The following is a 72,089-nucleotide window of genomic DNA, read 5'->3' on the forward strand; positions in this document are numbered from 1 at the left end:
CTGCTTTGTGTGAGGCTTCCAAATACATAAGGGCCACTCAGCCTCAAGTGACCAAAAGCCAACTCAATAAAGCAAAAAGTGGACTCGTCTTGTGTATCTCCAAAGTCCATGGTGGATTGATTCAGGAGCTGCTGGATCCAGGAGCTTCCACAATGCAATGGAAATCTAGTCCAGCCCCACATCTTGGCTCTCTTTTCCTCTGTGTTGACTTTATTCTTGGGATCCATGTAGTGGTCCTTAGTAGGTACAGGCTTGCATCATCCTTGCTGCTACTATGCTCACAGAAAATAGAATTCCTTTTTACTGGCCACACCAGTGAAAGCCCCAGTGTTCACTCCCATGGACCACCTGGAGTACCTATCCCTGAACTAATCATGGTGCCCAGAGCAATGGAATGCACTGTGAGCCCTTGTCCAGGTCACCTGCACAATCTTGGATTAGTAGAATGAAATAAGTCCCACCCAAGTGACATGGATGGACAGAGGGGCTATCACATGTCCTTAGGTATATTGGGGTTTCATAAAGTGATAAACCACTGGCTTAGGAAATAAATTCTAAAGTTCAGGTACTAACCTGCTTCTTCCCACACATTCATCTACAAATTAAGATTTTAGTTCAGATTTCTGACTTGAAAGTTAGACTTCTGTCGGAGTCATTTGAACCTCTGTTTCCTAGTCTGTAAAATGGTTATGATACTGCCTCTCCCACAGATTGTTAATGAGATTACATATGTGAAAGTATTTAGCAGAGTGCAAATAAAGAGCATTATATATACTAAACCTTAACTACACATTATTATTATGAGATATTACGGGAAGTGAATCAACAGATGACACCAGTCAGTATCCAAATGAGTCATAACAGATTACCTTAGTCATACCTGCCTCTGTGTCTGACAATTCTCAAGGAAAGAAACATTGGGGTCTATAATATCATCTAATCATAGTTAAATAAATATGTCCTTTATAACCAACTTCAATGCGTATGACCTTGTCCTCGATCCCATTGTATGGCTCCATTTCTTTTAGACTTAACCTGAGTTCTAAAGCAATTCAGATATTCTTGGGGAAAGAATAGGAACAGGAAAGGTCAGTTTACAGCCGTTATTAGAATTTGAGTCCAGAGAATGGGCAGCTCAGATGGGTACCTCTCATTTTAGACTGGGGATGAAAAAAAAAATTAGGTTTGCCTTTTGCCTCCATTGTGATTGCTTCACTTTGTTTAGAATATTGACTTCATTTGTTTAATAAATATAGTACATGATCATTGTGAAAATATGCCAGCAATACAAAAAAGTCCAAAAGGGCCAGTAAAACAATTATCTAAAATTCCACCACTCAGAAACAATGGTAATCGATATTTGGTAAACGTCATTCCAACCATTATTCTATGTTCAAAGATAGATAAAAGGACAGAGAGATGATAAAGTGAAAGAAAAATAAGGGGACAAAAAGAGGAACGTGTTATGCACATTAGTTTGAATATTTAAAAGTACTAAACTCTCTTATATTTTAATTGACTGGAAGAAGAAAGAAGCCCAAGTAAAATTGAAAGGCTTATTTCAGATCCATTTTCTCCACTACATGGGATATGATCTCCTTCCTAAAAGATCCCTCTAAATTAACAAAAGAGATTATAGCACACTTTGAATTGGAGTCATCTTTAAATTACATTTTAATTTTAGACTAGTAACTCCCTGATATGAAGAAGGAAGAAATGAACACCATATACTTCTCCCTCCCTACCTCTCAACATACTTCTGTTCTTACTACTGTCCAGCTTTACAACATTTATGTTTTGTTCAGTGAAAAAAATTTCAGTTGGTCAGTCTTAGTCTTATATTTATTGATACTAACTATGATATTTACCATCTAACCATGATGTCACCATTCCTGCATTATTTACTTTAGTTCATCTTTTTGTCGGAATTTGTTAAAATACAAAAGAAATTAGGATGTTTAATTGGGGAAATAAACTGTGTTTATTTTCCCTGAAAGACTCCTAAGATGGTACAATCTGTGAGTTTGTTCATGCTTGTCAATATTTCTAAAACCTTTATATCTGAATTTTAAGACAATATAACTTGGCTTAAATCTTTTTTTCTGATTGAAATAAAGAGGTATTTGTTTAGGGTTTGTTAGGACTGGCTTAAATTTCTTGAAGACCACCTTTTATTCCTACCTTTACCACTTGGTAGACATTAGTCTTCTGGCATTCACTATAGTTGTGGAAAATTCTAAGATAATCCTTTTTTTCTCTTTATATCTTAAAATTTGCATTTTCTCCTAGAAGCCAATAGAATTCTATCCTTACTCTTTTTTTTTTTTTTTTTTTTCATTTTTGGCTGTGCCACGCGGCTTGCAGGATCTTAGTTCACTCACCAGGGATTGAACCTGGGCCCACAGCAGTGAAGGTGCTGAGTCCTAACCACTGGACCACCAGGGAATTCCCTATCCTTACTCTTGAAATTCAGATTTTTCACAGGGGTGTACATTGGTGTTGCTCACTTATTCTATTTCATGTTTTCCTGGGATATCGTGTACCTTCAGATCAGCCCTTTATTTATCTAAGTAAAGTTTTCTTCAGTTATATCATTTAATATTTTTCTGTGCCATTTGTTCTGGTCTCTTCCTAAAGAGAGTCAAATCTGTGCATGTGTCATATTTCTCTTATCTACCTGTCTATTATAAAGATACATCATCTTTTTAATCATTTTCATATCCTTGTACTTTGAAAGTGGGAAGGTATTTTTGGTTGACACAATAACTAGGGCAGGGGTGGGTATAACTGGCATTTGGGGGATGAGGGTTCAGAATCCTAAATGTCCTTCAATGTACAGGAATCTAGCCCTATGGTGAATGTCCTATTCAAAATGCCAACAGGGCTGAACAGCCCAACAGCCATCACGTCTTTGATGATGTTTTCTGTCATGTTAATTCCAATTTTTTTAAGACTTTTTTTATGTGGACCATTTTTTTAAAGTCTTTATTGAATTTGTTACAATATTGCTTTTGTTTTATGTTTTGGTTTTTTGGCCATGAGGCATATGGGATCTTAGCTCCCCAACCAGGGATCGAAACCGCACCCCCTGCACTGGAAGGTGAAGTCCCAACCACTGGACTGCCAGGGACGTCCCTGTCATGTTAATTCTAATTTTTAAAGACTCTAATGGGGCTTTAATTTATGTAACATTTGTCTTTTTCACGTCAGTTTTTTTCTTGAGTTCTGCCAGCTCACTTTACATCCACTTATGTTGTTTTATAATTTCTTCTTGTGCTCTATCTTAAAAGGATTATCTTTTCAATAATATTTTCAATATTATAGAGAAGTATTTGTCTAAACTTTTTGACTATTTTCTTGGGCAATTTATGTTATATATTCCCTTGATGTACCTTTTGATGAACAACTTTTTCCCTCCATGTTTGCAGTTATTTCATTTTTAAGGTATAATAGGTCACAGCCTAGTTCCTCTGTGTAACTAACCATGTGTTGACTTGGAGCAGAGGGGAAAGGTAATGAACTCTGGACACTGCCTGTTGTCTGGAGCCTCTCTGTTGCTACATGTGGGATGTCTCTATCCTGTTTGATTTTCAGAAGGGAACTTCCCTTTTGGTGCTTCCCTGGTGGCGCAGTGGTTGAGGGTCCACTTGCCGATGCAGGGGACACGGGTTCGTGCCCCAGTCGGGGAAGATCCCACATGCGGCGGAGCGGCTGGATCTGTGAACCATGGCTTCTGAGCCTGCACGTCCGGAGCCTGTGCTCTGCAATGGGAGAGGCTACAACAGTGAGAGGCCCGCGTACCGCCAAAAAAAAAAAAAAAAAAGGATTTCCAGTTTCAAAGGGTATCTGTGCATCTCAGATCCGTTTTCCTAGCTGCATAACCTCAATCCTCAGTTTCTCAGGATAAACCTCAGGGTATTATTATTATCCTCACAAAAATTCCATGAGGGAGTTATCACTGTCTTCATGTCACAGGTGTGAAAACTGAGACAGCGGTTAAACGGCTTTCCCAAGCTTTCACAGTAAACCAGTGGCAAAACTAACTTTTCAAAACCCAAACCTATGCTCGACCATGTTCCCAAAGCTGGAAAGATAATCTGTAGAGCACTCTTCACCAAACACTTTCAGATTCACTAGAACTTTGAATCAAAATGTACCCATTTTAGAGATGAAAAAAAAAAAGCTGAGTCCTGTAAGGCCACATGGCTAGTAAGTCACAGAGCCAGGACCAAAACATGAACCTATAGCAATCCAGTGCACCTGGAAAGATACAAATGGACCCGTTGATTTATGTCCCAATGCAGCTGAATATGGGGACAGAGAGAAAGGAGGCAGGGAGGTGACAGGAAGGCAAATGGATCCTACCCACCTGTGTAAGCACAGATGAGTCATTTCACATCCTTGAGCCCCCACAGAAAGTGGCCATCAGAACCGCATCATCAATGTTAAGTGAACAAAAAACCCTGCAAAACAGAATCTGCTCTCTTCTCTCAGCTCTGTTTTTAAAAATGTCTATCCATCAGTGAGTTCGTCTGTAAGGTCGTCTCTCTTTCTCAGATCTAACTGCTTATCTGTCTAAACATCAGGAGGGCATAAACAAAACATATTTATGTGGCAAGGATACAGGTGATTTTAATTTTCTTGGTGCATTTCTCCATTTTCAAACTTTCCTGTAAAGAAAAAAACGTGTTATTTATATTACCAAGGGAAAACACAAGTCTTACAAAAATATTGATCTTGTCGGGCTGTTGCAGGATGCCTGAGACAATGAGGGAGCGTGATGGAGCCAGGGTTCTGCAACCCCACAGATGTGAGCTCATTTCCCCGTCCCTGGCCTCAGATCGCCGGCACGCTTCCTGCTGTCTCTGGGCCTCCTCTTGCTCGTAAGTTGAATGGGGACAATATCGATTCTTGGGTCGGCAGGAGGGTTTAATGGGGTTACCTATTTAAATGTCTCCCACGGGGTCGGGTACACGGGAGTCACTCCCCCAATGTCAGTTCCTTTGCCTTCGCCGAAAATTCCAGCTGTATCGTCTGCAAGCCTTTGAGACGTACAGGCCAAAACTGCAGCCCAGGAGAACTCCTGAACAACACTGTTTATTTATACAGCGAGAAGATTGAAATCATTATGCTTTGACTGGCAGCAGCTACTTATAGGCCTTGTTCCCAGCGAGCTGTTGGGATCAGGGCTCTCCCCAACAGATTTACCAACTCCTGGGCTTGGCCATAAGCTCCACGGATGTCTGTGTGGGCCTCTGCTTCCCAACCACGTGAAAGCGGAATCCCTTCCCTGTTCTATTAAGTGAAAATCATTGCCTACAGTAAACAAAGAAGGAGAGGGAAGGGGCCAGAGAAAACCCTCCCAAAATGATGGGGTGGAGCTTGGCGGCAGGAGCAAAGGCCAGCATCCCTCCATGCAGCTCAACGTGCTGAGTCTAAGAAGGACTAATTATGGATTTCATCACAGGTCCTGGATCTGCCAGAGGCTCATCTCTCTGTGAGTCCTTGGACATCACTCCAAATGCTGATGGAGCACAGATTCTGGATAAAGCACCGGGGTGTGTATTGTGGGTGTGAACGGACAAGATCTGGATAAAGCCTGGGAAGGGACATGCCAGGTAGGGAAATCAGCAGGGGCAAAGGCGGAGAGGCGGGAACAGTGAGTGGCTCCACTGGATGGAGCATGGGACAAGAAAGAACCAGCACGAGGAGGTTAAATACAATCCACCAGGAATGCTGGCACCTAGGAGATGCCCCATAGATGCTCACTGGCCAGACATGCATATACTTTGGGAAAAATTAGGATGGAAGGGGGTCTCCAGAAAGGAGAATGTTGAAGCTTTATTTTTTTTCCTCGAAGCTTCGACCTTCCCCAGTGTGCAGAGCTACAGGAAACCAACCTGGGTCTTCTAGTCCTGGGGGAATGTGGGGTCCATACAAGTCCCTTCTGCCTCCAGGCCAACTGAAGCCATTTTATGAGGGCCCACGTACTCTGCAAATACCTTACGCCAAGTTTTCCAACAGGGCATTGAGTAAAACCCAGACTATTTCTCTGATATTTTTTTTTTAAAACTTTCCTTTAAGTTCAACATGCATTTGAATTCAGGGGAAACATGGACCACATGTTTTTAATCTATCAACACTTAAATCATCAAAATGTTGGAGGCTATTGGTTTGGAAGCCAACAGGAACACCAGAGCCTTTTTAAGACTTTCTTCTCCTTTTCTAGCAATCAGGAAGCAGCCTTTTTCCAAGAGGAAACCAAATTTCGACTCCAAAGGGGCTGCTGCGTTCAGTGCCAAACCTGGCATGCTCCAAGGCCAAGCTGGCTCCAGACCTGTTGCAGTGGCCGAGGAGAAGGGGTGTGCAGGCTAAGAGGCCCCCCTCTCCTCACCCACCTTGTGCCACCAAAGACTCGGAGGAGAAAGGGAGGAAAAGGGAAAGAAAGAACGGCCACGGGCTTGAAGGCCAAGGCCCAGCAAGCGGTGGAACCACAGGCCAACCTAGAGGAAAATGCAGATCCTGGTTCCAGACACGTGCCCTGTGTGGACCACGGGTCGCTTCATCTCTGCTTCCACTTGGGAGAGTGGAAATCGACCCCCACTGCACGGAGCCGTTCCATAAGAGGACAAGAAAGTGAAGTAAGATGAAACAAGAGTAGATGCAAATATACATCAGGAAACACACATGCCAGGAACACACCTGACCGGACAGTATTCCATTCGCTTTTCCCACACTCGGGGCCAGACCCTGCCTCTGATCATCCTGGCACCTCCATCCCACCTGCCGCCCTGTCCCATCTCTGCCTCACTGGCTGGAACAACGTCGGCAGGGATACTGCAACTCAGGCCACCAAAGGGTGAATTGGTAAAGGTAGGAAGCCCCCCAGAGCCAGGACCACAGAGAGTCTATTGCGTAGTGAACAGAACTACCTTCTGATCTCAACGAGAGCTCCTCGATAAGAAATGGTCCAACCCTGTCCACCTAAGATTTATTCTGTGGCCCATTTCCTGTCATTTTCCCAGAGCAGGGGTCTGCTTGTGTGTCATGGTGACACAGCCACCCCCTACCATCCCTGGCTTGAGAGAGAGCATCCCAACTCGTGCTCTCACCCATGGAAGCATGTTTGGGAGAATTGTGTTTATATTGGTGTTAGAGCTGAGGTCTACACGAGCAGCCCTCCCAGGCCCCCACCCCCAGTCAACATCCCTGTCCCCAGCACCTACAAAAGTCTGGGAGAACCCATCCCTACTAAGTAATTTGCAGTCTGAAGAAATGGACAGTAGCACAGACCCTGGTGTCAGACAATTTAGGTTTGATTTCTGGCTCCATCACCTCTGAACTATGTGGCCCTGATCAAGTTACTGAACATCTCTGTGCTCCAAAGCCCTCTACCGCAAAATCGGATAATAATAGTCTCCACTTAATAAGACTGCTGTGAAAATTAAATTAGTATACGCAAAGCACCAAGAACAATGTCCAGCATATAGTGACCCTGTGTGTGCTTGCTAGCCTCATTGTTAGTATTATTGGCTCACAGTGACAAAATCTGTAGGCACAAAAAAAGCACACGGCACAGAGGAAGCTCTCAACAAACATTAGTTGTCTTCCTTCCTCTCTGTTGTGTTACTCCTGCCCACCAATAGCAAACTCTGACCATCTGGGAAGCCTGAGATCATGGGGTTTGAATGCTGGGGGCGGGGGCCGGTGGTGAGGGCAGATGCTCTTGTCCAAGTAGTGCCTTTGGGATATTTTGCCTCTCTTTATTTTTCTTTGTAATTCACCATCAACAGTTGAGTCTCCAATGCTTTGAAATCTCCTAGGAAGACGTTCCCACTTATGTCAGCAGCCCATCTCCCGAGAATTGAAGATGCAGAGAGCAAATGCCCTCAACAGTCTGGACCACCCACGACAGCACCCTTGACCAAGCATCCCCTCCCATCAGCTAATTGAGGCTTGGAGAGGAGGCCAAAGGATGCTGGGCAGGGTAGGGAAGGAAGACAGGGAAGGAGATGAGGAGATAAAAGGGGAGTTGGTCCAGGAGGAACTGCAAATCTTAATCTTTTCGTTCTGCCGTCCCATCGAGAAAGGAATCATCACTATTTGATTAAAAGTTGTTTTAAGATCGTCAGAGAAAGTTCCATTAAAAACAACAGGTCTGGCAGCTAGAGGAAAGGATGAGCGAGGCCCTGTCTTGGAGACAAGAATTAAGCATCAGAGTCAACCAAAGGTATCTCAAAGGAGCTGAACATTTCCCAGCATTCAAAATCTTAAAACAAAAAAGAAAAAGAAAAGTGTTGCAACGGCCATTGTGTCAGGGAGCCATATGTCACTCTGACAGTTGGGAACAGCTCTGACCAGAGAACAAGACGTGAAGACAGTCTTGGTGGATCCCGTCTTTCCTGTTGTCGTGGTGGGGATGGACGCAAGTGCGGACGGGCCAGCTCATTTGTATGGAGATGAACCATCACCATCGTCCCCCTCCTCTCACCCCTAGCCGCACAACGGATGGGCAGGTCTCAATCCCTGGCCCAAGAGCTGACGCCAAGGGAAGGGTAACTGGATGCCAGCGGTCAGCCGGAAGTAGAAGATGCAATATCAGCCGAACTTGGGTCCAACCCAACACATTTAAAGAACCCGGGGTCACGGGAGGGAGGAGTGGAGAGGGGGCTGAACCCAAGGCACAGGCACAGACCTCCAGCCTTGGAAGCTATGGACGCCACTGCCGACCAGGAGCTTTGTGTGCTCCCTGCGGAAACGAGGACGGTGACGGAGCCTGTGCTGGTTGTCAGCAGGAATGGTGAGGCTTCCCCAGACCAGGCCCAAAGCAGGCACTGAAACGAATACCTGTTCAGGCTGAATCTGAGCAGTTTCCTCCTCAGCATCCCAAGACCCTGTTTCCCAAAGAGCCTATGGTCTCTGGTGGTTTGTAAGAGAGAGAGGGACAGACAAAGAGATACAGAAGGAGATGGAGAAAGGAGAGAGAGCAGAAAGAAAAGGAAAGAAGGGAAAAGGAAGAGAAGACAAAACAAAACAAAACAAAAAGATAGGAAAAGACTTTCTGTGGTTGGACAAGTTAGAGAACTGGAGAGTTAGACAAAGTTAATGCCACAATGACAGCAGATCTTTTTCAGGTCCTTAAAGTGCTGGCATGCCTTGTAAGTCCCCAAGGAGGTAATGTCTGTCTCACCCCTGCCTCATTGACCTCCTTCCCCACACACCGTCCTTCAAGGCACACACACGATGGATGAGACATGCCATAGAGGGGGCTGCAAGGAACCTGCTCTTGGAGGGGCTGCAGTCAGGCTGGACCACGTTGAGCTGGGTCATCCTGGGCCTCTGGGCTGCATCATTGTGAATGAGGTGCCTAACTTCTCTCTATGCCTCATTTTACTCATCTGAAAAGATGGAATGATAAAACCCAGGCCCTCAGGTGCCTAGACGGGAAGAAAATGGGCTCATGGATGCGAAGATCTAAGCATGGACTCACCACTAGGAGGGTAACTTACACTGATTACACTCTTGGGCCATCATATGCCCTGGCTGCCCATGGAAGGGTACTGGCTGGTGATTAATAGGACCCTCACCTCATCCTTTCTAGAAAGTCCAAGGCAGGTCTGGACCAACCAGAACCTGGTCTCTCATCTTGTCTGGAAAAAGTCACTTTGCCTTTTTGAACCTGGGTTTCCTCATCTGTCAGATGGGTCTACGAGTCCCACCTCCAGGACTGGAGCTGAAAGAGGACAAGAAATGATACCTGGCTTGTCAGCTTCAGAGAACCAAATGGTCAGGAGGGAGGTGGATGCTTTCTGGGGGGGTCCGGGGAACTTTCCAGGCATCTCACATCACACACACCCTCGTGCCAGGCACCTAGAAACCTTCCAAGCAGTCATTCTGAGGTCAGGCCTGGGAGGCAACTCAAGAAAGGAGACAGTCACGGGTGAGAAGATAAATGAGATGGGAAGCTGTTTGTCTCACAAACAGGAGTGGATGTTCAATCAGTCCATCCAGAATCAAGGCCAGGATTTATGACCAAGTCCTCTCTGCCCACCCGGAAAGTCCTTCATATTTTGTAATCTGGCACGTCCTTAAAGGCCTTCAGATGGAACCAGAAACAAGTTCAGTCCTGAGTAGCATGGCTACGGCGTAGATGAAGCAAGATCCACCTTCCTGGGACTATTTCACTCCTGGGACAGACACCCTGAGCCCTGCAGGTGACTTGAACAAGGTCCCCAAAGAGCAATGGAAAAAAACAGTGTAAGTTCAAAGTCAGAAAGTGCTGGCTTCAAATCCAAGCCTCACAGCTTCGACTCTAAATGTCGTTTGCTCACCTTTCCAAAAGGCGTCTTCAGGTTGCCGTGCAGTCAGTGTGGGAGCTTGGGTCACTTCCCCACCCTCCACCCCCAGCTGGGAAGCCAGGGGCTCAAAAATGGGTATGAGCCTCCCAGAGAAGCTGCACGGCCCGGTCAAAGGGCTTGGAAAACAACTTAGGCGTTTCCAGGAAAAAAGCGGAGCCCAGCTTGGGGCCATGGAAAGCACGGTCCCCAATGTTGAGTCAGCCTTGAGTCATGAGCTAAAAACATGCTTTTGCCAATTGCAGCTCTAGGCAGCCATAATTAATACAGGGCTGATGAAAACTGCATTTTTCACTCAACAGAGGAGGGTATTTCAGGTAATTAGACATAACCTCATGTATCGGTAACTCGCCTCCACACATGAGCTCTGGCCGCCATGTCCAGGCCCTACCTCCAAAAATAACTTACACCAGCCTTAACCAACAAGATGTGTCTGATTTCAAAACATTACCCTTCCTCCTTAAGTATATTGAGTGTAAAATGCTAAATACATTAAGGCCCTTAATGGGTTTGTCCTAATCCGCCGACACCTCTCTGAGAGCATCTTTGTACCTGGGCCAGGCAGCCGCCTTGTCTTTGAGGATGACTCTTCTCTGAGCTGACCCCAGTGCAAAGCATCCTGTGGGCTGGAATGAAGTGGGGGAGAAGTATTTTGATCCATCATCCATTCATCATTCATTTACTCACATCACAGCTACTGGGGGCCCACCATGTGCCGGGCTCTGGGCCGAATAAGAAGCTAAGAGCCCGATGTAGAGGAATTTACACTCGATGCGGGTGTTAGAGGCCTAGGTGTGCTGCTTCCTTTACAGACGGGAACCCTAAAGCCCAGACTTGCCCAGATGCACCCAGAAAGTGGATGGCGGAGTGAGGGAGAGCAGCTAGGGGCCCGCCTCCCAGCAAGCTCGGAGGCCTCAGGAATCCCAGCTGTGCCCGCCCCCTCTCCTGTGAGGCAAGGGCCGCCCCTCCAGCCTCCACTGGGCACACAGAGGTCACCAGGTGTGGCTCAGTGGAGGCCAGGCACGCTCCTGCCAGGTGATTACTTGCAGAGAGAGGTCCTGCCCGCCAGGCTCCTGACTAACCACCCATCCCGCCGTCCAGGCCCTGCCCGTCTGCAGGACACTCCCGGGAGAGCTTCCCCTGGTTCCCATGACTAAGGTGGCCCTCCCAGGACAGCGTTATCCTTCATTCCTTGCCGATGTCGCAATGTCCAGCCAGATGAGGCAAGAGGGACATTTGGTGTCTACCGACACTTCCAGAGAAGCCCAGGGAAATTGCCCAAAGCCAGAATCCCTAAAGGGCCGACTCCCAGCTCCCCTGGTCCCCACCCGTCTTTCTTCAGCATTGAAACCCCCTTTCCTGTTTTTTGTAAACTCTCACAACCTCTACAGAGAGATGGAAATAAAAATAGCAGTTCACACTGGCTAAGCAAGACACGAGGCCCTTAGCACCAGCATCTGGGGGACGGGGGACAGGGGGTGCTGTCAGCGCAGTTTTGCACATTTTACTCCAAGGATCAAAGACTTTAAGGAATTTCCAAGGTCACCCAAGGAGTGCAGGCAGATCTGGCTCTGAAAACAAAAGGTCTCTCTAATCATGGCAATAATAATACCAGCTAACAGTGGGAGCTGACTCTCTGCTCAGCCCTTGTGGGTGTTGCTCTTTAATCCTCACAGGCCACACAGGAGTGAGGAACTCTGTTCACACCCAGCCCTCCAAAGCTCCAGCACAATCGTCTGCCTGCTGGGCGGTACTACCCGCTGGGTCCCGAGTCCCTGTGTGCCTACGGGCAAGTCGCTTCCCCTCTCTGGGCTTCAAGTTTCCGCCAGTGAAATGGGACATGGATGCCTCCCTCACAGTAAAGGGAACAAGAGAACCTGGTCAGGACAATGTTCTCTTCTCTTTTTGTCTCCGCCTCCAAGCCCACATCTTGCTGAAAACCCACATACTCTCAAAGCTTGGATGAATCCCACCAGTTCTGGAGACCCCAGGAAGAGCAGCCCAGTCGTGACTCTCATGCTAAGGAAGTGATGCTCTCTTGTTAGCAAAGGGAGCCATGAGGGATTTTTGGCCAGTGTACTAACAAAAACTACCTTTAGAAAGATACACTTCACAGTGATTTGAGCAAAAGATTGGACCCAGGAGAGACCTGGAGAGACGAGGAGGAGAGTGCAGGATTCCAGGTAAGAGATGAAAACAGCGCAGAAGCCATGGATGGAAAAGTGACTGTGGACATAAATCCAATAGGACAGGGTATAGGGCCATTATTGGGGGACAAAATTGCCCCCAGCTGAAAACCAGTGTCATCTATAAAGGGACACTTTCAAATTCAAGCCCTCAAGTTTTTCACCTAACACTCATAAGATTTTTAAGAAGTAACAATAACAGTGAGGGCTTTGCACTCAGGCCCCAGGACAAAGCTGCCTCACGGCTCCCCGGCCACGAGGCCGTAGGTAAGTGGCTGCAAATGTTGCCTGCTACAGGGTGCTCGTGTCTGTAGAATGGAAGTGGGGGGGGGGGATGGAAGACCCCCAGGGACAGGGCTCCCACCTGCACAGCCAGTCAGGAAGCTACACGGCCTTCCCAGGAGGGTCTGGGCCATTGGGCCGCTACCACTTTCTGGCCCGAGTCCCCGTGATAGAGCTGGCAGGGATGTTACTGCTTACAAAAGAGGGTGGATCCAGGTGAAGCAAGAGCTGGGACCTGCCTGAAGGGCTGAGAGCGGCCCTGAGCCCTGCCTGGCTGACGAGGAGCTCTCATTTTCTAGAAATCTCTGCCTCTCCCGAGACATTTGCATCGCGAGCGTTCACAGGACCCAGGGCCCTCGGTATTTCCTGGTTCTCCTTGTCTGGAGGCAGCCGGCGTGGAGTGACCTTCCAGGCTATTCCGTGAAACTCAGCCAGCTCTGTGAGGCCTCAGGAGGGCAGCCAGCCCAGGCCGCCGCAGCCCTTCTTGGGAAATTGCTTGTCCGAGTCCATCTCGTCCACCACGGGCAGGTATTTATCAGGTGGGTGTTGGCAGGGAGGATCCAGCTGGCTAAAGAGTCAGTCATAGGATTACAACACTGGGAGGTGCTTGAGAAATCATCGTCCACTTTGCTCCAGCCCAGAGAGGGCGAGAGATCAGGAAACACGCGGACAGCTCGTGTCCTGCCTGCTGACAGAGACCAAGAGAAAGCAGAGCCCAGAGAGGCAGAGCTGGTCTCCTGAGAGCTCAGCCAGTAAGGGGTTGCACTCAGCTCTCCCCGACTTCAAAGCTGGTTCCAGAAGCCGGCACCCCCTTCCAGCTGGCTTTACCAAGGGGCTCGTTTTGGTGCCATCCCCCTGAGCTCACGTGGAACCCTCAGTGAAAGCCTTTTTAGCTAAAAGCCCAACCACGTAATCCCACCTGGCATTTGAACCAACTTCCACTGGGCGACGCACATGGGAAACCAGCCATCGGGTAGCATGGCCAATGGATCCAGTCAAGACGGGAGAACACATTATAGTCGTTAAAAATCATTAGGATGGTTGGGCTCTGAGGTCAGATCGGCAAGATAAACACACTTGGAGGAACTAGTTCTGCCTTTTCTTGCGGCCGCTCTCACTCATCCAGGCCGGGCACCCAGACAGACAGACTCCCTCCCCCAAGAACCTGCCGCAGGACTCTGGGCAGTGCCCTGCTCTGCTGCAGTGCTAAGCAACTTCTTGAAAAGCAATGTCAGGGACTCGGTTACTTTCCCGTGGTCTTTTGCAAATGGGCAGGATAAAAAGACACCCCACCCCCAAAGAAATGTCCTTTGATCAGTCTCCTCCGAGAAGTCCTCGAGCCCACCTGTGCCACCCTTTACATGCAGAGGCAGAAAGAGGGATGCAGTTCTGCACGGGACAGATCACTCTGGGTTGTATCTGCTCGTCCGCTATCCCCACAAGAGACCAGCAGGCACTAAAGGGCAGGGACCACCTCTTAGTACCAAGGCTGCTGCCATTGGCTCCATGCACCAGGCATTTTACATGCATTAGCTTTAATCCTCACCGACAACCCTACAAGGGAAATATTATTATCCTGATTATCCCAATGAGGAAACTGAGGGCTACAGAGTTAAAATGACTCACTGGAGGTCACGGTTAGTAAATGGCAGGGACCTATCCGACCCGACTTTGCCCTTTCCCGCAGCCCCAAGCTCCCTCCCTCCTCTTTTCGGCATCCCAGGAAGCAGCACAAGACCTCACACATAGTAGGTGTTGGTCACCTGTTTGCAGAATAAGTGAATGAGTGAGAAACGAATAAAATAAATTTGAAAACTTCAATTACTTAATTTGCATCTTCCAAGATGAGTACATCAGTGCGGCTGTGAGGAAGAAAACAGACTGTTGATTAAATAGTCTCCTGGATTTTTGAACTCAGTGAAAACAATCTCTAAATAATTTTGTGACTTTTGGCCTCTTCTTAGCACAACAAAAACATTTTAATTAAAGCTTATTCCTAAGCCAACTTTTCTTTCTTAAGAGATGGGGAGCATTTAATGTTCGCTGAGCATCTACTATGGATACGTACACCACTGTCAGCACACTCGCTCTTCCCAGCAAATGGGTATTGTTACCAGGTTCCAGAGGAGGAGACAGAGGTTCAGAGTGGTTACGTGACTTGCCTGGGGACACACAGCTGGGTGAAGACAGGAAGGTCCAAGACCTGGACTGTGTGAGTCCACACACTGCCTCTAAACACCTTTCAGCCGCAACCACGCTTCCTCTCTTAACACGGCGATCTGCAAGGCAGCCTCTTTCCAGAGTCATCCTTCGTCCAACAGGCCTTCTGAATACGTGCTCCTAGGGAATCAGAGAAGCAGAGACACCCAAAACAAATGAATAAAGAGAAAGAACCCAAAAGTCGAAAAAGAAGCTGCTTGTTTCCAGCACTCATTAACGTTTAGTGTCATTTAAAAAAACAAACAAACAAACAAAAAACAAGGGCTTCCTTGGTGGCGCAGTGGTTGAGAGTCCGCCTGCCGATGCAGGGGACGCGGGTTCGTGCCCCGGTCTGGGAAGATCCCACATGCCGCGGAGCGGCTGGGCCCGTGAGCCATGGCCGCTGAGCCTGGGTGTCCGGAGCCTCTGCTCCGCAACGGGAGAGGCCACAACAGTGAGAGGCCCGCGTACCAAGATTGTCTCTTGTGGTTTGAGTGTTGAATGTGGAATGGCAGGTGTGGGATGGAGAGGAGACCTCAACCTTCTCAGTATTAGGGCCGCAATGTCCAGCCTTGTCTCTCCCAGCAAATGAGTCTCCCCAAGGAAATGTTTCCAGTGCCGGGAGGGGCTCCAGTCGGTCAGTTCTGGCAGAAGGGGCTGTGCACAGGGGCGCAACCCTCCCACACGCCCCCATCCAGGGGATCCCTACCCCACTCCTGCCCCCAGCCCGGCAGCCAGCCCGGGGACCCGTCAGGGGCATCCTTGGCAAGCGGCCATCCCAGCAGCAGCTGGAACCTGACTACTCTCCACGTGGGCAGTAAGAGTCACGGAGCAGTGGATCCCTCACCCTGGAACCAGGCAGAAAATGCCCTGTGTCTCGTCACCTTCCCACCCTGGCTGCCAGGACCCGGCCCAGTCTTGGAGATGCTGAATAGGCCGTTTGTGGTGAGATCAAAGGGCCACCTGCGGGAAGCGCCCCACTGCCTGGAACAGGCCCAGGCCGTGTCCTGCCCCAGCACCCGCCTCCCACCTGCCAGACCCAGGATCCTCCAAACAGCCCACCTTGGCCAGGCATCACTCTGCCCCCGCCTCCTCCTGACGGTTCCTTTTCTAACGACACCTAATCACCCTCCCCAAGCGCCAGGCTCTCGCAGGCCTCCCTGCCTCACGTGTGCTGTTCTGTTTGCTCCCCTTCCTTGCTTTCTGCAGCCAGAGGGCTCAGGCAGCAAGTTAGGCAGAGTTCCTTCTCCGGTTCCTCAGGGGGGTTCAGGGCTCGCAGAGGGCAGAGCGAGCTCCATCACTGCCTCCTGGTTCCCCGCCAGGCTGCCCTGGGTGAGGAGCTCCCCGGGGGTCTTCATTGGCCACAGGGCTGCATGGAGACCTGGAGGTCCCGGCACAGGCCTTGTGCGGTTGCATCAGACTCTAGCGGGCTGAACGGGAAGGCAGAGGACACCTCCACCTCGTTCTCAGAGAGAGAGACTCAGTAAAGAATGGATGAATGCGCACCGCTCAGAGACACGTCTGGAAACAAGCTTCGATGGACCATTTAACAGCGAACCCCACGTAGACCCACCCTGCTGCAACCCTGTCTTAACCACATCGTATCTCACTAGGACCATTGCCCACTGGACAGCTTCTGCTCTTGTGCCTCCAGTAAGTCCATGCCAAAACCACTGTCATCTTTCGAAAAGGCCAATCTGATCACGTGACACATCCCTACCAGAAACAAGCGCTTGGCCCTCGCCAGTGCTTTGAAGGCACAGACAGACTCTCCACCCCAGCACACAAGCCTTGAAGCTGGGCTCCCAGGCTCCCAACTTTTGGACATGGAGGCATTTGTCTTTTCCTACCCTTTTACCATTTTCTTCTTCCTCAGTTTACCCCAGGGTCCCCCCAAGATGTCACTGAGCCTCTGGCACAGGGAGAAGGTCATTTTTACCAGAGTCCCCAGCTCTTACTGGCAATACCCTCACTCGAGTGTAAGCTCCGTGGGGCAGGACTTTGTCTTGTCCACTATGCTGGGCACACACACAGCTGTTTAATGCGCACATGTGCGTGAACGGCCCTCCACCTTGTCGACCGTCTCTGTAGAGGCGACCCTGGGAGATGCGAGATGGCTTTAGCGCTCTTGATCAGCTCCTGGTCTGTCTGGTTCTTTCCCCTGTGATCTCCTGGGGGCAGAGAGCATGATCCCTTCACCTGCCCCGCCCCCAGCCCAGAGCTGTGCTCCCTGGGCTTGTATTTTGAACAAATGAAGGAGTAGCAGCTACTGTGTCAGAGGAGCCCACAGGCCCAACATGCCATTCCTGTGCACTGCCCAGAACCCCCAACCGCGGGGGCCAGTCTGAGACCTGGGGACCTGCCGCTCTGCCCCATTTGATTTTCCATTGGTCCTGCCCCAGCCCTCCTGTCCCACCTTTTCTGAAAGCGAAAATCTCAACTGAGTTGAAAGTGAATTGTGGCCAGCTGGGTCGTGAAGGGATGGAGACCCACTCTCCTACTAGGAAGAATGTGTGTTTGCCTTTTGGCAGAGAGGATATTCCGACTGGTCATTTTTTGCTCCGCCCCAGCTCTGGACGGAACTCCAGCCCCAGGCCCCACCCTGCAAGACAGAGAAGAATGGTTTTAGGGGTGAGACGTCACCTTTCAAATCCCTTCTCAAAGGCCACCTGCTCCTGGAGGTCCTTCTGGGTCCCCTGGGGAAAACCGCTGAGGGCTCTGGGCTCCCCCAGGGCATCACTTCCTCCTGCCCCGTCATGTGTGACCCTGTGCTTGTACAGTCTGATGGCCCTGTACCCACGAGTGTTCCTTCAGGAGGGGATTATGAGCTCTTCCTTTTTATGTCCACCTGTTCCTTTAACCAGCCAGGCTTTTATTCTCTGCCCCGTCCTGGGCTAGGCACTGGGCACACAGAGTTGAGTTAAATGTGTGCCCTCCAGCGGCTGACGATCTAGTGGGGGTCGGACGATCACCCCTCACCACGCAGCATGATCAGAGCTCTAAGGGTGCCAGCACCGGGCTGTGACAGCAGAGAAAGCCCCTGACCAGCCCAGAAGGACACGCAGGTTGGGAAATAATTCTTAGAGGAAGTTGACATCTGAGTGGGGTTTTCGAGGATGGATAAGAGTCTGTGGAGCCGTAAAGAAGGGAAAGTGGTGTTCAGTCTGGCTGACTACAGCAGCCCTGGACAGCCCCATCACGTGAAGGGGCCCATAAAGCACGCTAAGACATTTCTTCTTTTTCTTGTTTACCTTTCCAAGGTACCAAAGAAGGGTTAAGCCAATGTGTGAGACACAGAAGGTGTTGAGAAAGCAGATGTGTGCTGTCCATTCAGTTGGATTTCTCCCTGCTGCCTCCTAACCCCCATGAGATTAGAAGCTTCTGGATGCCAAGGTCCAGACACTTGTGTGTATTGGTGTGCATCCCCAGAGCGATGAACACAGTCATGACACTTCACAGACACTCACTCAATATTTGCCTTGACCAACAATTGCACGATGCATTGGGTTTGGCCAAGCACCCATGACATTGGGTAATTTTACCTGCCCCACGCTTGCCAACGTGCTAGGCATTCTGTATGTGCTACTCACCTGATGTCATTGGTCACCAGTAACAACACAACAAGATTGATATGCCACCTCTATTTTGCAGGTGAAGAAACTGAGGGTCAGGGGGCAACTGGCAGGTCTATCTGACTGTGTGACTCTAAACTTCCACATCGGTTCCCATTTCACAGGTTAGACAAACTGAGCTCACCTCCCTTGCCTAGGTCGAGAACTGAATTCAGAAAAAAAGCCCCGAAGCATGACTTGTTTGACTTGGCAGAGTGTCCAGCTCAAGAGAGTTGGGTACGCACGCATTTCATCACTTGCGACCCTTTCATGGCGAATCCTCCGGGGACCCAGCAGCTGACCAGCTCCAGCCGTTCGGGCTTGCTGAGGCCAAGCGGGCTCTGTCAGCCTCTGTCTGCCAAGGTCCTGGCCACCAGGGAGGGCCTGGCACCCTCTTGCCCACCCCCTGTGCAGCCCTGACTTGGGGAAGACAACCTCCCAGCAAACTGCCTGAAGCCCAAGAGGTGAGATTAAAGGCATCCAAGTAGGTCCCCACCTCACCTGGATCTACGAGGCCACAGGGCTGAGACTTGCCCTTGTCACAGTCCTGTCACCTATGCCTCAGTTTCCACACCAATGGAAGGAAAAAACCACACGGACCTTCCTGGACGTTGGGAGGATGAAGGGAAATAGCAACATCGACCAGCCCAGCTGCATCAGAGACTCCTGAGGGCACCTTAAAATGCAGGTTCCAAGGCCGGTCCTGCCATCTGATCCTGGGGCCCAGGGAGCTGTATATCTAATGGACTCTGCAGGTGATTCTGGTGGGAAGCCAGGTGGGGGATGCAGTGAGATCATCTCATCAACAGTGAGACTGTCTCACTGTAGGAGACCCCGACACCCCCAACACCCACAGGGCCCGGGAAATGTCGTTAGTCCCTCCAACTCCAGCCAGCCTTAAGCCTCTCTCTGATGGTATCACCTGTCTAGGGACCAGGGCATCACCCCTCCCTCCCCTCCCCTCCCCACTATCCCATCCGTTTTTTCTCCGACAAGAACCTCGGAACCTCTCACTCCATTCCCCTTTCCTCCATCCCTGTAGTGGCCACTGAGACCAAACCCTATTCACTCCTCACTCCTCCCGGCCTCCAGCCTCCCCCAGTCCATTCATCCTGCCATATTCCTCCACCCCATTCATGGCCCTGCTCCCATCACCCCTTTCAGTGGACGCTAACATCCTGTAAAATCAGACTCTTTCACCAGCAAGGAATTGAGTCAGACTTCCCAACTCACCTGTCCCTCCTGGGCTACCACCACCCAGGGCTCCCATCAAACCCACACTCCTGTTCTTCTCCCCTGAACCCCCTACTTCCAACCTGCATGCTTTCTCCTCTCCAGCCTCACTCCTCCTCCTGGACCTCTACCCGCTGCCACCAGCTCCACCAGTCCCAGTTCTAGCCCCCCATCAAGGCCATCTCAAAGGTCACACCCTCTACAGAACTGTCCCTGGGTCGCTTACAAGCACTGGGCGCCAGCGCTGCCCCTGCCCCGTCACCGGCCACACTCGGTCCCTGTGTTCCCCTTCCTCTCCCCATCTGCCTTCCAGCATCCTCCTCTGGGCCCGGGAAGCTGCTCTGCAAACTAATAGCCCTGGGTCCCCAGCTCCCTCCCTCACCCCCACCTCCCTGGGTCTCCCTCCTTCCCTCCCCCCCCACCTCCAGCCCAGGGCACTGGGCACTGCAGCTGGGCACTGCAGTATCTCTTAGAATCTCCCTTCTCCCTGCTCTCCCCTTTGCAGATGGGAATTCTCCCCAGATGACCCAGTTCGAGGGTGCCATTTCCCGCCAGGGCCTGACCAGTACACATCCTGTACCAAAAACAGCCACGTTCAAATGGCCGCGTCAATTGGGCTCTCCAAAACCACCTGCTTCCTCGGGTAGATCATGCCATTTCTCCATCCAGCTCCTGGGGCACTGCTATCTCCCTTTCTAAATCCCCAGGATGTCCAGGGGCGAGCTCAGCTTCTGGGGAGGAGGGAAGCTCCCTCGTCTGGAAACAGGAAGGCAGGACTGGCCCTGAGCTGTCGGAACATTGGAGCCCATGCCCTTGAGAGAACAGGGATGTATGAGTTTCCCAATTAATTCTGACTTCTAGAGGATGCTTCTGCAGACCCCTGAGTGGGAGAAAGGATGGGGGGAATGGAAGAGTGGGAAGGAGGAGGTAAAAAGTCCCTGATATTTCACCAGACTCCCATGGGCAAACAGACACCTGAGGGGCTGGATTGCGTGCACCCCACCCACTCAGCATCTCGGGGAGAGAATGGGTGAATAAATGACTTGAAATTCCTACCAACTCAATGCTCACAGGTATATGATCTAATAATAATCAGATTCTAGAAAGACTCCAAGTTCGATTCTACTCTGATCCTTGGAATGGCCCAGAAGAAATTTGACAGGAGCATGTCATAACCACCCAAATCTCCTTCTTGGTTTCCCAGCCACCGTGCACCCTGAAGACTCTTGCTCCAAACTCAAACCCCACGAAGATCAAAAGATCCCTGAATTCAGGCTCCAAAGAGACACAGACGTTATTGCAACATCCTGACCCATCTCGGACATGAATTCCATTAAAGTTCCATGAAAGAGTAAGTACATGTTTGAATTAATACCAATGTTTGTTGGGGTTTAACGAACATCCACACCAATATATATCTCCGAGCTTTATCTACATGTCCCTTACAGAGTTATTAAAACCCCAAAATATAATTTTAATCATCAGCAGGATTGTAATGAACACACAATCATGAGTCCCGTTCAATCGGACTCCTCAGATTCAGGAAGTAATTACTCATTCATGACACTTAATTTGAAGTGTTACCACAGATTTGTATCTCCTGAAGCCACAAGAAGTTAGATCATAGTATTTCTCGTTAGAACTTAGAGAGCAAGCTCGCTTCAGAGGGAGGATGGAGACCGGGTCCAAGAGAGGCGGGAAGACATAGGAACAGCTGGGAACCAGTTGGGTGGCATCCAAAGACGGAAGATGAGTGTGGTCCCCGGAGAGAGAACACCTCCCTGCTCCCGCCAGCACATCGGCTTTCTGCAGCGTGGCCTGGCACGGGCCTCCCATGCCTGGGAGTCCCCAGGGTTGAACCCTACCAGGGATGGAAAGCTCATTACCACAGAAAGAAAGGTACCCCGTGTAACCTTGGAAAGTCACTTCTTCTCACCCCACCCCGGCAATCAGAGACTAGCCTCTTAATTTAAATATGCCATCTCCATCCACAGGAACAAGACTATTTTAAATAGGTGTCAGTCCACCAAATCTTTTCTACCTGCACAAAAATCACCCCCTTACTGAGTGCTTAGGGCCAAGGTCCAGCGGGGCACCTTGCCTGCTTCTGGGCAGTGGGTCTCACCTGGGGATGATTTTTAGCCCCCAGCACGTTTGGCTGAGCCAGGACATTTCGGGTTATTACAACTCAAGGTTACCACTGGTACCTACTGGGAAAAAGGCAGCAATACTGACATTCTACAAGCAACATTGTAGAATGTTGTTTGTAGACAGCAATACAACATTGGGACGGCAATACAATATTCTACAAGGCACAGGACAACCCCGTGTCCCCCAACAGACTCATCCAGAATATCAATCGTGTTGAGGTGGATAAAACTTGTTCTAGATCTAGATCTGGCCCCAACTCATTAGAGAATAAAACAGGAATGGCAGATAGTGTTCACGTGTGGTCTAATTTGATCCTTACCTCGTTAGTATCCCCATCCTACAGATGAGGAAACTGAGGCCCCTGATGGTTAAATAACTTGTCTGCAGTCGCACAGAAAGTGGCAGAGCTGAGTTGATCCATGATCCATCTGCCTCCCAAGATCTTCGTAAGACACAACACCTCATCCCAGGGAGCAAGTTGCTGAAGGTATGTCAGAGACCAAGGCCTTCTCTCAGAGGTAGAACTTCCAGACTGGTGCGTACTTCCAATTCATGCAAATCCAAGCAGGTTTCACTATACACAGAAAACTCATGTCACTGTGAGTCAAAAATTCCCTTGAAATTTGCCATGTTGAACCCTCTTGCAATGGAAACTGGTTTTCCCCCTAGTTTTGACCCCCAAACAGGACAAACCCTGTGTTCAGCCAGCTTTCACTGTTTAGAAATTTACACTGAACATCCATGGAAAGGCCATCTCCTGGAAGCTCTCAGGAAGTGGACAAACCTTGTGAATTCAAATAGGTGAATTCAGCTATGGGCACAAAAAAATTCCATATTCTTTCTCTTTGAGTGTTGATCCAAAATCAGGTGACTTGGGGAATACATTTGTCTTATATTCGTCACAGTATTGAAGAGACCCTAGAAAAAAAAATGAACACACTCATTAAGAACTGATTACCATTTTCATTCATTGAAAGATATCCTCCAACAGACCCACAGGGTCACGCAGGAATGGAAGGGGGCTTTGATGTGCTTAGTTGCGCTCATACGTATTGCAGGAGGGGACGCCGAGACACACGAAGGATTCACTCCAGGGGCTCTTTGGAGCGTGCCACAACAGACCCCCAACTCCCAGGACAGTGCTTTTTTGCATTCTGGAGCAAGGCTACTCTCATCTGAATACACCTTAATGTATGCTTATCGGAATCTGTTGTGGCCCAAAGCACTAAATATAACGGCCAGTTAGTGTCTCCAGTTGAAGGGAAAGAGGGGAGATGGAGGCAAGTGTTGAGCAGGCCCCTTTTCACAGTAAGTTCAAGGATATCTCATAGAAAAATGATGCTAAAAAGGGCCTCAGAGGGCATCCAGTCAGACTCCCACCCACTTACCCTGCAGGTGGAAAGACTGAGATCAAGAACCGTAAAGCTCCTTGAGCAGATACGTTGTCATGGTCAAATACCAGGTGCCCTCAAAACTAGAACTGACCGCCTTCTAACCACCCTCCTGATTAAGGAAATATTCATGAAGATAGACACAAAGGAGACAATAGAGAGAGAAAGGGAAGAACAGAATCGATACACAGAAAACCAGATCAGTGCAGTGGAGTATTGGCTGGAGAAATCCTGCCACCACCCAGGATAAAGGACCGATAGCCAGCATGATGAGCAAATTGATGATATAAGGCAAGAAAACTCTACCGTAGTGACACAACATCTACAAAACAGGAAGTCCAGAGAGTCCAGGTCAGACAGGCAGTCAGCACTGACTTAAGGATTAACAGAAAAACAATTTCCCTGAGATGAAGAAAATCTCTCTTTGTGTTGAGGTTTCATGTTTTAAGTACTAGACAAAATTAAGGTGCCTAATGCCTTAGTGATTTATTTTTCTTAATCTAAAGGATGAAAAGAAAAAATTCCACACTAGGGTAAAAAAATGATTCAGCATCAGACCTTTCCTCCACATTCCCAAAAGACAGAACCCAGTGGAGCCTTCTCCATGGAACAGGAGAAACAGTGACCCAATAATCTATCCCTGCGAAGAAGCTGCTCATTGATGAAGCTAAGAAAAGGAATTTTCAAAAGACAAGGACTTTGAAAGTATACCCTTCACTTGCCCTTGAGGAATTAAACAGTGACCTTCAAAGAAGTTCTCTAGACAAGTAAAAACTCTATCAAAATACACAAAAACCAAAAAGAGTATTGATGTTAAAGATATATAATATACATTTAACCTCGCTAATAAACAAGGAAATGTAAGTTAAAATAAATGAGGCATCATGTTTGCCTATTGATATGTTAATTATTTGTTTGATTTAAGTTCATAGTTGCTTATCTGACATTCCTGAAGTCAGATGTGTCTGTAAACTTAGAAATTTTCAGATTCTAGAAAGGAATGTTAGTGCACATGGGGAACGTTGGCAACCATCCCACTAGGGTCTGAATGTTGGTGTCACACAGAGCACCCTAGTCCCCTCCTCCATGTGAGGACACAGTGAGAAGTCTGCATCTGGTAAGATGGCCTTCACCCAACCCTGCTGGCACCCTGATCTCAGACTTCCAGGCTCCAGAACTGTAAAAATAAACATTTGTTGTTTTTAGGTCACCCAGTCTGTGCTATTTGTTATAGCAGCCCAAATGGACTAAAACACCCCCCTCACCCTGAAATATGTGAAGTAGCACACCCAAATCCAACACTGAGATAGTTCTAAGGCAAAACATGAATATTCACACTACATGAGATAAAATAGAGGCAATAAATATCTCCATGTCAACTGAGGTCAGATTCATCCACCAAATAAATGATGAAACAATTTTCATTTTCAGAAAATTTTGGATCTCAGAATTACAGATAAAGACTTGAAACCTGTAAATAATACCTAGGTTTGATAAGGTAGCTGGAAAAAGATGCTTTCTTGCTTCATGAATGGAAGTTTATATTCATAAAACCTTTTCTGGATTTTAATTTGGAATGTTTCAAAGCCTAAAATATTAAGTAAATGTTCTTTGTTCTAGAAATCTGCTGCTAGATATTGATCCTAAGGAAATCATCAGAAATGGGTAGAAAGTCTCCACTTTAGGAAGTTCAACCTAGAATTGTTCAAGGTGTCAAAAACAGAGATGGTTAGATAAATCATGGCACATCTTAAAAAGGAAAACTTGATAGGCATTAAAAATGACATGATGCAAGAATGTTCAATTATGTAGAAAGCTGATGACAGAATAATAAGTGAAAAAAATTACAAATCAATTTATTCTGTATAATGCCATTTTATTAAAAAAAAGAAAAGAAAGATTGGACTTTCCTGGTGGCACAGTGGTTAAGAATCCTCCTGCCAATGCAGGGGACACAGGTTCAATCCCTGGTCTGGGAAGATCCCACACGCTGTGGAGCAACTAAACCCGTGCGCCACAACTACTGAGCCCACACACCACAACTACTGAAGCCTGCGTGCCTAGAGCCAGCGTTCCGCAGCAAGAGAAACCACCTCAATGAGAAGACCACACACCGCATTGAAGAGTAGCCCCTGCTCACCGCAACTGGAGAAAGTCCATGCAGCAACGAATACCCAAAGCAGCCAAAAAAAAAAAAGACAGAGAGAAATATATGCAGAATGTGAGTACATACACAGAAAAGAAAGACTGGAAAGGTATATAACCAAAGATTGAAGATAGTGGTCATCTCTGGATAGTGTGAGTTTTTTTAATGATTGTGTTCTTCTTTTTGCGAATCTCTACCTTCTAAAGTTTCTATAATTAACATGCTAATTTTTATAATATAAAAATAATTATGAAAAATAAACAAAATGCCTTTTTTTTGTACAAAAATGAAGTGATCTGATTAAGAAAATATAGGACTACATTGGCAACATGCCAAACACAGACAAGATATACAATGTGTGCTCGTACAAGGGAGGGAATTAATATAGTCTGGATGGTAGATTTATTTAATATTAGCATTGGAGAGGAAACTACCAAAGCTCCATTTACAGCTGGGAAACTGAGGCCTAGAAAGGAGGAGGAAGGTGGGACTTGACCTGAGGCAGCCTGAGTCTAGAAACTCCTACAATGACCCATACCTGACTGTGTTTTTTGTGACTTCTCCTCCTAAGTTCTATCTTCGAGAAATTGGCTGAGCTCAGGTGTGAGTACCAGGACTGTTCAAATGGTAAAATTCACCATAAAGTGGAAAAATTGATAAGAAAACATGAGGGTTCATTGTCTAGTTTCCTTTTGCTGCCCAAATTACACATGCAAATATAGACTTTGGAATTTCATCTGAGCTGAGGAGATGTTGTCGTCTTTCCCTAAAGGACAAGGAAAAGATCACCTTTGAAGAAACCAGACAGGGGCCCCATAGCCAAGAGGACAGAAATCTCCATCACAGTTTCTGCAAATCTAGTTCCTTCCACATGACATAAAAGGTAGACTTGACTTCAGTGCAACATTGAAACCCAAAACTTTGTCACTGAGGCATAAAAGATATTAATTTTGGTAGAAAAAGATATTTATTCTTCATCACTGGTTCAACAAAGGGCTGTTTTCTCAGGTTAAAAATATATGTCCTCTCCTCCTCAATCATGTGATTCATGCTAGTGATAAATTACCATCCCTCATATACTGTCCTTTGATTACTCATGATCACCCCTGCTTCCAGGATGGAGAATCAACCCCATTAGCTCCTGCCTCAGTGAATGACTGGGCACAGGACAGATTCCTCTATGTTCTTATAAAATATTCCACACAAAAGAAATCATTCTAGGGACTTCCCTGGCAGTCCCGTGGTTAAGACTCCATGCCTCCAATGAAAGGGGTGCAAGTTTGATCCCTGGTTGGGGAACTAAGATCTTACGTGCCACCCAGCCAAAAAATTTTTTTTTAAAAAATTAATTAATTAATTTAATTTAATTAATAATCATGAGATTCCTTGAAAAAAAGAAAAGAAATCATTCTAAATCTTGCCACTCCCACCACACATCCCCTTATAGCTCTAAGGAGAAGTGGAAAGGGAATTGTCGGCAGATTTGTGGAGACTTTGAGACTGTCCTTCAGTTTGCAGAGGCAAAAACAATGTCTTTCCAGACACACAAAAGTGGAAAGAATTCATCACCAGCAGACCTGCACTAGAAGAACTGTTAGAAGTTCTTTGCACAGAAGGAAAATGATACTAAGTGAAAACCTGGATTTACACAAAAGAATGAAGAGCGCCAGAAGTGGTAACTCCATGCGTGACTCTAAAGGTGATTTTCTTGTTATTCAAAACTCTTTGAAAGATAACCAACTATTTGGTTGACCAAAAAGTTCGTTCATGTTTTTCCATAAGATGTTACAGAAAAACCCTAATGAACTTTTTGGCCAACCCAATACTTGAAGGAAAGGTAAAAGCAATGTACTGTGGGGTTGGTTTATAGCACATGTAGAAATAAAACATGTGACAATAGCACAAGGTCAAGAGAGAGGAAATAGAAGTGTACTGTTATAAGGTTCTTATACTATACATTAAATTAAAGATGCATATTAAAAACCCTAAAGAAACCACTAAAATAACTCAAGAAAAAAGTAGGCTAACAAACCAATCAATGAGATAAAATAGAATCATAATAAAAATATTCAACACAAAGGAAGGCAGAAGAGGGGGAGAAGTTCACAGAACAGATGAGACAAACAGGAAACCAATAGGAAGATGGTAGATTTAAACCATAGCAATAATAGCTTCAAAATTAATGATCTAAGCATGACAATTAAAAGGCAGATTTTGTCAGATTGGATTAAAAATAAACAAAACAAGACCCAACACTATGCTACCTACAAAAAAACTCACTTTAAATATAAAAACCCTAACACCAAACAAAAGAAAGTGGGTGTGGCTACATTAATATCAGACAAAGTAGATTTCAGAGCAAAGAATAACAAAAAGATAACAAAGGGCATTTCATAGTGAAAAGGGTTAATTCATCAAAAAGACATTCCATTCCTAAATGTTTATACAGTTAGTAACAAAACCTCAAATTATGTGGAGCAAAACTGTTAGAACTGCATGGAAAGAAAGACAGATTCACAAATTTAGTTGAAGTTTTCAATATCCCCTTTTCCATCATTGACTGAACAAGCAGACAGAAAATCATTAATAGTACTTGAGCACTATCAACCAACTTGACCTAATTGACATTTGTAGAGCACTTCACCCAACAGCAGTGGAATACATATTCTTTTCAAGTGCTCATGAAATAGTCCCCAAAATAGAGCATATTCTGGACCACAAAACAAGTCTCAATAATTCAAGTCATACAAAGTATGTTCACTGACCACTAAGGAATTAAATTGAACATCAATAACACAAAGATATCTAGAGAATCTACAAGAATTTTGGAACTAAATAACTCATGGGTCAAAGGAGAAATCAGAAGGAAAATTAGAAAGTAGTTTGAACTAAATGAAAACGAAAATAATCAAAATTTATAGAATGTTGCTAATGTATCATGGTAAAATGCATAGCTTTAAATGCTATATTAGAAAAGATGAAAGAAAGGTCTCAAATCAGTGATTGCTTCCACCTTAAAAAGCTAGCTAGGGCTTCCCTGGTGCCGCAGTGGTTGAGAGCCTGCCTGCCTATGCAGGGGACACGGGTTCGTGCCCCGGTCCGGGAAGATCCCACATGCTGCGGAGCGGCTGGGCCCGTGAGCCATGGCCGCTGAGCCTGTGCTCCACAACAGGAGAGGCCACAACAGTGAGAGGCCCACATACCGCAAAAACAAAAACAAAAAAAAGCTAGCTAAAGAAGAATAAGCCCCAAATTAAGCAGACAAAAAGGAAATAAAATAATCAGAAGGGAAATCAAAGAAATAGAAACCAATAAAAATCAATAGAAAAAAATCAATAAAACCAAAACTGGTTCTTTGGCAAGATCAATAAAATTGATGAAACTCTAGCCAGACTAATTAGGGAAAATAGAGAGAAGAACCAAATTGCCAATATCATAAATAAGAGAGGTGACATCACTATAAATTCTACAGATACTAAAAGGATAATCAGGGAACATTATTAAAAATTTTATGCCAAAAACTCAACAATTTAGATGAAATGGACAAACTACCAACACTCACAGCAGGAAAATAAATAACCCAAACAGCACTTTAATTATTAAAGACATTGAAATTTTAGTTAAAAACTTTCACAAAAGAAAAGATCAGGCCAGATGGCTTCACTGGTGAATCCTACTCAAACATTGCAGGAGATAATATCAAACTCTTCCAGAAAATAAAAGGAGGAACATTTCTAAGTGCATTCTATAAAGCCAGCACAACCCTGATATGAAAACAAGATTAAGATACTAAAGAAAACTATAGTGCAATAGCCCACATGAAAATAAATACAAAAATTATTTTTTTTAATTTTTACATATGTAAAAGTACACCATGACCAAGTGGGTTTTCTCCTGGCAATACAAGGTTGGTTTAATTTTTGAATATCAATCAATGTAATTCATCATATTAACAGACCAAAAAATGAAAAACCATATGATCATCAAGCAATATATAAAAGCATCTGGCCAAATCAAGCATCCAGTTTTTAGCAAACTAGCAATAAAAGGAAACTTCCTCAGTGTAATAAGGAGCGTCTTCCAAAAACATATGCTAGCATCAGATTTAATGGTGAAAGACTGACTTCTTTCATCCTAAGATCAGGAACAAGTCATAGAACTTCACTCTCACCACTTCTATTCACCACTGTACTGGAAGTTCTAAGCAGTGCAGAAAGACAAGAAAAAGAAATGAAAGGAATCCAGATGAAAAAGAAGATGTAAAATTATTTTTATTCACAGGCATAATAGTCTACATAGGAAATTCTATGTAATATACAAAAAAAGTGACTAGAACAAATAAGTGAGTATAGCAAGGTTGCTAGATAAAAGAATGATATTTAAAAAAATTATATTTCTATATACTGGCAACAATCAGATTGAAATGAAAAAAATAATTACAGTAGCAATAAAAAATAAGAAACACTGGTGGATACGTCTAATGAAAGATGTACAAGGCCTGAGCACAGAAAACTACAAAATATCACTGAGAAAAATTAAGGTCTAAATGAATGAAGAGATTTATTGTAATCACGAACCAAAAGATTCACTCTTATTAAGATGTCCGTTCTCCTCTAATTGATCTATAGGTTCAATGCAATTCCCAACTAAAATCCCAGCAAGCTTTCTTACAGAAATTGACAAACTGACTCTAAAATTCTTATGGAAGTGTAAAGGGCCTAGAATGGAAAAAAAAAAAAAACTTTTAAAAAGAAGAATATAATTGGAAGATTAACACTACCTGACTTCAAGATTTTTGAAGCTGCTGTAATAAAGACAGTGTGGTATTGGTGTCAAGATAGGCAAATAAATCATATTCTAGGAGTAAACCCACATAATTGAAATTGATTTTCAACAAAGATGTAAAGGTAATTCAGTGGAGGAAAGGTAGTCTTTTCAATAAGTGGTGCTAGAACAATCAAAGAATCATATGCAAAGAAAAAAGAACTTTAATGCATATACCATATACAAAAATTAACTAAAAACAAATGATAAACCCAAATGTAAAACATTAAACTATAAAACTCTTAGAAGAAAATTTTTGTAATCTTCAATGAGGCAATGATTTCTTAGCTACAACACCAAAAGCACAATTGTTAAAGGAAAAAAAACATAATTGACCTCAGCAAAATTAAGAACCTGTGCTCTTCAAAAGACATTGATAAGAAACTGAAAAGGCAAGACACAGAATGTGAGAAAATATCTGCAAATGGTATATCTGATAAAGAACCATTACCAGAATATATAAAGAACTTTGAAATCTCAATAATAAAAAACTAATTTTAAAATTGTCAAAATATATAAAGATATATAAAGAACTCTAAAATCTCAATAATAAAAAAAAACTAATTTTAAAATAGGCAAAAATCTGCATAATTTACCAAAAAAAAAAAGGACGGCAAATAAGTATATGAAAAGATGCTCAACATAATTAGCCATTCGGGAAATGGAAGTTAAAAGCACAATGAACTACCGACATCTTAAGATGTCTAAAATTAAAAAGACTGACCACACCAAGTGTTGGTGAGCAACTGAAACCTGTACATTGCTGGTGGGAATGTAAAGTGGTACAATCACTTTGGAAAACAGTCTGGCAGTTTCTAAAAATCCAGCCATTCTTATGACCCAGCCATTCTACTCCCAGGTATTTACCCAGGAAAAATAGAGAGAGAGAGAGGTTGGTACAGGGTCTCGTACATGATTGTTCATAGCAACTTTATTTGTATTAACACAAAACTGGAAACAATCCAAATGTCCATTAACAGGTGAAGGGATAAATAAATCATGGTACAGCCACACAACAGAATACTACTTGGCAATAAAAAGGAAGGAACTATTGCTACTTGTAGCCACATTGATGAATCTCAAAGTAACTACGCTGAGTGAAAGAATCTGGTGTGGAAGAGCACAAACTGTGCGCTTCCATTTAAATAAAACTAGAAAACGCAAGCGAATCTCTAGGGACGGAAAGCAGATTGGTGATTGCCCAAGGACGGGGCAGGGAGAGGTGAAGTGGGGAGGGGCAGGAGGGAGGGTTTACAGAGGAGCATGGAGAAACGTTTGGAGGTGATGGATCTGTTCGCCACCTGGATTGTGGTGACATGGGTGTATATGTATGTCAAAACTTATCAGACTGTACACTCTAAACCTGTGTGGTTTATCATTTGTCAACTAAACCTCAATAAAGCTGTCAAACATTATGATGGACTGTGCTTCCTGGACCCACAACCCTGGTCCTTTCACCTGAATTACTCACCTGGGTCTTACACTAGTGGGAAATTCCTGATAAATGAATGTGTCCGTGTTTCTGCCAGTTACTCTACATTACAGGTTGAAAAGAGATCTTCATCACAGTCAAGCATCCTGGCAGCCGGCTCTGACATTTCACCTTGAGGTCCTGGACTTATATTCCAACCATCTCCCCAAGCAGCTCTAGGAGTTGCTTCAGAACCTGGGACTCAGACACAGTTGTAGCTCCAGGCTCACATCCAGCATCTGCACTGCAGTGCTCTCTGCTCACAAAGAACAGTGCCCCTCCCTCCAACCAGGGTCAGACTTGCAGCCCTGTCAACAGTTAAGACAGCTGTGTGCAAAGTTCATACAAAAACAGGCATGCACATTCACACATTTGTCCCAGGGAGAGGCCCTCCAATTCTCTCCCTTCAAGACTTCCTTTGGGCTTTGTTGCAATAACCATGCTTATTTACTTTTTTTGTTCATGCATAAGACCTAAGGCAATATCTGGTGTATGTTTGGGGTTTTTTTCCAACCTGCAGCAGATTTCAGGTTGGGGTTTTTTTCCAACCTGCAGTAGATTTCAGGTTGGGGAAGGAGAGATAATGAAAGAAAAAAAAAAATGTTGGCCATCTAGAAAGGTGACAGCATCACTGAGCTAGAAAGGACTTTAAGATGATGATCTGGGCCAATTCACTCATTTTACAAGTGAGGAACCCAGAACCCAGGGACTAGACGGGATCTCCCTAAGGTCACCCAGTAAGTTAGTGACCAAGATGGAATATAAATCCCAAATCTTTCAACTCTCCCCTCAGGCTCTCGCCTTTATGCTGCAGTTTGAGAAAGAGACAGAATAACCAGGAAAAGCAAACGGAAAAACCTGAAAAAGGACAGAGAAGTCTGGACGTATTTAGTGTCAGTGAAAAACAACAGTCCTACATGGAAGGCACCAGAGTGTTCCAGTGCGATATCAGCTGATGTCCCAACGGCAACCAGGAATTCCATAGACAAAGCTAAGTCAAATTGCATTGCCTCTGCCTGAGAGGAAATTACTTCCCATTTAAAGTGGTTAAAACAAAAGGTGGCCAGTGCCTAAATGGCCGAGGCTATCAGCTGAGCACCACTTCCAAAGTGCTTCATCAGAAAACGAGTGTTGGAGCACATACTTCCTACGTGTATATTTATCTATAAATTAAACACAGGTATTTTTGATTGAGATGAATACAAATAACAGTCCTAGTATTTTCTCCTTGTCTTCAATGACAAGTGCCTCAATGTACCCTTTCCCCTCTGAAAACCACCCACATAGAACATTCCATCAAACTGAACAGAGTCCCCGCCTGGGGTCTGGAGACCTGGAGCCTATTGCAGCCTTGTGACACCCCATCTCATCCAATTCTTCCCTCCATCGTGCAGACCTGGAAGCTGAAATGCAGCGAGATGAAATCAGACTTGCCGAAGGTCCCACTGTTAAGAACTCTAGGAGGCAAAATTTGGACTTGGACCCAGATCTGACACCAGAGCTGTGTTTGTTTTGGGGGCCACAGGTTCATCCCAGGAGAGCCCCCGAGGCATGTAAGCAGGCAGCACTCAGTGAAAATGGAAGTTGATCTCCAAGGTTCCAAGGTAGAACAACCAGCTCCTAGAATGTCATGGCAAAAACATTAGCGTCTAAACAACAAGATCCTACTGTATAGCACAGGGAACTATGTTCAATATCCTGTGATAAACCATAATGGAAAAGAATACGAAAAAGAATGTATACCTATGTATAACTGAGTCACTTTGTTCTACAGCAGTAATTAACACAACATTGTAATTCAACTATACTTTAATTAAAAAAAAATTTTTTTAAACATTAGTGTCTACAGCTTAGTTGGGGAGACAGACGGCACTCCAAATACATAAGCATTTAAAATTTGCCGTATGCTATGGGAGGGAGATGCATGTAATGTGAGAGGAAGGATAGGAGGAACATTTGAATTGAGAAGCCAAGGAGGTAGCGGTGTCTTCTTTGCGTGCTTTGTGGATTTCACAAGGTGATGCCTCGGATGGATGTCGGGGGGAGGGAGGAAGGTTCACGGCACCCCTCCCCCACTGGCATTCTCTAACAGGGTTAAAATTCTCAACTTACTCCAAATCAAGATGCCAGCTTCACGCAGCAGTCTGTAAAGGGGCTAACAGCCAATTTATGTTATTAGGAATTCTGCTGTGAACTTACCCAATTTGCCACCACTGTATGCATATTTAATGTTTCCTGTTAGGAATCAGCTGTGTTACTGTTCTGTCCCCGTCATTTCAAGCTCCCCTCTTCCCTGCCTTCTTTTTATGAACGTGGCGCACCGATTAATATTCTGGCAGTTCGTATGATCGTTCTCAATCCATGTGAATAACCACCTCCTATATTATCACTTGTTAGTCTCTGAAGTTTTTAGCCTACATTGGAATGTTCTTTCCAGCAGGGCCCAGGGCTAGGCCTGGAGCTGCTGCTTAGTAAATTAGTAAAATGCATTCTCTCTACCCCTGGAGAGTGCCCATTCCCCAAGCCCAAGCTGTGGCCCCTTCCCCAAGGATGGAGAGAGAGACAGGAGGGAAACAGACACAGAGAGAGACAGAGACAGAGCAAACAGAGGGACCAGAGCCACCAGAGACAGAGACAGAAAGAGAGACAGGGGGCAATAGAGACAGAGAAACAGAAACAGAGAGGAAAGCTCCCCTGCCATTTGAGGCATTCAGAACCCTCTAGATAGCAAATTGTTTTCATAATGCACTTGGAAGAGGTATGATATCAGAGTTCAGGTAAGGTGCCCCAGCAATGCTTACAAACTGCCTAACAGGGACATAAAGTTTTATTTATGAATCAGCATCGGAAGGAAGAAGGAAGGAAGGAAGGAAGGAAGGGAGGGAGGAGAGGAGAAAGGGAGGCATAGGAAAAAGCCCAGAGGGTCCAGGGGGCAGGACTGGTTATAGCTGTATCCCCAGGGCCTGGTGCATTGCTACGGAGCTCCAGAAAGATCTGGAACAGACACCCAGAAGCCACAATCAGGCCAGGATAACAGATGATAAAAAGAGTACCCACCTTTTACTGAGCATCTATTCTATACCAAGTACTTGTGTAGGTACTTCAGATTCATTGACTGCTGACTCCTAGCAAGGGTGCTTTGAAGTAAAGATTGATTACTCCATTTTATACGCAGGAAAGGAAGCCCAGAGTGGTGAAGTGACTTTCCCACACCTCATAGCTAACTAATAACAGAGCCAGGGCTGAAACCCAGTTCCCTCCCCTGCCCTGACTGTCTGGAAGGATTCTTGTGTGGACCAGGTGACTGGAGACGCAGCGTTGGAGGAGGGAGCCAGAGGTGCAGCCTCAGCACTTCACTGACCGAATCAGCAGGATCCTCAGGGCCGGCCCAGCCCACAGCTTCAGATCTGCCAGCCAATCAGCGCAGCAGGAAGCTCCTTCTGCAACTCCTCTGCCCTTATCTCCCAGAGGGGCTGATCTGCAAGGCCAAGACCACAGCACTTTATCAGAACCATCTTCACCTCCTGGGGACGCAGCCCAGCCAACTCAGAGCAGCAATTTCCTCTAGATCTTCCCCCAGAAGCCCCAATCACAGGCATCACAAATTAAAACAAGAAACCCCAAAATGAAATTTGAGGGGGGCCCTCCCATATACAGCCTAGCCTAGAGCAAAGGCCACAGGGAAATATACGTAGCAAAAGCCTTTTCCTCTTTCTCCATCTGGTGAGCTCCTGACTACCCTATGAAACCCCAGCTCAAATGCCCTTCCCCCTGGAAGATTTCTCAATGCCTCCCCTACATCCAGATATAGTGGTCAGTGCTCTGATAATACTTTGTCCACTTGTCTCCCTGAATTTCAGTTGTTTGGTTTTGTATCTCCCCCACCAGACTATAACCTGGTGGGTATAAATATAGGCAATAAAACCAAGCCACTTAGAATGAATAAAAGATTTAATCACAGTTGATTAAGTTACTAGCTCTGTGACCTTGGGCAAGATGGCCTTTCTGAACCAGCTGGCTCATCTGCAAAATGGAGATAACATAGGTCTATCACTGTGGGAATTAAGCAGTTCAAGTGCTAGAAATATAGCAGCCACTTCAGGAACATTAGCGCCACCCCTCCCTCCCCCCACCTCTCATGCCAGCATTATACCTACCACTCTGAGATTCTCACCAATGCTTGTTTAAAGGAATCACTGAATGGGTGGAATTAAATGAAATGCTGAGGTTTTACTCAATACATGAGCCTTAGGAGAGCAAGGAGAGATCTGACTCAAGGAAGGGCCCCCAGCTCCCAGCCAAAGAAATGGGTCCACGCAGCCAGATCCTACCACTCCTGTTTCTTCTTCTTGGATTCACAGAAAGACTACATTTCCCAGCATCCCTTATAATTATGTTAGGATCATGTGACTAGGTTCTGGCCAGTGGGATGGGGCTTGACATAATAGGCACCTTTAGAAAATGGAAAATGATCCTCCATTCTCTCTCCCTCTCTCTCTCTCTCTGGCTGGAGGTGAAGGCCTCCAAAATAGTGGAGCTGCATGATAGAAGGAGCCCAGTTTCCTGAGTCAACACTTAAAGGAGAGCCACCAACCCTCAGTGGATGTTAACATGAGCAAAAAATGATCTTCTATTACGATAAGTCACTGAAATGCCAAGGTTTTTGTTATAGCAGCTAGTGTTACCTATCTGACTGATACAGCAATAGGAGGCAGAAAGGGATTGAAAATCTTTTGAAATTCTAAAGTAGGTGGCATCAGCTTATCAATCAAGAGGTGGAAAGTAAAGAAACAGATATATTCGGATGGAGGGATGGACATCTAGGTTAGACAGGGGTAAGTGTTTACTAAGACTGTTGCCTATGATAATCTGGAGGGTAGAATCTGTGCCTTCTGAATTTATGGCTCTAGGGAAAAAACCTGAAAACAGAGCAATAATCTGTGTATGTCAGATACAGCTGGACACATCTGAGAAGAGATTATAAAGAAAGAGATAAGCTCAGGAAATAACTGACCAGTTGGCAAGCCAAATAGAAAGGGAATAGAAAGCCCAGAAATTTGGGGCCTCCCAAAGTTGGAAAAGCCACTGCTTCTAGTCCCAAATAGAAATGGAATTTTAAAAGTTGGAGGGGCAAAAGCCCAGGAAATCCTCTGAGTTGGATAAAGTGACTTAAAGCAAAGATCAGATTAAGGGTGTGTCCTTTCTTTTCAAGCTAAGGTAAGACTTTGGGTGCGGTTTCCGGTACAGAGAATGGGGCAAGTCAAGCTGATCGGGAGCTTACTAAGTTCTTGAGGGACGTGCATTGCCAGAGAAGTCAAAAGTAAATGTTAAAAGGCTTTCACGAGTCCAGACTACAGACAGGTTTTGTTCTAGAAGAAAACAGGAGAAAATCTTTGTGACCTTAAGTTAGGTAAAGATTTCTTGGATATAGTACCAAAAGTACAATCTTAAAAGAAAAATTTGATAAATCAGACTTAATCGAAAGTAAGACTTAGGCTCTTCAAAAGACACTGGAGCTTCCCTGATGGCTCAGTGGTTGAGAGTCTGCCTGCCGATGCGGGGGACACGGGTTCGTGCCCTAGTCCGGGAAGATCCCACATGCCACGGAGCCGCTGGGCCCGTGAGCCATGGCCGCTGAGCTTGCGCGTCCGGAGCCTGTGCTCTGCAACGGGAGAGGTCACGGCAGTGAGAGGCCCACGTGCCGCAAAGAGGAGAAAAGAAAAAAAAAAAAAAAGACACTGTTAATAACTCAAAAATCAAGCGAAGGACTGGGAGAAAATATTTGCAAATCACATATCTAATAAAGAACTTGTATTCATAATATATAAATAGCTCTCACAACTCAAAATAAGGAAACAATAACTAAATGCACAAAAGATCTGAAGACTATCCTCAAAGACACATGGATGGCAAACAAACACATGAAAAGATGCTCAATACCATGAGTTACGAGGGAAATGCAAACTATACACTTCTTGGAATGGCTAAAACAAAAAAGAAAACTTACCAAGGGTTGAGAGGAAGGAAAGCAACTGTGCTCCTACATGTTGCAGGCAGGGGTGCAAAATAGCACCTGCGCTTTGGAAAACAGTTCAGCAGTTTCTCATAAAATTAAATGTTGCCATGTGACCCAGTAATTCCATTCCTAGATATTTACCCAAGAGAAACTTAGTTTCACATAAAAACCTATATGTGGATGTTCATAGCAGGTTTATTCAGGTTTCCTGCCCCAAACTAGAAACAACCTAAAATTTTTCAATGTGACATCCATTCAATGGAATACTACTTGGCAATCAAAAAGAGAATGAACTCTTGATAAACGAAACATGTGGATGCATCTCAAATGCTTTGTGCTAAGTGAGTAAAGTCTGACTCAAAAGCTACACTCTGTTTGATTCCAAAACAGATCAGGTGGGGTGGAAACCGCCAGACACTGGCGTGAGCATGGGACAGAGTAGAGAGGAGTGCAGTCAGACGGAGCTGCATGCAGACACCACTTCGCTCCAGTAGTGACAGTGTGAATTGACCTCTGGACCCCAGAATGACCTACGCCATAGTACACCGTGCCCCACTTCAGAGGATCAGGGATGTGGGAGTCCAGGAACAGGGTCCAGTGATAGATGGGCAACATCTGGATAGTCTGTCGTTCATTCATTGAGCAGAGCCACGATCTGAGGGAGTTTTCTATCACCGCAAGCATGAAGGGACTGGAATGACCTCAGTCACCAAGAATCCCCCCCAGCAGAGAAACCTGGTTCCCAAAACTGGGACCCAGTTAGAAAACCAGGACCTGGGACAAGGCCAAAACCTAGAGGCTACAAACAGTCCACCATGGCAGGAGTGGGTTAACCCCATTGAGAGGCGATGCTGAGCTAGAAGAGTGGAGAGTTCCTTTGTCCCAGCCCATACCAGCCAGGCAATGCTAGTCCTAGAGGGCAGCATTGGGGTTACACCTTCTGGTAGGAGTGAAGTGGTCCCAGGGAGGGGTGCTCAGGAGTTGCAGGAGCCAGGCAGGACTCGCAACTGAAGTTAAGTTTCCTTATAAGAGCTTTATCCCACTTACCAAAGTTCCCTAATTAGTAACAAGGGGTATGTGTGCATTGGTAGGAGTTCTTTGGTAAGCACGAAACCTAAAGGTTAAAACAAGCCAAAGGAAGTATTGCTTTCAAGAACACCTAGATTACAGACCAAGCTATCAATGGTCACCTCTAACCGGATAGGAACTAGATTGTAAGCTCCATAAAAATGAGACCCCAGTCTCTCTCTGCAAGTGTTTTGCACAGTGCTTGGTTCCCAAGGTGTATAGACAGGTAAGTGGGTAAGTGTTCACTGAAGGCAGAGGTTATGGAAAACACATTTTATCCTTTGAATAATTCAATGGTCCTTTGTGCTCCTATAGAGTGGTGAGATTTATATGATGTGTTGGTACTGTCTGATATGATTCTCCCCAAACCCTTAAAGGCAGATGTCCATTCTCTGCATTTGGCAGATGTAGAAAGGGAGGCTCAGAGTGTGAAGCGAAAAGAAAGCTGGCATCTATGGGGCAGGGTTCTCACCCTCAGCACCCGCTGACATTCGTGGCCAGAGGATTCTTTGTCCTGAGGGCTGTCGTGTGCTTTGAGGATGTTTAGTAAGCATCCCTGGCGCCTCCCTACTAGATGCCAATGATAACACTCCCACACAAGTTGTTATCAAAACTGTCTTCAGACATTGGCTATGTCTCCTAGGGGGTAACCTCCCTCTCCAGCGAGGATCGCTGCTGTAGGTGGGTTAACTCACATCCCCAAGGCAGGCGTTGGCCCAGAGTCCTTTATCTCAAACCCTTGGGGTCAGATGTGGTTTTGAATCCAGAATATTCTGGGTCTTAGAAAGGTAAATACATAATAGCCCAGGTGAGTCTGGGGCTGCCTTCCATCATCCCGGACATTACTATTCTATAGCAAAATGAGTGAATATCCAAATTAAGCAGGATAAATAAAGATTACAAGGAGTCTCACATCAGTTCAGGGCAGGCATTGCTGTCAAATGAGTCTGCTATAAACCTGCAAAAGAAGAGACTTTGGGGGCTTTTTGGATTTCAGAATTGCAGAGTGATTCATGAACAAGGGGCACCCCAGAGAGGTTAAGTGACATGCCTGAAGTCACATGACTCTTACTATGGACAGGGATGGGTTAAATGACATGCCCAAGGTCACCTGACTGTTACAATGGACCAGGATCTTTGCCAAGAGCCAGTACTCTTTACCATCGTTCCACACCCAACTCCCCTAATGCCTCTTCACCTGCCAGGGCCCCATGCTGGTAGAGGACCTAGATGCAGGTCCTGGCCCTGGTCACATCCCACCTGTTCCCTTGCACTGTCTACTTTCCTTGGGACCACCCCCTTGATTTCATTAATCATGGTCTTATTTTTTTGTCTTGGCTTGTCTCAGTTTCTGACCACGATTTCCACGTGGTCAACTCACGAGATGAAAATCAGTAAGGTTGGAGACCCAAGGATTTAGGAAACAGAGAGAAAAAAAGAGAGGAGGCAGATGCAAGAGGGAGGAGATATGGGGATATATGTTTATGAATAGCTGACTCGCTTCGTTATACAGCAGAAACTAACACCCCACTGTAAAGCAGTTATACTCCAATGAAGATGTTAAAAAATGTTTAAAAGAGCCAAGAGGAGGCACCTCCTGCAGCCAGAGTCTCCACTGGAAGACCAGCTTCACAAGCGTCCCACACAGGTGTGAGGGCGCATCCCACAAGGGCATGTGACGCTCCTGCCGTCCTGCCGGTGAGACCCCACTCTAAAGCAGACCTCACGGGGTCAGGTCTGTTTATTCAAATATTTGTCCCCAAAAACCGAGCTGCAAAAACCATCCACCTCACCCACGGCTGGGGACACGGACTTGCCTCCAGCTCACCAGAATCGAGGCTTCTGCTTTTGCCATGGGGACCAATCAGAGGGTGAGACAGCCCGTGGGGTGCGGGAGTCCATGGTATCTGGCCATCTGGGGGCTCCCACTTTTCTCGGACAGTTGTGGCACGGGAGATTTTTTTTCCAGAGCTTGGTAGAGCTCCATATGGTCGAGATCAAAGGTGTTGCTGGGTGCCTGGTCCTGCTTTATTTCCAAGCACTGCTGTTAATTAGAAAACAAGATCAGAGGCAGTATTAAAATCCAATTAAATTGATATGAACAGATTGCCAAGGGATGTTCACTAATGTATAATTGAGCACCATGTAAATTTCGGTGGCTGGCTTTTGTTTTTTTTCCCCTACACTTTGGAATGAATGATGAGGCTATGAAGTTTCCCTTCATTGTAAAAAACAAACAAGTTAATGCATTGATCTAGGGAGTATTGCCCTGGTGATTGATGAAAATGAGAGAGGAATAGTAAAGTGTGACTTTTTGAAGGGAGGGAGCAAGGATCCTTTGATTCGTTCCCTTTTCCTCTCTTTGGTTCCAGAGTCATTTCTTATGCCGGGTGTCAGGCCTAGCTTTCTGTTGACATTCCATCATTAACGATCCAGAGAAAGTTCCTCTGGGTTTCAAGGATGGATTGGAAACAAATTTGGGGATTTGAAAACAAACATCACAGATGAAAAAAGGATCTACATGCAGGTAGGTTTTGTTTACGTGTTAATTGCTTGTTTGGGCCTTTGTGCATTAAAAAGAGAGATTCTGTCCTGATTTGGGCTCCTGAGCAAAAGCCCCAGGATATGGAATCTAAGAAAGGAACCCAGGAAGGTGAGGAAAGGCTAGTTTTACCAATAAATGTGAGAAACCTCCCAAAAAGAAGCCATCCGCGTAAACATGCGTCAGGAGTTGACTGTTACTGTTGCAAAATCAAATTGCTCACTGTGGATACGGCAGGTCTGCGAGCATGCTGTCAGCATAAATGTAAAAAAAAAAAAAATTACCACCAAGGAATCCAAAAAAGACAACGGCGGATGGCAGTGTCTACATATTCATGATATGCTGGTAGCATTGGGGGTTTTGTTTTAACTCCCTATAAAGAAAGGAAAACCTAATCACCTCACTCCCAGAATTGCAAAGGATGAGCTAGGTGGTGAGGAAGACTCAAAGACACCCCAGAAACTGGCCTTGACCTGCGGGTGCCCAGGAAGGGGGCAGGAAGTGTAATAAACAAGTAGCATGAGACACAGAGAGAGGTGAGGCAGCTTCTCAGCATCCGTAACCCTGCGGTTCCCTTTCCTTAAGAAGCCCTGGTTTTGCTCAGGGTAACACCTACCTATCATGCAATGCAAGGCTGGGGACCCCAGATCCAGCGGAGCTCCTGACAGGTCTAAGCCAGAGGGGCAATTCCACTGGATGTGACCCAGTTGGCTTCTCCCAGGGGCTGCTGGGAAAAATCTCCCTAGGTGATGAGAAGCATGGGTTGCTGCTGCCGCCATCTTGCTACCAGCCCAAGGGTGACACCCACACATCCAGCAGGACCCGAGAGTCCCAAAGAGTCAAAGCCAACTTGCCCCCCTGGTTTTCCAGCACCTGAAACCCACATACCTCTGGATTTGTTCTTAAGTATGACAGCAAAGCCCCTCATCACATAAACCGCTATGGACCAAATTTTCTGTTAAATGTTGCCAAAGCCACCCAACTGATCCGGGATGGGACCCCAGAGAGGAGCGTAAATTTCACGCGCCTCGTGAGATGTGGGAAGCTTCCGGAAGGAAGTGGCGCTACGCTTCCTTGTCAGCGTCCGCCTTGGAAGATGGGGATGGGTTCGGCCATTTAGGTTGTTTCACTGACTCATTTCAGAGAAGAGCTTCAGCAGAGGGTCAGAGGACAGAATAAGGTCATTAGCAGCCTCTGCTCCTTTTCACAGAAAGGAGAGGAAAGTGACATTTATTAAGCGGCCCAACCATGTACTTCCCAAATAACAACTCCCTAAAAAGAAAGGGTTAAGGTACACAGAGTCTCTCTTTTAATCCTCCCAATAAATCTCTGAGATGTCTTTTACTACCCCCATTTTGCAGATGGGAAAACGGAGGCTTAAAAAAGTGAAGTACCTCGCTCTGCTACAATCTCTCCTAGCCCCCTCACATTTCCTTCATAACATTTACCACGTAGACAGACAGCAAATATTTTATACTGTTCTGCTGATATCTTATCTCCCTAGGCTCTGAACTCCAGAAGGAAAGGGGACATATCAGCCTGTTCACCACTGCACTCCTGACCTCATGCCTGGCAGGCATTCTATAAACGCTCTGTAAGCATAGCCAACATCACTTGGTTAATGAGGGGGAAGATGCCATCTGAACCCTATTCTGTCTGTCTCCAGAGACCAAGCCCATGACCACTAGCCCACACTCCTTGCTAAAACTCCTGTAATCCCAGCACTAGGTATGCAATCCCACACAAGGTGGGATTCACTGTGTGCAATGGCACAACCAAGGCGGGTGGTGCCCACCTAAAGTGTGGAGCAGGGAAAATTGGATGAGGACTGTGGCCACCAGTATGTAGGATACCTGGGTTCAGGACAGGGCTGTGTAACTCATGAGCTGTGTGACCTTAGACAGGTCACTTCTCTTCTCTTCTCTGGGCCTTAGTCCTTTACAAGAAGAAGCATCCCGGAGACACATACCTCCAAAGAAAATGCAACTTCCCAAAGGAAGACATCCTTCTCACCAGTTGGTGATGCCCGAGAAGCCTTCGCAGAGCAGCCCAGCGCCACCTCATTGTTTGACATTCTGTGGAGCCCTTATCCTGCAAGGATGTGGTCAAACATCTCTAGGTCTCAGTCCCAAGATATCTGTGGGGTCCAGTGCGAAACATAAATGCAGAGACATTTATTCAAAAAGGAGGGTAAACATGCCCTGAGAGGGACTGAAATACAAGCTCTTGCTTTGACGATCTGCTCTCTCCACTAGTCGTGGTGTTTTTGTTTAGTATTTCATGTTTTGTTAAGATAAATTTTAAATTATTAGCATGTGTTTTGCCATTCGTCTTTATATTGTGCAATTCCAGGTTCAAATGCAAACATAAGAGCATTTACCTCACACGGGAAATAACCAAAATTACGCAACTGGTGTTTTACCGTTTGTACATGTGCGTACATTTCATTCTTACCAGAGCGGTGGAAACACTGCAGAAGCTAACTCAACTGTTTCACTTCTCTTCTCCATATGTGCGCATTCTACCAAAGCACCTTGGGGGCCAGGAGCTTGCATTCCATGCGTGCCTTTGTACTCACTTTGACAACTTCCTGAACTTCCAAGCATGATGGGTCCGCTCTCATTGTGTGCTCACGGGGCATCGTGAATGATGTGTATGAACATAGCAGGGAATGGGGACACGCATATTATAGATACCTCCTCTGCTCACACACAAGCTCCATTGCCTCACTGGATGTCACTTGCAGAGCACAAGTTCAAAGATAAAACTATTTTGAATTTTAAGACAGCCAGACAAGGCCCTTTTGAGTGTAGTGCGACTGCCCAGGTCACATACCCCTGAAGCTGGCCCTGGGCTTGGTGCTGCTGTCTCCACCATGTTTAATGGCCAAACCATCCAACCTAAGGCCTAGAACCCCCTAGGGCACCCACAGAGGGTCCAGCGGCCCAGTGCCAAGAAAGCCCCGTGGCTCATGAAACTCTCTACTTCATGCCAAACAACTGGATTTTAAAAATCCATATTTCTCCCAGATGTTTAATCATTTCAAACACTAGGATGAAACTGTTTTATACTCAGCCTTATTCCAAACGTGTTCTAAATCGATTCACCAAAATACATTTAGTAAGATAAAAATGAAGAATTGACTCAGGCGAAGGGACATTGCTGTTATCAATACGACGTCCTCTATCCCCTACCAGATGGTAAGAGAGTATCTTCAACCATTTTATTTTCAACAGAATACATAGCACTGCATTGAACATATTGGTGCCAAATAATTGCAGAATGACTAAATGAAATGTGCAGAGTCACCATTTTTTCTTAGCTAAACAACACACCTACCAATGGACAGTTCATTTATGAACTAATTAACCGAGCTCACTAGTTAATTAACCAGCCCACTAGAACTTGAGAAAATTTTTAGGTTTTTTTTTTTTTTTTAATCTACAAAGCCTTTTTATCTGCTTATCTCATCAGATATTCCAAACAAGTTTCCAATGGAAGCTATTTTAGCCCGACTTGGCATCAGAAGGCCTGGGAAGGGAAATGACTTGCCCATCATAACATATAAGAGACAGAACAGGTTTCAAACCCAGTTTTTCTGATGCCAGGATTTTCTATGACTTAAGCCTTTGAGATTATGAAGTACTCATCTGGGCCAGAGGAATAAAAAAAGGGAGGAAAATGATCTGGAGAGAAAAAAAAAAATGTGAGGCTCCTTATAAAATGCAAATCAAGAGTCCCTCTGGCAAGAGCCCCACAGAGACCCGAGAGATGATTTGAAACCCCCGAAGGGTGTGATGAGTCAGCCTCCGTGAGCGTTGCTCCCCTGTCAGGACGGTGCATTTGCCACACACAGAGAGGAAAACACAACCGGAATCAGTCACAGAAGACAGCTCATGAGGTTTCCAAAGCATCTGATAAGTGCAGGTTTCTCCTTTCCATCCATGCAGCCAATCGGGATGGAGAGAGGACATGACCTGGGTTGCTTTTCTGGAATCAGCCCACACCTAGGCCTCCAGACACCAGTTTGAGGTCCTTCACAGCCATCGTCCTATAAGTGGAGTGAAGCCCTGGGCAGCCCGGACAGCAGGGAGAGGCACAGCTGGGTTCCCCCAGACCCTCGCCTGCAGGTCACAGGGGCTCAGACTGCATGAGGAGGCCTCTTCCCATTCGTGAGGCCACCGGGTCAGTTCTTGGGCCCAGGCTGGCTCCCTGGAACCCCTTCTCGCCTTCTGCTGACGGTCACGGGGCAGGACAGGGAGAACCCAGGGGTGCCCTTATCCACGGAGAAATACTTTGAGTTTTAAGAACTGTTCTCCATGAACTCTTCTGAAATAGAAACCTCACACCTTTACCCTCCCAGGTCTCACCGTGTCTCCCGATGGCAACGTCACAGGAGCAGCACACAGTCAAAACCATGAATGTGGCTGCCCCAGAGCCCCCATGGTGGCCCCCCAGGTACTGTCCTGGCAGCCCCAGTATCTGCCCTCCTCTCTCACCCAGGGCGTCCATCACTCAGCAAGCACTCATTCATTCATTCATGGCCTGCCAAACACTCGGCCACGTCCCAGGGCATGAAGCTGTCTGCAGGAGCTCGCAGCCCAGCTGGGGTAAAGTCGGGAGAGAAAGGCAGCATGGGAGCATGTGGACAGAGGGCCTCCCAGGCCCTGGAGAGCTCAGGGCCCACCCTGTGTCCCACACTCCTCCTCTCCCGGGGAGGCCCAGCTCTTGGTCCAGACTGGGAGGGACACCTGGGAAGAAGCAGAGGGGAACTGTGCTGGACACTGGCCTCAAGCGTGGACAGTTCCAAGGACTTCCTTCTGAGGCATCTCCATGTCCTTGAGCTCAACCCAGAGAAGGTCAGACGGAGCCCAGACATCTTATATGCAGTGTGTGCTACCTCTCAGCTCCAGGGCGTGGCCAGCTGAGCTCTTCCGAGACAATGGTTTTAGCTCATGCCCGGTTCCGGGGGTTAGGAGAGCCCGCCCTCTGCTAGTCCCTCTACTAGTCCCTCTATGTGGGACTCTCCAGCCATCATGCTTCCGGAAAGAGCGACAGCCTTTGTCATGGAAGCCGTCCAGAGAGGCTTGAAAGGGGGGCTTGCAATGCTGGCAGGACCCCGTGTGTCAGACCTGGTGCTCACGGGGCCACTTGGGTAACTAACTATATCTGAGTTTCAGTTTTCACAACCGGAAAGCGGGGACACCAGCTAGGATTTTCAGGGCCTGTTTACCACAAAGAGGAGAACTCCCCCCAGTTTGTTCAAACACACAGGGGGAGAAGGGGTGAGGGCATGGGGTGCTGGGAGGAGTCGCAGTGAAGGTACAACTGGGCATTGCAGGGCAGGAAGAAAACAAAGCATGGCTGAAAAATCTTAGGGATTTTGTCCCTCTGTAGCTTGTAGCTTTATTTCTCTCTGCAGGCCCCCTCCACACACACACACGCACACGCACACGCACACATGCACACGCACACGCACACGCACACGCACACACACACATGCTCCTCTTTCTCTGGGGCCTCCTGGTCTCCCATCTCTGCTTTTCCACTCTGTTCTCTCTCTTCTCTTCAGGGACTGGCTGCATCAGCTGGTACACCGGCCACCAGAGGCTCCTGCCGATGGCTGTCAACCCCTCACAGGCCAAGTCCACACAGCTAGCAATCTCAGCCTCTCTATGTCCCAATTCCAAGAGAAATTTCCAAGAGGAAAACCAAAATGAAACCTGCAATCAGATGAGGCCGTGGCCAGACAAGCAGGGTCATGGGTCCTGAGCAGGTCAGCGCAGGGCCCCAGGTGGGGCACTGGTGAAGTGGGCCTCGCAGGTACTGGACCAGCCCCTGGAAGGACTGACGTGGGCATCACATACGCACAAGTTCGCACGTGGCAGGTCCCCAATCTGCCACCGCAAAACCCCAATGGCACCCACGTTCTGTAACTCGGAGCCTTCAGGGCTGGTTCCAAGGATGTCAGTTCCTTCCACGCTATTCCATGCCTGCCCGTATGCAGGCTCCTCCCTCCCAATCAGTCACCACCTGCCTGGCGCTGTTCTCTGTTTCCAGGCTCGAGTCCTGGCCCCCTCTAGGGAGGGTCTCCTCCTCCTATCTCTCCCAGCTAAACCTCTCCTTTGCACCCCCCAGGGGAGATCTCTGCATAGCGACAGGTGAACCCAATCCAAGGATGCTGAGCGTGCTGGCCCATCACGCTTTACAGAGGTGCTCACCCATTTCTGTCCTTCGGCCCTCCCTCTCTTCCATTTGACACCAAAGAAGCCTGAAGCTGGGTCCCCAAGCCAGTAGGAGGAGGAATGGGAATTTGAACCAAGACCACCTTCCGCCAAACCTAGAGCGTCTCCCGGCACATCCCAATTTCCTCTGAGCCATGACACAGCACGTTTCTACAGCCCTTTACTATGGCCAGAGCTCCTTTCATACCAGCGACCTCACTGGAGCCCCGTGAACTTGTGAATTGCTACACAGGGTTCCCAGCGTACAGAGGAGCAAACGGTGCTCCAGAGAGGCAGACTGACCTGCCTCTTGCCCAAGGTCACACAGCCAGGAAGTGGTAGCACCAGGGCTCAAACCATGGCAGTCTGGCTCCAAAAGCCCTATTTTTTGTCAACACCACACCACCTCCATAGAGACAGAACTACTACATGGTAGATCATTTTCATGGGCTGGGAAGTCAGTGCACTGTGTTTCCAAGGATCCATTTATTTTTTAATTTTAATTTTATATTGGACTGTAGTTGATTTACAATGTTGTGTTAGTTTCAGGTGTACAGCAAAGTGATTCAGTTATACATATACATGTATCTATTCTTTTCCAAATTCTTTTCCCATTTAGGTTATTACAGAATATTGAGTAGAGTTCCCTGTGCTACACAGTAGGTCTCCTTGTTGGTTATCTAGTTTAAATATAATACTGTGTATATGTTATTCCCAAACTCCCAATTTATCCCCCCCTCTCCCCTTTCCCCTTTGGTAACCAGAATTTTGTTTTCCAAGTCTGTGAGTCTGTTTCTATTTTGTAAATAAGTTCATTTGTATCTTTCTTTTTAGATTCCACATATGAGATATCATCTGATTTGTCTTTGACTTCACTTAGTGTGATAATCTCTAGGTCCATCCATGTTGCTGCAAATGGCATCATTTCATCATTTTTAATGGCTGAGTAATATTCCATTGTATGTATTTACCACATCTTCTGTATCCATTCATCTGTCGATGGACACTTAGGTTGCTTCCATGTATTGGCTATTGTAAGCAGCTCTGCAGTGAACATTGGGGTGCATGTATCCTTTCGAACCATGGTTTTCTCCAGATACATGCTCAGGAGTGGGATTGCTGGATCATAGGGTAGCTCTATTTTTAGTTTGTTAAGGAACCTCCATACGGTTCTCCATAGTGGCTGCACCAATTTACATTCCCACCAACAATGTAGGAGGGGTCCAAGGACCCATTTAATACCGCATCATGCAGGGTCATGAAGCCCCTGGTGGCGTTTGGGATGAGATTATTTGCCATTCTGTGCACGATGCTTTAGAGTTTAAAAAGAACTTTCTCATAAATTCTCAGAACTCACAATTGTTCCCTGGATTTGATTTACAAATGCCCCACTGAAGTGTGGGTGGAAGGTACTCACAGGGTTAGGGGAAAAGGACAGAGCATCTGTCTCCACCCCAACCCTGAGGTTCTCCACGCAGAACCACATCCCACTCTCCCAACAAGGCCACGACCTCCGTGGCCATAGCTCCATCGCATGGATGAAGCGCTGAGCTGGAGAGAGCAGTTGATGCAAAAGAGCGAGAGGAGTAAAAGGACACTTGGAGTACCTAGAAGCTTCTCAAGTGCTCTCTCCTGCCACCACCAAAATAGGTCCATCTGCTCCCTTTTTTGGCTTAAAAGAAAGACGTGCCAAGCTTAACGTGTCACTGCTGCTGGGACAAAAATGTCCCCAGCTCTCCAGAAAGACACACGTTACCACATTGAAAAGGCTGTGCTGGTCATCAGGATGGAGGTTTTGCCCCTTTACTCACTCCAGAACTTTTAAAAAAAGGAACAGGATGGGGCCAGGAGGTGCTGGGGAGTAAGATGAAGCAGGGCCGGTGCCCCTCAGCTGGGATAGAAGAAAACAGGTCATTGGCAGGTATGCAGGCCGAGGAGTTGAGACTTCAGGGAAAAATACAAACCAAAAAGAGGGAAGAGGGTCACAGGGCCGGGCACAGCTTGAACAACCTGCGAGAATCGCAGACGACTGCTTTATCATCAGGCCCCTCACCACGCCTCCTCCTTTTCTCAGCCTGGCATCCAGCACTGACTGCTGAGCTCAGCTTTCAGAAGTTGCCAATTTGGTGGCATTCGGTTTCATCTTTAAAAATGCAGCATCTTTTGATCTTCAGACCTTTTCATCACTCACTGAAATGAGAGAGCAAAGCAGAAGACAAAGGGACCACCCAGGCAGGGCCAAGGGACAGGGTTTGGGGGTTGGCGATGGGGTGCTAGACATGAGGCTTAATCTTTGAGGACTGGGTCCCCCACAATAGTTCCAGCTAGTGGGAAATCAAAACGAGACAGTGTGGCCGGGCTCCAGCAGGGAAAGCGTGACTCCTCTGGAAAGATGGTGAGAAAGCCCCTGGCTCTTAGAAGAGGTCATTCACCCCAGACGGGCTCCGGGGAGCCAGGGAATCAGCCAAGTGGCAGTAAGCTTTGTCTGGAGGGGGAGGGGCAGCATGGGTGGAAACCACGCCTACAATTCCAGAAAACATTGCACTGTCCACTCCAGGGTCTGGACCCCAGGACAAGGCTTCACCAAATGTGTTCCTCAGATGCTGCTGCGCTGATACTCCATGGACAGTCAAAGGAGGTGAACACTGGGTTGAACAAAGGGAAGCATGCTTTTCTGCTGCAGGACTTCTCAGGGCCTTTACTATGTGAATGTCCATCGTGACTCTCTAAGGAAGGTGGGGAAGGGCATAGAACATACAGGGTTGCCCGGGCTTACCTTCTCTCCTGGTACCGGTGTTCCACTTTGGGAAACGCCATGGGTGAAGGGTGTGGAGGCCTGGGACCCTAGCGGGATGGCACAGGTGCCTGCATGGGGGTTCCACTTGAGAAAGGCAGCTGCTGCTTCTGTGCAGCTGTGACATCACTTCCCTTGAGACCCCAAGGAGGGAGGGTCTGTTTACCTTCAGACCCTCCCACCTCTCCCCCAATGGTGGTAACGCAGACGGAGCGCACACAGTCAGGCCCATACCCCCAGTACCTGATGGGAGCATTCCACCCACCTCCCACCACAAGTACACACCATGGGGGCTTTGCTTCTCTGCCTCGGGGGTCTGCCCTGGAGCCACAGAAGACAGTTTTGTCAGGGACAGGTGCAGCCCGGAGCACGGGGTGTAACACCCCCTCCCCTGACGGCGATAATCTTTCACGGGGTCAGGAGTCCAAATTCCCATTATCTGAGAGACGATTCTAAGGCAGGTCCATGTGCTTCCTGACAGAGCCCTCACAGGGGGACGAGCATGGTGACCAGCTCAGCAATGCCCCTTTATGGGCCTTTCCTCTCCCCACCCAACTCACCAGACTCCACTGCTTCCTGGGGTCACCTCCCAAAGAAACCATCTTCATCCGACTTCTTGTTTACTTTCAGGAAAACGCCAACAGTCAGGGAGTGCGTGTTATGTCACAACCTCAAAGCTCCCAGTAAATAGACTGGCCTGAAATGCAACAGCCAGCCCTGGGAGGGAGTGAGCTCCTGGCTGCTAGAAACACAAACAAAGATGCAGGTTTGAGCCCATCAACAGCCTGCTGTTGTTAACAGGAACCCAGCCATGGGTCAGGAGGCTAGAACAAGGACATCAAAATGCCAGTCTACACCTCTGAGTTATGGCTGTGACCTGCCTGAAGACCACAGCATCATGGCTTTTTCCTGCCGAGTGTTCATGGTCTGTGTCCAGGGACTACAGCCTACCATCAGGGCAGGCACAGAGCAAGGTAGAGTTCCCACAGCCAGACTGGACCCGGAGGTGAATGAGGAACTCCCCAAAAAAGAAAAGATACACAAATTCCAAGATTATTGAAAACTGTCAGGCTTCCGCATCAATCAAAAAAATGCAAAGTGAGGGGCTTCCCTGGTGGCGCAGTGGTTGAGAGTCCGCCTGCCGATGCAGGGGACACGGGTTCGTGCCCCGGTCCAGGAAGTTCCCACATGCCACGGAGCGGCTGGGCCCGTGAGCCATGGCCACTGAGCCTGCGCGTCCAGAGCCTGGGCTCCGCAACGGGGGAGGCCACAACAGTGAGAAGCCCGCGTACCGCAAAAAAAAAAAAAAAAAAAAAAAAAATGCAAAGTGAAACAACAATGTTCTCTTTTTTCTTATCAACTGAGCAAAATATTTTTAAATTTAATTTTTTTTATTTAAAAAAAATTATAGCATTGGCCAGTGAGCAGTGACGGGGGGTCCCCAAGACTGTTAATGAAAGCATAATTTGGTCCTTCCCCTCCTGAGGTGAATTTAGCACTATCAAGAAGCTGAAAAGTTACGTTCCCACTCTCAAATACTGTATCTGAAGAAACTAATGAAATAGAAAAAGATTTATCTACAAGAATGTTTAATGGGGTGTTATTAATTATAGCAAAACGCTGAAATCACCCAAAGGTCAAACAGTTGTAAATCAGATATAAATACTACATAGTATATTCAAGCAAAAGGATAGTTTGAAAAAAGATATAGAAGACTCAGGATTTGGAAATATTTATGATATATAGTTCTTTGGAGGGGACAGAAAATAAACAGCTGTGATAGCATGATCCATTTAAAAACAAAAGGTAAAATATAGTAAGTGTCACTTCACTTAAAAAGCTGTGGTCCAGTCTCAGAACTGTGTCCCATTTAGAGGGACCCAAACGGGAATTTTCCTTTATTACTCACATCTCATCTCCCTCAACATTAAAGAGGGTTCAAGTCCATAGATGATGTTTAGAATCTGACATCTGTCTCTATTTTCCAGCCTCCCCAACCCCAGGATCCTCCCACCCTTCCACTCTGACAAAATTCTCTTTCCTGTGCCATCTGGACCCACCTCCATCCTCTTGCATCTGCTCTACACTCAGCCCTGTATGATGTGCTCCCAGCTTGTCACTCCCTTCTCAGATCTCCCGCCTCTTTGAAGCCTGCCCAAGGGCACCAGCTCAGAAGCCTCCCTCCAAGATCTAAGGATGACCTTCCCTATTTGTGTCACCCACTAACCCTGAACATGCAGTGTCTGGTTTCACTGCCTATTCAAGTGTTAGCTTAAGGACAAGCCTCAGTTTGCTCATCTGTAAAGTGGGGACAGCACTATCTGAAAGCCGTGGCAGCACATTGCATGTTACCTGGATCACGGTCATTGTTGAACGTGTGTTAGTTCCTTCCCTCGTGTCCCTCTTGGTCAGTGTCCACGCCTTGAGAGTCAAGAATCAAACTAAACTACTCCCAGAGCAAAAGCAATGAATGAAGTGTCCTCTGGACTGGATGTCCCCACATCACAGCAGAGGGTCCTGGACAATGAGTCACATTCGTAGATGGGCTCAGACCTGGGGCATGTGGTCCACCTTCCCCACACTTGACAGCCTGCCTTCAAATCATGGCCCCACCATCATGCAAGTGAGTTACCTCCTCCCTGAGCCGTCTCCTCATCCACAGCGTAGGGATAGGAAGATTACATACCCACCTGAGAAGCCAATAAAACAATGCCTGTAAAAATTTTTAATTGCCTTAAGATGACAAAGACTAACAAAGCCAAATGTTGGCAAGACTGTGAAACCAATGAAACTTTCATACGCTGCTGGTGGGAAATGCAAAATCGCACAACTATTTTGGAAAATAGGTTGACCCTTTCCTATTAAGATAACTACATATATAAATATATATATATAAATAATAACTATATATATGTAAATAATTTAAATATTCATCAATAAGAGAATGAATGAAGAAACCGGGGAATAACTCATACAAGGGCTGCAGTTCATATGATAGACTCCTGTTCAGCAATACAAACGAATGGATTCCTGAGACAGTGTGGGTGAGTCTCCCAGGCATGTGCTGAATGAAAGAAATGAGATGCAAAAGAGCAAACAGTATGAGTCCATCTATTTGAAACTCTAGGAGAACAACTAATCTATGGTGAAAGAGTACAGATTAGTGGTGACCTCTGGCTTGGGAGGAGTAGGAGGGAGGGGGTAAATCAATAAGGGACCACAGGGGACGTTATAGGGTGTGGCAATGCTCTATATCGTAATTGGAGTATTGTTTGCAGGAACATATACATTTGTCAAAATTCATCAACCTGTACCCTAAAGGCATTGAAGATCTTAAATGCACAGTTTTACCTCAATTTAAAACATAATAGGGCTTCCCTGGTGCGCAGTGGTTGAGAGTCCACCTGCCTATGCAGGGGACACGGGTTTGTGCCCCGGTCCGGGAAGATCCCACATGCCGCGGAGCGGCTGGGCCCGTGAGCCATGGCCGCTGGGCCTGCGTGTCCGGAGCCTGTGCTCCGCAACGGGAGAGGCCACAGCAGTGAGAGGCCCGCATACCACAAAAAAAAAAAAAAAAAAACATAACAGACATGGCCCCCGGCTGCCATCTTGAATTGTCCTGTCATGTGAAGCCTCTCTGCACACAGCTCCCGGATGCCATCTTGGGCTGCAGTGTCGTTTGGCACACTTCTGCACACGGCCTGCCTGGGCTGAGGTGTTGGTGGCAGGCATTCCACACTAGGAACTCTGGTCAGAAAAGCCGGGTGCGAGGCCCCTGCATATGGTTCCCTGTGAGCAAGTGAAACCCAACTAAGCACAAAGGGAAAAAAAATCCATCTCAGAACTGTGACTATTTTCAAGGCTATTGCTTTTCTCTGTGGAACACTGCCTTTTGGGCAAAACAAGGAAGAAGCAGGTGATTGTAATGTGCAGTGCAGAAAGAGAGCCACTGCAGGCCAGCTTCTCCAACTCTGAAGGCACTCCAGCCATGTGGCTGACAGGGTCTTAGTGCTAGGCCCGGTATCAGGCCTGAGCCTCTGAGGTGGGAGAGCCAAGTTCAGGACACTGGACCACCAGACACCTCCTGGCCCCACGTAACATCAATCGGCGAGAGCTCTCCCAGAGATCCCCGTCTCAACGCTAAGACAAAGATGCACACCACTCAATGAACAGCAAGCTCCAGTGCTGGACACCCGATGCCAAACAACTAGCAAGACAGGAACACAACCCCACCCATTAGCAGAGAGGCTGCCTAAAATCATACTACGTTCACAGACTCCCCAAAACACACCACTGGAGGTGGCCCTGCCACCAGAAAGACAAGATCCAGACCCACCCACCAGAACACAGGCACCACTCCCCTCCATCAGGAAGCCTACACAAGCCACTGAACCAACCTTACGCACTGGGGGCAGACACCAAAAACAACGGGAACTACGAAACTGCAGGCTGTGAAAAGGAGGCCCCAAACACAGTAAGTTAAGCAAACTGGGAAGACAGAGAAATACGCAGCAGATAAAGGAGCAAGGTAAAAACCCACCAGACCAAACAAATGAAGGGGAATAAGCAGTCGACCTGAAAAAGAATTCAGAGTAATGATAGTAAACATGATACAAAATCTTGGAAACAGAATGGAGAAAATACAAGAAACGTTTAACAAGGACCTAGAAGAACTAAAGAGCAAACAAACAATGATGAACAACACAGTAAATGAAATTAAAAATTCTCTAGAAGGAACCAATAGCAGAATAACAGGGGCAGAAGAATGGATAAGTGACCTGGAAGATAAAATAGTGGAAACAACTACTGCAGAGCAGAATAAAGAAAACAGAATGAAAAGAATTGAGGACACACTCAGAGACCTCTGGGACAACATTAAATGCACCAATATTCAAATTATACATGGTCCTAGAAGAAGAAGGGGAAAAGAAAGGGACTGAGAAAATATTTGAAGAGATTATAGTTGAAAACTTCCCTAACATGGGAAAGGAAATAGTCAATCAAGTCCAGGAAGAACAGAGAGTCCCATACAAGATAAATCCAAGGAGAACCATGCCAAGACAGATATTAATCAAACTATCAAGAATTAAATACAAAGAAAAAATTCTAAAAGCAGCAAGGGAAAAGCAACAAATACCATACAAGGGAATCCTCATAAGGTTAACAGCTGATCTTTCAGCAGAAACTCTGCAAGCCAGAAGGGAGTGGCAAGACATATTTAAAGTGATGAAAGGGAAAAACCTACAACCAAGATTACACGACCCAGCAAGGATCTCATTCAGATTAGACCGATAAATTAAAACCTTTACAGAAAAGCAAAAGCTAAGAGAATTCAGCACCACCAAACCAGCTTTACAACAAATGCTAAAGGAACTTCTCTAGGCAGGAAACACAAGAGAAGGAAAAGATCTGCAAAAACAAACCCAAAACAATTAAGAAAATGGTAATAGGAACATACATATCGATAATTACCTTAAATGTAAATGGATTAAATGCTCCAACCAAAAGACATAAACTGGCTGAATGGATACAAAAACAAGACCCGTATATATATGCTGTCTACAAGAGACCCACTTCAGACCTAGGGACACATACAGACTGAAAGTGAGGGGATGGAGAAAGATACTCCATGCAAATGGAAATCAGGAGAAAGCTAGAGTACCAATTCTCATATCAGGCAAAATAGACTTTAAAATAAAGACTATTACAAGACACAAAGAAGGACACTACATAATGATCAAGGGATCAATCCAAGAAGAAGATATAACAACTGTAAATATTTATGCACCCAACATAGCAGCAGCCCAATACATAAGGCAAATGCTAACAGTCATGAAAGGGGAAATCGATAGTAACACAATAATAGTAGGGGACTGTAACACCCCATTTTCACCAATGGTCAGATCAACCAAAATGAAAGAAAATAAGTAAACACAAGCTTTAAATGATACATTAAACAAGAGGGACTTGATATTTATAGGACATTTCACCCAAAAGCAACAGAATACACTTTCTTTTCAAGTGCGCATGGAACATTCTCCAGGATAAATCATATCTTGGGTCACAAATCAAGCCTTGGTAAACTTAAGAAAATTGAAATTGTATCAGGATCTTTTCTGACCACAACACTATGAGACTAGATATCAATTACAGGAAAAAAACTCTAAAAAATACAAACACATGGAGGCTAAACAATATACTACTAAATAACCAAGAGATCACTGAAGAAATCAAAGAGGAAATCAAGAAATACCTAGAAACAAATGACAATGAAAACACGATCACCCAAAACCTATGGGATGCAGCAAAAGCAGTTCTAGGAGGGAAGTTTATAGCAATACAATCCTACCTCAAGAAACAAGAAAAATCTCAAATAAACAACCTAACCTTACACCTAAAGCAATTAGAGAAAGAAGAACAACAACAACAAAAAAAACCCAAAGTCACCAGAAGGAAAGAAACCATAAAAATCAGATCAGAAATGAATGAAAAAGAAATGAAGGAAACAACAGCAAAGGTCAATAAAACTAAAAGCTGGTTCTTCCAGAAGATAAACAAAATTGATAAACCATGAGCCAGACTCATCAGGAAAAAAAGGGAGAAGACTCAAATCCACAAAATTAGAAATGAAAAAGGAGAAGTTACAACTGACCCTGCAAAAATACAAAGAATCATGAGGGATTACTACAAGCAACTATATGCCAATAAAATGGACAACCTGGAAGAAATGGACAAATTCTTAGAAAAGCGCAACCTTCTGACACTGAACCGGGAAGAAAAAAGTATAAACAGTCCAATCACAAGCACAGAAATTGAAACTGTGATGAAAATTCTTCCAACAAACAAATGCCCAGGACCAGATGGCTTCACAGGCAAATTTGGTCAAACATTTAGAGAAGAGCTAACACCTATCCTTCTCAAACTCTTCCAAATTATAGCAGAGGGAGGAACACTCCCAAACTCATTCTACGAGGCCACCATCACCCTGATACCAAAACCAGACAAAGATGTTACCAAAAAAAGAAAACTACAGGAGAAAACTACAGGTCCATATCACTGATGAGCAGAGATGCAAAAATCCTCAACAAAATACCAGCAAACAGAATCCAGCAGCACATTAAAAGCATCATACACGATGATCAAGTTGGGTTTATTCCAGGAATGCAAGGATTCTTCAATATACTCAAATCAATCAATGCGATACACCATATTAACAAACCGAAGGATAAAAACCATATGATAATCACAATAGATGCAGAAAAAGCTTTTGACAAAATCCAACACCCATTTATGATAAAAACTCTACAGAAAGTAGACATAGAGGGAACCTACCTCAACATAATAAAGGCCATATATGACAAACCCACAGCCAGCATCGTTCTCAACGGTGGAAAACTGAAGCCATTTCCACTAAGACCAGGAACAAGGCAAGGTTGCCCACTCTCACCACTATTATTCAACATAGTTTTGGAAGTTTTAGGCACAGCAATCAGAGATGAAAAAGAAATAAAAGGAATCCAAATCGGGAAAGAAGAAGTAAAGCTGTCACTGTTTGCAGATGACATGATACTATACATAGAGAATCCTAAAGATGCTACCAGAAAACTACTAGAGCTAATCAATGAATTTGGTAAAGTTGCAGGATACAAAATTAATGCACAGAAATCTCTTGCATTCCTATATACTAATGATGAAAAATCTGAAAGAGAAATTAAGGAAACACTCCCATTTACCATTGCAACAAAAATAATTAAATATCTAGGAATAAACCTACCTAAGGAGACAAAAGACCTATATGCAGAAAACTACAAGACACTGATGAAAGAAATTAAAGATGATACAAAGAGATGGAGAGATATACCATTTGCTTGGATTGGAAGAATCAACATTGTGAAAATAACTATACTACCCAGAGCAATCTACAGATTCAATGCAATCCTTATCAAATTACCAATGGCATTTTTCACAGAACTAGAGCAAAAAAGTTCACAATTTGTATGGAAACACAAAAGACCCCAAAGAGCCAAAGCAACCTTGAGAAAGAAAAATGGAGCTGGAGGAATCAGGCTCCCTGAATTCAGACTATACTATAAAGCTACAGTAATCAAGACAATATGGTACTGGCACAAAAACAGAAATATAGATCAATAGAACAGGATAGAAAGCCCAGAGATAAACCCACACACATATGGTCACCTTATCTTTGATAAGGAGGAAAGAATATACAATGGAGAAAAGACAGCCTCTTCAATAAGTGGTGCTGGGAAAACTGGACAGCTACATATAAAAGAATGAAATTCGAACACTCCCTAACACCATACACAAAAATAAACTCAAAATGCATTAAAGACCTAAATGTAAGGCCAGACACTATAAAACTCTTAGAGGAAAACATAGGCAGAACACTCTATGACATAAATCACAGCAAGATCCTCTTTGACCCACCTCCTAGAGAAAGGTAATAAAAACAAAAATAAACAAATGGGACCTAATGTAACTTAAAAGCTCTTGCACAGCAAAGGAAACCATAAACAAGACAACCCTCCGAATGGGAGAAAATATTTGCAAATGATTCAATGGACAAAGGATTAATCTCCAAAATATACCACAGCTCATGCAGCTCAATATCAAAAAAACAAACAACCCAATCAAAAATGGGCAGAAGACCTTAATGGACATTTCTCCAAAGAAGATATACAGATTGCCAACAAACACATGAAAGGATGCTCAACATCACTAATCATTAGAGAAATGCAAATCAAAACTACAATGAGATATCACCTCACACCGGTCAGAATGGCCATCATCAAAAAATCTACAAACAATAAATGCTGGAGAGGGTATGGAGGAAAGGGAACCCTCTTGCACTGTTGGTGGGAATGTAAATTGATGCAGCCACTATGGAGAATAGTATGGAGGTTCCTTAAAAAACTAAAAGTAAAACTACCATACGACCCAGCAATCCCACTACTGGGTATATACCCTGAGAAAACCATAATTCAAAAAGAGTCATGTACCACAATGTTCATTGCAGTACTATTTACAATAGCCAGGACATGGAAGCAACCTAAGTGTCCATAGACAGATGAATGGATAAAGATGTGGCACTTATGTACAATGGAATATTACTCAGCCATAAAAAGAAACGAAATTGAGTTATTTGTAGTGAGGTGGATGTACCAAGAGTCTGTCATACAGAGTGAAGTAAGTCAGAGAGAGAAAAAGAAATACTACATGCTAACACATATATATGGAATCAAAAAAAATGGTTCTGATGAACCTAGGGGTAGGACGCAGATGTAGAGAATGGACCTGAGGACACGGGGAGGGGGAAGGGTAAGCTGGGACGAAGTGAGAGAGTGGCATGGACATATATACACTACCAAATGTAAAATAACTGGTGGGAAGCAGCCGCATAGCACAGGGAGATCAGCTCAGTGCTTTGTGTCCACCTAGAGGGGGGGCATAGGGAGGGTGAGAGGGAGACACAAGAGGGCGGAGATATGGGGATATATGTATATGTATAGCTGATTCACTTTGTTATATACCAGAAACTAACACAACATTGTAAACAATTTTACTCCAATAAAGAGGTTAAAATAAATAAAATATATGTAACGTTAAAAAGAAAAAAAGCTCACGGAGTGATCCTATTGGGTTGAGAAACACTACCTTAGAGTGAAGAGAGATGCAGAGGATGGGGTTGTGGAGGGCTTTATTTCAAGGCACGGACTTCTAAAGCAGCACAGAGCCTGGTTGCCATGCAGGTAGAGAGGGTGCGGCTGGTGGAGGCTGAGGCTGAACGGAGGTGGCGCCAGATTGGGAAGGCTTCAGACAGCGGTCCAGGGAGCTCTGACTTTACCTCCAGGTTTTAGGGGAAAGAGGGCACTGAAGTTCTTGGCAGGGGAAGGCCAGCTGAGTTCTGGAGTTTGGAAGGTCCTCTGGGAGATTCAGGACACAAGACGGATGCCAGATGTCGGGAGTGGGGGTGGGTGGAACCGGGCAGGAATGGGCGGGGCTGACTGCTTGCCTGAGAGATGCTGGGCACTGGGTCCTGCGGGGCCAGGGAACCAGGAGAAAAGGGAGATGCCCAGGGTTCAGGCCTGAGCATCCAGGAGAGCCGGATGGAACCACCAGGATGCTCTGGGGACAGAATGAATAGGGCATGGATCCTGTTCTCAAGCCCCCAGCCATTGTGTGTATTTCTGGGCACACCCTGAGGCCAAGGTTACCCGGGATTTAACTCGTGGCTGTTTGTAAAATGAGCTTAATTTAATTGCGAGGGATGGGCTCCATCCCGCCCTCCCTCCGAGCTGCATCCAGATAAGGCGGCATCCGAAGCTGTGGCCACTTGATGTATCATTAAATACACCTTCTTGCACTTGGCACATAAACCCTGATAAAGTTTCACCTTTTAACAAAATAAATGACTCAATTAACAAGATGAAAAACAGCAGTGTGGTGGCAGGCGCACTTGGTGGCCGGAAAAAAAAAGCCTGGAGAAGAATTATCCCAGCAGGAAGTTAATGCGGGCAGGGCCCGGTGCTCGGTGGGCAACCGCTGACTGCCAGCCTGCCAGCCTGGGGTGGACGGGGCCTGCTGACCGCTGATGCAGCGGGGGGGCGCCCACGTTCTGGGCCAGGGCCTGGCGGGGCTGTGGGTTCCGGGGAGCTCCCTGAGCTGAGCCCTGAGCCATGGAATCAGGCAGGGCTTAGTGTGCGAGGGTGAGCCAGTGTGTTTGTGCACACGCATTGGAATCCCAGCTTTGGCCTGTCCCAGCACCAACAAATCATAGTCATCCTTTAATGATGAGACACCCCTCAGCCAGGCTCTGTGCTAAATTTTTATACATTTTATCTCTGAAGGATGGAGGGTGACCTGGGATGTAGGACACCGGGCTCTGGGTTCAAATTTTGTATAGCTTCGGAATAAGAACTCGCCTCTCCACCTCCATGTCGTCCTGGGCAGATAGAGAGGATTGGACCAAGGAAGGCGTCTCACTGGGGAGGCAAGGGCCTGGGGACAGGCCTACAGACCTGGTTGAGAAAATAAAATTGTATATTTATTATCACTAACCTCTAACTGAGCGGAGCCCCTCTGTCGGGACAGGGACAGTGTGATATCAGCACAGTGTTTGCAGTGCCTGTGACTTGGTTACCAACAGGAATCCCAGATACTTTCCTTTTCCACTGTCATTGTTGCAGAAAATTCAAAATACCATTAACACTCCTTGCTACCCTGAAATTATGGTGGTTATTAGACCCTCTGTTCGGGCTTGTTATTTAATGCATTAATGAGGAAGCATGTGCACTCCTACATCACAAATCTGTTTTTAATATTTGATAATTTTCAAAATAATGGGTTTCCTTTGTCATCACATGTATTTTATTTTATGCAGGCAGGAGAGTATTCTGAGAAAAGGTGCCAGGCGTCAGTCACCTGTCGGAGGGTCCAAGACATGAAAATGGTTAAGGTCAACTGGGCTAGGGATTTCCAAGGTTCCCTCAAATTCTGATGTCCTGTTATTCCATGGAACTAGAGCAATCATCACGACAATGAAGTAGTTACAGAGTGTTGTGTGCCACGGCCAATGTTACTTTTTTTTAATTGAAGTATAGTTGATTTACAATATCGTGTTAGTTTTCAGGTGTACAGCACAGTGATTCAGTTATACATACACACACACACACATACACACACACACACACACACACACACACACATATATATATATATATATATACTATATATTCTTTTTCAGATTCTTTCCCTTATAGGTTATTACAAAATATTGAGTATAGTTCCCTGTGCTATACAGTAGGTCCTTGTTGGTTATGTATTTTACATGTAGTAGTATGTATCTGTAAATCCGAAACTCCTAATTTATCCATCCACCCATTATGGGTTTTTTTAAATCTTTACTGGAATGTAATTGCTTTACACTTTTGTGTTAGTTGCTGCTGTATAACAAACTGAATCAGCTATACGTATACATATATCCCAATACCCCCTCCTTCTTGCATCTCCCTCCCACCCTCCCTATCCCACCCCTCTAGGTGGTCACAAAGCACAAAGCTGCTTCCCACTAGCTATCTATTTTACATTTGATAGTGTATACATGTCCATGCCACTCCCTCACTTCTTCCCAGCTTACCTTTCCCCAGCCCCATGTCCTCATGTCCATTCTCTATCCCTGTGTCTTTATTCCTGTCCTGTCCCTAGGTTTTTCAGAACGATTTTTTTTTATTCCATATATATGTGTTAGCATACGGTATTTGTTTTCCTCTTTCTGACTCACTTCACTCTCTATGACAGACTCTAGGTCCATCCACCTCACTACAAATAACTCAGTTTTGTTTCTGGCTGAGTAATATTCCATTGCATATATGTGCCACATCTTTATCCATTCATCTGTCTATGGACACTTAGGTTGCTTCCATGTCCTGGCTATTGTAAATATTGCTGCAATAAACATTGTGGTACATGACTCTTTTTGAATTATGGTTTTCTCAGGGTATGTGCCAAGTAGCAGGATTGCTGGGTCATATGGTAGTTCTACTTTTAGTTTTTTAAGGAACCTCCATACTGTTCTCCATAGTGGCTGTATCAATTTACATTCCCACCAACAGTGCAACAGGGTTCCCTTTTCTCCATACCCTCTCCAGCATTTATTGTTTGTAGATTTTTTGATGATGGCCATTCTGACCGGTGTGAGGTGATACCTCATTGTAGTTTTGATTTGCATTTCTCTAATGATTAGTGATGTTGAGCACCCTTTCATGTGTTTGTTGGCAATCTTATATTCTTTGGAGAAATGTCTATTTAGGTCATCTGGTCATTTCTGGATTGGGTTGTTTGTTTTTTTGATATTGAGCTGCATGAGCTGTGGTATATTTTGGAGATTAATCCTTTACCTGTTGAATTGTTTGCAAATATTTTCTCCCATTCTCAGGGTTGTCTTTTTGTCTTGTTTATGGTTCCATTTCTCTAGGAGGTGGGTCAAAAAGGATCTTGCTGTGATTTATGTCATAGAGTGTTCTGCCTATGTTTTCCTGTAAAAGTTTTATAGTGTCTGGCCTTACATTTAGGTCTTTAATGCATTTTGAGTTTATTTTTGTGTATGGTGTTAGGGAGTGTTCGAATTTCATTCTTTTATATGTAGCTGTCCAGTTTTCCCAGCACCACTTATTGAAGAGGCTGTCTTTTCTCCATTGTATATTCTTGCCTCCTTATCAAAAATAAGGTAACCATATGTGTGTGGGTTTATCTCTGGGCTTTCTATCCTGTTCTATTGATCTATATTTCTGTTTTTGTGCCAGTACTATATTGTCTTGATTACTGTAGCTTTAGAGTATAGTCTGAATTCAGGGAGCCTGATTCTTCCAGCTCCGTTTTTCTTTCTCAAGATTGTTTAGGCTCTTTGGGGTCTTTTGTGTTTGCATACAAACGGTGAAATATTTTTTTCTAGTTTTGTGCAAAAGCCATTGGTAATTTGATAGGGATTGCATTGAATCTGTAGATTGCTCTGGGCAGTAGAGTCATTTTCACAATATTGATTCTTCCAATCCAAGAACATGATATATCTCTCCATCTGTTGGCATCATCTTTAATTTCTTTCATCCGTGTCTTCTAGTGTTCCTCAAACAGGTCTTTTGTCTCCTTAGGTAGGTGTATTCCTAGGTTGCAATGCTAAATGGGAACTTTTCCTTAACTTCTCTTTCAGATTTTTCATCATTAGTATATAGGAATGTAAGAGATTTCTGTGCATTAATTTTGTACCCTGCTACTTTACCAAATTCATTGATTAGCTCTAGTAATTTTCTGGTAGCATCTTTAGGATTCTCTACCTGTAGTATCATGTCAACTGCAAACAGTGACAGCTTTACTTCTTCTTTCCCGATTTGGATTCCTTTTATTTCTTTTTCTTCTCTGATTGCTGTGGCTAAAACTTCCAAAACTATGTTGAATAATAGTGGTGAGAGTGGGCAACTTTGTCTTCTTCCTGATCTTAGTGGAAATGGCTTCAGTTTCTCACCATCGAGAATGTTGTTGGCTGTGGGTTTGTCATATATGGCCTTTATTATGTTGAGTTAAGTGCCCTCTATGCCCACTTTCTAGAGAGTTTTTATCATAAATGGGTGTTGAATTTTGTCAAAAGCTTTTTCTGCATCGATTGAGATTATCATATGCTTTTTTCCTTCAATTTGCTAATATGGTGTATCTCATTGCAATTCTGGGATAAACACCACTTGATCATGATGTATGATCCTTTTAATGTGCTGCTAGATTCTGTTTGCTAGTATTCTGTTGAGGACGTTTTCATCTCTGTTCATCAGGGATATTGGCCTGTAGTTTTCTTTTTTTGTAACACCTTTGTCTGGTTTTGGTACCAGGGTGATGGTGGCCTCGTAGAATGAGTTTGGGAGTGTTCCTCCCTCTGCTATAATTTGGAAGAGTTTGATAAGGATAGGTGTTAGTTCTTCTCTAAATGTTTGATAGAATTCACCTGTAAAACCATCTGGTCCTGGGCATTTGTTTGTTGGAAGAATTTTAATCACAATTTCAATTTCACTGCTTGTACTCATCTGTTTATACTTTCTTTCTTCCTGATTCAGTCTCAGAATGTTGCACTTTTCTAAGAATTTGTCCATATCTTCCAGGTTGTCCATTTTATTGGCATATAGTTGCTTGTAGTAATCCCTCATGATTCTTTGTATTTCTGCAGGGTCAGTTTTTACTTCTCCTTTTTCATTTCTAGTTTTGTTGGTTTAAGTCTTCTCCCTTTTTTTTCCTGATGAGTCTGGCTAGTGGTTTATCAATTTTGTTTATCTTCTGAAAGAACCAGCTTTTAGTTTTGTTGATCTTTGCTGTTGTTTCCTTAATTTCTTTTTCATTTATTTCTGATCTGATTTTTATGATTTCTTTCCTTCTGGTGACTTTGGGACTTTTCTGTTCTTCTTTCTCTAATTGCTTTAGGTATAAGGTTAGGTTGTTTATTTGAGATTTTTCTTGTTTCTTGAGGTAGGATTGTATTGCTATAAACTTCCCTCTTAGAACTGCCTTTGCTGCATCCCATAGGTTTTGGGTCATCGTGTTTTCATTGTCATTTGTTTCTAGGTATTTCTTGATTTCCTCTTTGATTTCTTCAGTGATCTCTTGGTTATTTAGTAGTATATTGTTTAGCCTCCATGTGTTTGTATTTTTTAGAGTTTTTTTCCTGTAATTGATATCTAGTCTCATAGCATTGTGGTCAGAAAAGATCCTTGATACGATTTCAATTTTCTTAAATTTACCAAGGCTTGATTTGTGACCCAAGATATGATCTATCCTGGAGAATGTTCCATGCGCACTTGAAAAGAAGGTGTATTCTGTTGCTTTTGGATGGAATGTCCTATAAATATCAATTAAGTCCCTCTTGTTTAATGTATCATTTAAAGCTTGTGTTTCCTTATTTTTTTTCATTTTGGTTGATCTGTCCATTGGTGAAAGTGGGGTGTTACAGTCCCCTACTATTATTGTGTTACTGTCGATTTCCCCTTTCATGGCTGTTAGCATTTGCCTTATGTATTGGGGTGCTCCTATGTTGGATGCATAAATATTTACAGTTGTTATATCTTCTTCTTGGATTGATCCCTTAATCATTAGGTAGTGTCCTTCTGTGTCTCTTGTAATAGTCTTTATTTTAAAGTCTATTTTGCCTGATTTCCATTTGCATAGAATATCTTTTTCCATCCCCTCACTTTCAGTCTGTATGTGTCCCTAGGTCTGAAGTAGGTCTCTTGTAGACAGCATATATATACGGGTCTTGTTTTTGTATCCATTCAGCCAGTTTATGTCTTTTGGTTGGAGCATTTAATCCATTTACATTTAAGGTAATTATCGATATGTATGTTCCTATTACAATTTTCTTAATTGTTTTGTGTTTTTTGTTGTTGTTTTTTTGGGGTTTTTTTTGCAGTACATGGCCCTCTCACTGTTGTGGCCTCTCCTGTTATGGAGCACAGCCTCTGGATGTGCAGGCTCAGCGGCCATGGCTCACGGGCCCAGCCGCTCCGTGGCATGTGGGATCTTCCCGGACCTGGGCACGAACCCGTGTCCCCTGCATTGGCAGGCGGACTCTCAACCACTGTGCCACCAGGGAAGCCCTGGGTTTGTTTCTGCAGGTCTTTTCCTTCTCTTGTGTTTCCTGCCTAGAGAAGTTCCTTTAGCATTTGTTGTAAAGCTGGTTTGTTGGTGCTGAATTCTCCTAGCTTTTGCTTGCCTATAAAGGTCTTAATTTATCAGTCGAATCTGAATGAGATCCTTGCTGGGTAGGTTGGGTTGGTTGTAGGTTTTTCCCTTTCATCACTTTAAATATGTCCTGCCACTCCCTTCTGGCTTGCAGAGTTTCTGCTGAAAGATCAGCTGTTAACTTTATGGGGATTCCCTTGCATGGTATTTGTTGCTTTTTCCTTGCTGCTTTTAGTATTTTTTCTTTGTATTTAATTCTTGATAGTTTGATTAATATGTGTCTTGGCATGGTTCTCCTAGGATTTGTCCTGTATGGGACTCTCTGTTCTTCCTGGGCTTGATTGACTATTTCCTTTCCCATGTTAGGGAAGTTTTCAACTATAATCTCTTCAAATATTTTCTCAGTCCCTTTCTTTTTCTCTTCTTTTTCTGGGGCCCCTATAATTCGAATATTGGTGCATTTAATATTGTCCCAGAGGTCTCTGATACAGTCCTCAATTCTTTTCATTCTTTTTTCTTTATTCTGCTCTGAGGTAGTTATTTCCACTATTTTATCTTCCAGTTCACTTATCTGTTCTTCTACCTCAGTATTCTGCTCTTGGTTCCTTCTAGAAAATTTTTAATTTCATTATTGTGTTGTTCATCATTGTTTGCTTGCTCTTTAGTTCTTCTAGGTCCTTGTTAAACATTTCTTGTATTTTCTCCATTCTATTTCCAAGGTTTTGGATCATCTTTACTCTCATTACTCTGAATTCTTTTTCAGGTAGACTGCCTATTTCCTCTTCATTTGTTTGGTCTGGTGGGTTTTTACCTTGCTCTTTCATCTGCTGTGTATTTCTCTGCCTTCTCTATTTGCTTAACTTACTGTGTTTGGGGCCTCCTTTTCACAAGCTGCAGGTCCGTAGTTCCCATTGCTTTTGGTGTCTGCCCCCAGTGGGTGAGGTTGGTTCAGTGACTTGTGTAGGCTTCCTCGTGGAGGGGACTATTGCCTGTGTTCTGTTGGGTGTGGCTGGATCTTGACTGTCTGGTGGGCAGGACCATGTCCGGTGATGTGTTCTGGGGTGTCTGTGAATGTAGTATGACTTTAGGCAGCCTCTCTGCTAATGGGTGGGGTTGTGTTCCTGTTTGCTAGTTGTTTGGCATGGGGCGTCCAGCACTGGAGCTTGCTGTTCGTTGAGTAGAATGGAGCTGGGTCTTAACATTGAGACAGAGATCTCTGGAAGAGCTCTCACTGATTGATATTACGTGGGGCCAGGAGGTCTCTGGTGGTCCAGTGTCCTGAACTTGGCTTTCCCACCTCAAATCTCAGGCTGACAGGAAGCCAGAGCACCAAGACCCTGTCAGCCACATGGCTCACATGAGTGGTTTATTATCAAGGATATTAAAGCACAGGAACCAACAGCCAGATGAAGAGATTCATAGGGCAAGGTCAAGAACAAAAAAATTTCATTCCTCTTGGAGTTTGGCGCCCAGCACAGTGGCACATGGAGGTTTTCTGCTTCACCAACCTGGAAGCTCTCTGAAACCCCTCCTTTTGGATTTTAATGGTGGTTTCACTACACAGGCATGGTTGATTACTCAGTGAGCTTTTTAAAACACTGATGCTTCAATCCCATCCAAGACCAACTGAATCAGAATCTCAGGGCCCAGGGCACAGGTACCCAGCTAATTCCATGCGCAGCCAGACTTGAGAACCACCATTTCAACATCCTCCTCGCCCCTCAAGTACAGGCATGGTTTTCACCTCCTGCAGGAAGCTCTCCTGGCCTCTGCCCCCAAGGCCCTCACCATCCAAGGGTGAATGAGGCCCCTCCTCTGGGTCCCAGGTCTCCCTGTGAAAACTAAACACGAGTGTTAAGGTTAGCACAGGGCTCCCTGTGTGGAATGCTCTTGAGGGCAGCAGTGGCTGGAATCACACAGAGGGTGCTCAGCATGGGTCCACTGGGAGTCTGCATGGTGTGAATACACCTCATGCTCCCACAATGATGTGCTACCAAGGAGAGCTCCCATCAAAGTTGCCAGATTAGGGAGGTCAAGGCACCTTAGCAAGCCTCCTGGACAGAGGGAGGGGTCAGCGTGAGAGATGGTATGGAGGCTGGAAACATCCAGCAGCAGGGCAACAGGGAAACTTCTTTTCGATTGACAGGAGGTAGTAAGGCATGGTTGAAAGAGCCAGAGTTCCATCCAACCCTGCCATGTCCCAGCTGTGTGACCTGGGGTGACTCACTCAACCTCTCTGAGCCTGTTTCCTCATCCATAAAGCAGGTAACCCTCCAACTCTTGGGGAGGACTTTGCAGCAGGACATATGTGAAGGGTGGGGCACTAGACCTGGTGGGTTGAAACTTTGGAGATGTCAGTGTCCCCTGATCACAGCCTTCTTCTCATCTGCCCTGGTTTTCCCTCTCCTGTGGATGTCTTTACGGTCCTCAGGCCACCAGTCAGCAGCAGGCTGGCAGGCAGGCGCCACACCATGGACTCTGGCCACTTTCCCTTTGCACATCGTGTGTCCAGATGATGGTCCAGGGGAGCATGATTGGCCTGTCTCCCTCTCGTTCTGCCCTGACCGTTTTCTCTGAAAAACACAGTGGAGCTGCTGGGCCGTAGGTATTCCTGTCAGTCAGGCTGCTGTGTCTATCTGTCAGCAGGTTCTCCCTAATTCCATTCTGACACACATGTATTAAGCACCATCTGTGGACCAGGGCCCAGGCTAGGAGGCGAGGGGGCCACTGGAACGTGTGCCTTTTCGTGGTCGAGTGTTGGTGGTACCAGCGTGGGTTGGCGTCACTGACCCACTGAGGGCCTGAATAGAACAGAAAGGTGGATGAAGGGAGGATTTGCTCTGTCTCAGCTGAGATGTCCATCTTCTCCTGCCCCCAGACATTGACGTTCCTGGTTCTCTGGCCTTTGGACTGAATTCCACCCCTGGCTGTCCCGGATCCCCAGGTTGCAGGAGGCAGATCAAGGGACTTCTCAGCGTCCACAGCTAAGTGAGCTAATTCTTGTAATAAATCTCCTCTTATGTGTACTTGTATGGAGAGATAGACAGACAGACATCCTATTGGCTCTGTTTCTCTGGAGGACCCTGACTAGTACACTGACCATGTGACCCAGGGCAATTCTGTCTATCTCTCTTTGCCTCCATTTCAACTAAACATGGGATTTTCACCTCACTGGGTTGTTCTGGGGTCCAAGCAGTAGTAAGCCACAGTAATAGACATATAGCGCTTGAAGTGGGGCCTGGCACACGGTGCAGGGTTACTGTGTCAGAGCGTGTTTACTTCTGACCCCTCCCATTTGCAGGGTTCATCCACAGCGTCCAACTCACGGCAGTTGGCAGCACACAAAATGGGCCTGTTCAGAGAGGGCCGCTGGGTTGTCAGACAAGTTGCTCCATATGCTTAAGATTTCTTTTCCTCCCCTCACAACCCCTGTGCAGTCTCTCTTTAGGGGACCTCTCCTCCAAGAAGCCTTCCCAGGCTGCTCTGTTGCTGTTCCTGTGGTGTCTGCTGGCTCTTCCGTCCCCTAACCCAGATCGTGGGTTACTTGAGAACAGAAACCAGCTCATTTCTCTCTCTCTCCCCCAAGCCTGGCCCAGAACTTGGGCAAGCAGACCCTCGATACGTATTTGCTAAAGAAAGAGGGAGTGGAGGGACAGACGGAGGGAGGGAGGAAGAGAAGAAGGAACCCATCGGCCTTTGGACCCACAACCTCAGTGCTCCTTAAACATCACACAGCTTAATGGGTGCAGATCCGTCCAAGCCTCCCTTGCAGTTGGCTTGTGTCTCCTGGACACAGGACAGTTTCTCTCTTCCCTCAATCATGGAAGACCCAGAGTCTTCCATTGCCCTTGAGCAGCCCATGAGTAGTCCTCTAGCTGTTTTTTTCTGGAAACTGTGGAGACCAAAAAAATAAGGATAAAGTGTGGCTTTTTTTGAAAGACATGATGTTGTCTTTCAATAAGAAGAGAAACCTTGATAATAAAGTCTCCAGACCCCAAGGAGAAGGAGTGACTTAAGGAAAGACCCAAATGGGAAATACAAACTCAACACTCCATTACGGCCAGTGAATTCACCAGATTGTTCAATATTTTGAGTTCAGTATTTTGGTCAACGAGCAATGGGTTTTCCCCTTCCAGGAGTAGTCTATTTAATGCTTAGCTGAGTTCTAGGCATCCTTCCTGGTCATGCTCTAGGGACATGCTCTGGGGTAAATGCCCTGGTCTAGAGATTTATATCAGCTCCCTCTCTACAATCTCCATGGTTTTAATCAGAATAAAATGTCCTCATCAGGAGCCCACAAGGTGAATGGCTTCTCTGCGTTTAAAAGCATGAGAAACCTCGATATTGTAAATCAACTATACTTCAATTTTAAAAAATTAAAATAAAAAAAAAATTTTTTAACCCTGAGAAACCAGAAAGAACAGTCTTAACTCTCAGAAGATACTGGACCCCCACCTCCACCACTTTGTGTAGCCAAGTTTCCCCAGGAACTGTGGAAGGTTGGATCTCCAAAGAGGAGAAAGGCTTCTGTCTCCTCTGGGGGCTGGGAAGCATGGCTTCAGGTGAGTGAGCTGTCCGGGTGAGGTCAACAGGCAAAGTCAGCATTGGAAGGAATGCCAAGGCCTGACATTTGTGTAAGGCTTGGCCATGGAGGAACCTCAGGTCCCTTTGGCCAGCACATTGTGAGCCCTGGTGGAAAGGCTGAGCACCGGATGTCCATGGTTGCAGAGCATGAGTTTAGGAGGGCTCCAAGGCTGGATCTGTCCCACAGCATCACAACACCTGAACACAGGTGTCTCTGCTCTCAGGAGAGCACCTCTCCTCATCCCCACTTCAGCTTCCGAGTGCCCATAATGTGCAGGGAATCCTCATCCTCCCAACACCTCACTGTGCAACACTTAACACCCCCACTTCACAGAGGAGGAAACTAAGGTTTCCAAAGAGAATGTGGTGAGTTATCAGTCGCCAGGTGTTAACTGCTTCCTGCATAGCACAGGAGCAGTGACACATACCAGACACGCGATGCTTTCTCTAATCCTCACACTCACTGCCAGGGAGGATTATTAATCCCATCCCATAGATGGGGAAACTGAAGCTCAGGGAAGGGAAAGAATGGTCCCTGTATCACACAGCTGGAAAGTGGCAGAGTCAAAATTCAAAGCCAGGGGCACCTAACTCCCTAGAAAGTCCACAAGGCAGGCAATTGCACAGGGACACTTGTGCGAAGAGAGGGTAGGGACAACAGGAAGGAGTGAGCATCTTTGCCTCACAGTCTCTGACCACCAGTCACTGCCCTGCTGCCTTCTCAGGCTGAGCTGTTCTCCTTTCCTAGGATTGAGCTTCAGGGTCCAAGCCAGGAGTGCTTG

The 72,089-nt window shown here is 45.6% G+C and overlaps 1 long non-coding RNA gene across 4 annotated transcripts; it reads left to right on the top strand.

The window, feature by feature from the left end:
• The first annotated feature begins 13,088 nt into the window (after window positions 1–13,088).
• LOC117199673 (uncharacterized) lies at window positions 13,089–28,780 on the top strand. Of its 4 annotated transcripts, XR_004480995.2 has the most exons (4): window positions 16,720–19,388; window positions 21,071–21,217; window positions 22,345–22,504; window positions 23,915–28,780. It is a non-coding gene; the product is annotated as an uncharacterized LOC117199673 (long non-coding RNA). The 4 variants fall into 4 exon arrangements; XR_007475826.1 differs by lacking the exon at window positions 16,720–19,388 and adding an exon at window positions 13,089–13,362 and having other exon boundaries at window positions 22,345–28,780; XR_007475827.1 differs by lacking the exon at window positions 16,720–19,388 and adding an exon at window positions 13,089–13,351 and having other exon boundaries at window positions 22,345–28,780.
• Window positions 28,781–72,089: the final 43,309 nt, after the last annotated feature.

This window comes from Orcinus orca, chromosome 2, assembly GCF_937001465.1.
Source record: "Orcinus orca chromosome 2, mOrcOrc1.1, whole genome shotgun sequence".
NCBI classification, from domain to species: domain Eukaryota; kingdom Metazoa; phylum Chordata; class Mammalia; order Artiodactyla; family Delphinidae; genus Orcinus; species Orcinus orca.